The sequence below is a fragment of the Cyprinus carpio genome, chromosome B14, assembly GCF_018340385.1.
Source record: "Cyprinus carpio isolate SPL01 chromosome B14, ASM1834038v1, whole genome shotgun sequence".
Taxonomy (NCBI): domain Eukaryota; kingdom Metazoa; phylum Chordata; class Actinopteri; order Cypriniformes; family Cyprinidae; genus Cyprinus; species Cyprinus carpio.
Genome location: NC_056610.1, coordinates 1,278,627 through 1,350,715, shown reverse-complemented (window position 1 = coordinate 1,350,715; position 72,089 = coordinate 1,278,627). Strand labels below are relative to the sequence as shown.

At 39.1% G+C, this 72,089-nt stretch overlaps 2 protein-coding genes across 2 annotated transcripts; both read right to left on the bottom strand.

The window, feature by feature from the left end:
- Positions 1 to 15,028: 15,028 nt before the first annotated feature.
- p2ry10 (P2Y receptor family member 10) lies at positions 15,029 to 17,891 on the bottom strand. The gene is made up of 3 exons (XM_019112542.2): positions 17,609 to 17,891; positions 16,396 to 16,586; positions 15,029 to 15,893 (listed from the first exon to the last, which is right to left on the bottom strand). Exons 2-3 carry the CDS (start codon positions 16,542 to 16,544, stop codon positions 15,059 to 15,061), a joined length of 984 nt encoding a protein of 327 aa, XP_018968087.1. The 5' UTR covers positions 16,545 to 16,586; positions 17,609 to 17,891; the 3' UTR covers positions 15,029 to 15,058.
- Positions 17,892 to 35,825: 17,934 nt separating this feature from the next.
- Positions 35,826 to 37,393, bottom strand: lpar4 (lysophosphatidic acid receptor 4). Its single transcript, XM_019075478.2, has one exon. The coding sequence runs from the start codon at positions 37,232 to 37,234 to the stop codon at positions 36,173 to 36,175; it is 1,062 nt and encodes a 353-aa protein (XP_018931023.1). The 5' UTR covers positions 37,235 to 37,393; the 3' UTR covers positions 35,826 to 36,172.
- Between the last annotated feature and the right edge of the window lie 34,696 nt (positions 37,394 to 72,089).

The following is a 72,089-nucleotide window of genomic DNA, read 5'->3' as shown; positions in this document are numbered from 1 at the left end:
TAAATACTTTCCAGCATTTCAGAAATAAATATGTATGCAAATTACACCGAAGGACAACGTTACCTTACGGTGTTCGGAAGTGCTCAAAAAGGATTTAAACACTGAATTTTGAATCGATTTCTTCTTGTAAACTGAGAGATGTGGATTCGGACGGCAATTAAATTACCACACAACCTCAGTGTTTGTATAAAAACAGTAAGTAATTCGGCCCAGGATTTTTCACAGGGGTGGTGAGAGAAAAACACTGACATCCTGGATTCTGATGGCATTAAATTCACCAGCTACCCCCTGTTAATGGTGAAAATCACTTATGTCCCCCTGAGAAACAGTTACTGTCCAAATAGGGCTATAGAATGCATTGATACAATATGTTAAATTGTTCTCTGATATCAACATAGAAGGTATGTGGCTTAGGTAAGGGCAAAAATTCTCCAGAAATGGTTTTACATGTCCATTTACAACCCTAGGATTTGTCCCTGGAATGAAATGGTCTGTTATTACCTTATTTGGAAGGGTCATGAATAACAATGTAGAGCTCTGCTCTGATTGGCTGTTTCACAGCGTGATTCATTTTAGTGGCTCACACAGAAAACAGATCTCTACTGTCCAGCGTGAATGATGGAGAGATCAGGCATCCAACCGTATATGTTTGAGCCTGTATCAGACGAAGATACAGATTTTGAGGAACAACCAGTTGTTCTGAGATTGGAAATTGACGCTTCTGAGTGGTAAGTTTATTTGTGTTTTTTTAGTAAGGACCTGCAAAACGTAACTGTAACGTCAGTAGTAGAACTTCAGCCTAACCGTTAACTAGCATAAAGCATTAACTTTGCACGTTAACTCATAACTTCAGCAGTCACAACTTTGTTTTTAGTATTGTAACAACATTGTAATTAATTTAACGTGACACCATATGATTTTACATTGATAGCTTCCACACTTTGTATCAAGAACTCTTAACTGCGAACTGGACAGCCCATAAATTTGTTATTTGTAAAGAAGTGAACCAAGGTAAGGTATAGAAGCCACTTTTCCATGTCAGTATATTCAGTGTCATGTTTACTACTCCACTGCTGTAGTGTGATTAGGACTTACCCTCTTAACCTATTTGTAACACATAAACTTACATCAAGGTCTTTAAATTTATCTTTTTTACAGGTGTACAGGAAATTGTGCATGCATGGCCCTTGAGACAGAAAATATATGATGCAGGGAAATACACAACAACTACAACTGGATGCAAAATTTTCAACCCATATGTGTGTTTTCTGCTACTTCAAAAGTATGAAATATTACTGTAAATACTGCCAGTATGGTTTTTTTTATTTTTTATTTTTATTTTTTTTGCTTTTGCAGGTCACAAGAAGAATGAGCCAAGTTCCTTACAAGATATCATACATGACAGATCATCCCAGACTTTTATCTGTGTCCTTAAATATATATTCTTTGCAAAATGCAATGAATGTTTTTAGAACTGACCATGGGTGTTTAAGGATGGAGAAGTAAGGCCAATCTCACACAGTTGTTACATTTTGTGTAAATAGAATTTGGCTCTGTTACATCCATATTACATTATGAGTTCAGTGCATTGCACAACCATACTGTCTGATCTCTTAGAAATGAAGAAAGATTGCACAGATACTATTTTTTTTTTTTAAACCATTAACTTCAACAATTAAGTACAACATTGGATGATGTTATGGATACAGGAATAAAATAGGAAGACAGAATAAATAATAAAAATAAATAAGAATACATAGATAAAACAAAGAAATATAGAGGTAGTAAATCAAAATTATGTGACATTCAGCAGATCTTTACACAGTTTCAGAAATTTGACATTTTTTTGGTATTAATATTTTCTAGTGTTATAATTAGGTAGTTCAAGTCACCAAGAAAATTATGTAGTTTTGGGAATGTTGAAATTTTTTTTACATTTAATATTTTCCCAATAAAATAAAAACATGTTCTATATATTCTGTTATGTTTACAATGAGAAAAATATCAGAATATATCACACATAGTTAAATCAATGTTTGCATTGGATTTTGAAGAAAATAATTTTGACACATCAGGCCAAAATTCCTTAACAAGGGGGCATTTGAAAAAAAGATGATCAATAGACTAAAGACTGAAATTACAGAAATTACACTTCAAATGAGGATGACCAAATTTGGATGTAATCTCATTAGTGGGGTTACTTTGTTGGGGACACAGTTTATAAGGTAAAAGCCATGCTTTTTTCCAATTAATCTTATCTATTAAAGAATTCCAGAAAAAAATTCCCCTCGGAGTAACTCTTTTCCTTGACTGATACACATTTCTTATAATTTTATTATTACATTTCATAAATACACTTGTCATCAACCAACAAATTTGGTTCCTTTTTTACAATCACTTCAAATGATGATGACATTTCTTTAAGCGAACAAGACCATTTGGTATAGCTTTAACAATTGTTAGAAATTCATTGTATTTAAACATGAAATCACAGTAAGAGTAAACATTCCCTTGAGGATCTAGTATATCACGAAGATAATTAATACCTTTTTCATGCCAATTCTTAAGGAAAATCAACTTGTTCTTTACTAAAATACTCTCGTTGTTCCATAGCTTCACTTTAGTCGAGGAGAAATTGTGAACAAAACAGTTTCCATGCCAGAAGTACCTGTTCATGAAGTTTAGAAAGTTTAATGGGGAGTTTAGAAGTTCACAAAAATTCAAGACCTCCCACGTTTTTATAGATATTGTGGGATAAAGTACCAAATAGAATCTGGTGAATTGACACAATTCTTAACCCAATTTACTTTGAAAGTATAATTAATGTAAAAAAAATCAAGCATGTTAAAATCTCCATCAGCTTTCTTACCACAGAGAACTGTTGATGTTTATTTTTCCAAAAAAAGTTAAACAATAAACTATTAATTTGTTTACATGTATTGTCATGAACAAATAATGAAAAAGATGGGTATATAAAATGAGACTGACCTTCTGCTTTTATTAAAAGAACTCTACCAAGGAAGGATAGATCTCTTTGAAGCCAATTGTTAAATATTAGTTTTGCTTTTTTAATTTTAGGAATAAAATTAATTTCTCGCCTAAGAGAGATTTCTTGGAAATATGGATGCCGAGATATTTCACATTATGTTTAATAGGTATTTACATTTACGTACATTTATGCATTTAGCAGACGCTTTTATCCAAAGTGACTTACAGTGCATTCAGGCTATACAATTTTTACCTAACGTGTTCCCTGGGAATTGAACCCACAACCTTTTGCGCTGCTAACACAATGCTCTACCACTGAGCCACAGGAACACCCATATATACAAGGTTTTCAAGGTTGTCAAATAAAAAAAATAAAAAAATCACAATTAGGAATATTTAATTTTAAACCAGAAGCCTCTGAAAAGGTGTTAATTATTTCAAGGAAAACAGGGGTTGTATCGTCCGCAAGTTGTGAAATTCTAATCTCACGATCAAAAAATGGTCAACCCTTTGATATCAGGATTATTTTGAATATTTAAAGAGAGTAATTCCACAACTAATGAGAACAGAAAGGGTGAGATTCCACAACCTTGCCTAACTCCCCTGTTGATCTATTAGAAGTATCAAATTGTAAGAGAACTGATATCCTTATATATCATTTCAACGATTTTTATAAATTTCTCTCCAAAACCAAACAACTCTAGAGTAGAAAATATAATTTTTTGTTCAATGGTATCAAACGCTTTGTAAAATCTAGAAACAGAATGATTGCATCAGAGTTAATATAATTCCCATAAGCTATGAGATCCAAAATTTGCCTGATATTACAACTTTTATGTTGTTTATGCATAAAACCAGTTTGAGTTTTATTAATTATGTCAGATAAGCCTTTTTTTTTTTTTTAGCAAGAACTAATGATAGAATTTTATAATCTAAGTTTAGTAAAGTGATTGGCCTCCAGTCGTCAAGGGAGAGAAGGTCTTTGCCTGGTTTTGGTTTCAAGGTAATAGGGCCTTGTTTCAAAGAAGTACATAATTCATCAATAATACATTCATTGTACATTTTAAATAATGGTCTTTTAATAAATTCCCAAAAGTATGCATAAAACTCAATAGTTAGGCCATCTGTGCCCGGGGATTTACCCTTCTTCATAGATTGCATTGCTAAAGAAAGATCATTATCACAAACCACTTTAAACTCACTTGAAAGGTTTGATTTTTTTGTAGAAATGATCTGGCATAATTTTCATTATAATTTGAGCAATATAATTTGTTAAAAAAAAAGTATACATATTAATTTGACAGGGGTTTTTGTTTATGTTATTATCAATTTTTAACGCTGCTAGACAATTTCTTTTTATATTTCTCTTTTCCAGAGCAAATAAATAAATAAATAACTGGTTATTCTCTCCCATTTCCAACCATTTAGCCCTAGATCTTATAAATGTGCCCCTAAATCTACAGTGATCATCCATTTTGTTTCTCAAATTAGATAAATAGGATTCCTCCCCTTTATTAAGAGTTTCTTTAGATAACAACTTGTCAAGCTCATTGAGAATATCTTGACATCTTTTAGAATTTTCCACTTTAAGTTCTTTGCCTCGACGCATAGCTTATTATCTAACTTTAAAAAAAAAAAAAAAAAAACAGATTCTATGAAACTTGCATCCTAAAGTACCTTATTATTAAATTTCCAGTAACCACAAATTATTTTACGACTATCTGTATTTCCAGTTAAAGAGACTGAGATGAATCTATGATCTGATAAAGGTGAATTACTGATCGAAGTGTCTGAAACAAACTGAACTGTATTAGTAGATAAGAGCCAAAAGTGTAAGAGCATTATTTGTCCACGTATATTCCTTATCGTATGGATGTAAAAAACGCCAAACATCAGTTACCTGTAAATTATCACAAAGCAGCTCACAAACTTAAGATGTACTGTTCTTTGGAGGGAATCTATCTAAGAACTCATTAGGAGCTTCACTGAAGTCACAGTAAATAAGCACCTGTGTATTTTCTTTTTAGGTCTAGTAATATCAGGCTAAGTTTTTCAAATATACATAAATTTAAAGAGTTATTATGTCCATAAACATTGCAAATGATAAATTTCGTATTGTCTATGTTTAAAATTATTATAATCCACCTCCCTTCACCAGAATACAGAGTTTCCACTACATCTCCCAATTTATTTACAGTTTTTTACGATTGCTTGGGCACAATTTTAAAAACAAGGCTCATTTTGTCAAAACACTATACACAATTATCACATCCACACACACAAGTATCAGAACATCTCAGATCTTTTGCAAAATGAAGCACTTCATTCAAAACTTTACAATAGTTTAACAAAACCCAGTTTTGGTACCATATGGCACACACATGGTTCATGCAGTTAGATTCAGTTTGAAACACTTAGACACTGCTGGCCACAATCTTAAAGTCTTTTAACATTTCTATTTTTGATGCAGTTTTTTTTATTTTTTTATTGTTTTATTGTTTATTGTTGATATTGTTAAAATACATGAATATATTGACCAAACACAACACATGAGACAAGTACTGCACATTCATGACAATATTTATTTCCCAGCACATTGTAAAATCTTTCAGTACATCAGTTAGGCTGCATTTTGTATTCCAAATAAAATATACAGTAGTACATAAATTTTTTTGCAGATGAGTAAACAACACCTCAGCATCATCTCTTCATATGGCTGGGTATGGCCACTTCATCCATATCACAGTCAATGTCCTCCCTTGCAAAACAGTGAGAGAAGAATCTTCTCAATTGGAGACTCCATCCTCACACAGACTCTGTATCTGTTAGGTCACAGGCCTCCTCCATTGCTTGAATGAGGGGTATAACATACAGTAGGGTCAGAGGTCATAAACCGTCCACTGCCATGCAGAAGGGGAAAGGGGAAGGAAGGGAGAGTGTTGTGGGAGGTTCTGGAATAATGGAACCAGACACCTTGTCTGTCCACAGCTTAGTCTGTCTAAAATCATATGTGGTCGGTGTTGTAAGGAGCTATTTTGGCATGAGGACCCCATTCTGTGTGATTGCAGCATAGATTCTGATGTACCACCACGTCGACCCGGGACATTCAGAAGAGCTCTCTGGCCAAAGATGTTTCTCCCTGTTCCTCTTCCTGCACCACTGCCTTTCATTTTTGTTGAAGACCAGAATTCACCTGTTAACTTTTTATAGTGTCTGCACACCAGATGGCTGTGTTTGATCAGTAGGTTCATATGTGTAGTATTTTGGAAAGCAGTGTCTTGAAATGGAAAGAAGTGTCATAATGTTAGATTTCTGTGTGTAATGTAGAGAAGTGTGTTTAGTGTTTTGCAAAAAGTGTGAGGCTGAGAATGTGCTTATAGTTGTGCAGATCTGGGCTGAGGTTTTGCTCTTTGAGGGTAAGGTTTCACTAGCTGTGTGTTATTTTTAATTTAAGTGTGTAAGCAATCGTTAAAAACTGTAAGAAAACAGCGACCCCTGCAGAATGATTTGTCCCATGACAAAAATATGCAGAATCTCCCCACTGCAATTTCCAAAACTTAACATCATTATCACAAGAGTATGTTTCTTGAAATAAAATAATTTGAGCCTCGTGTTTAATGAAAAGAAAAAGTGCCTTCCTTTTATCCAAATCTCTTAAACCTCTGTCATCAAGAGAGATACAGTCTAATTTTCCAAAATTAAAAACCGTCATCCAAGAAAGAAGAAAAGAAAAAAAAAACAACCCGAAAAATGATAGAACAATGACCAAGACCTCCTAAATTAGACTAAGCTACTCATTAGAATCAAAACAGATGGACCCAAAGGGATCTTACACATGCAACAAGATGTAAATATATATAAGTCCACCCATTGTTAGGGACAATGAATGGTCCAAGAGAAAGCATCAGACATAAAATGTCCGTGTGTGTCCTTTTTCACTCAGTATTTACTAAACATCAATATTAACTTTTTTACCTTCGATATAAGTGAAGGCACCGATGAATGATGATCTCTTGCCTTCTTCTCTGGCTTTCTTCACCAAAAGCCAGGCCTTGGCCCGCGCCGCTCTTTCATCAGGTGACAGGTCTTCTTTCAAACAGAGATGGGCTTCCTCCAGGAGTTTCGAGCCTCTTGCATCCCTCCATACGATATTACGAAAATTATGCATGCTGAATTGAATGATTATGCCTCTTGCTGAGTTACTGTCCTTCCTCTTTCCAATTCTGTGCTCCGAATCCACCACCTCCGGTAATTTCTCAGCAATTTTGGGGGCGATCTTGCCAAGGACTTTGATCACCAGACCCTGAGTGTTTTCTCATTGATCTTCCTCCTTCATCCCTTGCAGTCTCAGGCCCTATCTTCGTCGATAGCTATTCGCCTCCAGCAGCTGAAGTTTGAGTTGTTTGTTTTCTTCTTAAGTCTAATGTCTTTTTTTCCAGCGCTGAAATTCTCTCATTATGGTTGGTGGTGTCTTTAAGGAGTTTTTCCACTGATTCATTCAGAAAGGTAATGGCCTGATCAGTGTTTCTCACCATTGTCTCCATAGATGTAACCTTTTCAAAAATTATTTAACATTTTGTGGAAAGAGACTAAATGGCAGCCATAACCTTGTTGAGGTCACATTCAGGAGATGTAACGTTAGTCTTTCCTCTTTTTGGCGCTGGGCTTTTAGCTGGGGTGCACGGTAGTGGAGCTGCCAGATACTCTCTGGATCGACAGTGTAAGCTGAGTCACAGGTTAAATCTGTCAGCACTGCATCATCAGCACACGGGCAAATAGTTGGGATGGCACGATGTTTTCAGTTTTCTCCATGCTCGCCTCGGAGTGATGTTTTGCTTTGTGTTTGCCCATATGACCAAACAGAGTTGATATCAGTCCCTAAAACATTATTGACATGAAATAAACAGAGAAAGTAGTTTTCCTCACTAATTGCATGCAAATTTCGATGATGTCTGAGGATTAAGAGCGCAGCACATCTACTCGGAACAGCGCCATCTTATCCCCCACACAGATACTATTTAAACTGGACTGAGCTGGGTGATGACATCACTGAATTCAATGACGAACTGCCTTTAACTGAAAAATAAGTGTTTACTGTTGTCATTTCGCATTATTGACACACTATTTTCCTAATTAATGCTGTACAGTTGCTTTGACACAATCTGTTTTGTTAAAAGTGCTATATAAATAAGGTGACTTGACTTGTGAAAATAGAAGTCTCTTCCACTTTATGTTAAAATTGGTGATAAAGTTATGTATGTTGTAGGGGTCAACTGCCGACATGACATTCAATATGTAGTATACTTGCAATTTTTAAGTTGTACATAACAAGAGTATGTTCTCCATAGTCTGCTGTTGTTGGTCTGCAAGTCCATCATGGTGTAGCTCCCATACTTTGCAGGATGTCCTGCAATTAAAAAAAAAAATTACTAATCATTTTGAAATACAGTAGAGTTATGTACAATATAAGAATGAAACACATCATCATCTGCATATATACACAGCATTGTGCAATGCATAGTTGTTTAAATAATAAGATAAATTGAAATAAAAATGTGCACCATGGCGTGTCTGCTTGCATGTCACCATCAAGAATGACATTCTTGTTCTGGCTCAGGTGGTGCCACTTGTGGATGATAGCAGGTTAGATGTATGTCCTGGCATGTCTTCTAAGGGCATCATATGTATGCATTTTCAGGAACATCGCCCTGAACTCTTCTTAAAATAACTGTAAATAAATGAGGTTCCTGTCTAGCTTTGACTAATTTGGTGTGTATAAATGATACAATACCTTTTGCATCTTCAGAAAGGAAGCTCCACTGAAACAGATGGCAGCAGACACCTGAAGGTTGACTTCTCCACTGTCTGAAGAGGTCACAGTGAGGGCACCTTTGGTTAGTGGCTATGAGGGTCCCTCTTCTGCGTGGGGGGACATTACAAGCCCTGGTGCAAAAAGGCAACTCTCGAACAGGCTAAGGAGGCATTTTTCAAAAACTATGAACTTTGCATCCTTATGGAATGGCATTGATGTGGCACTGAAAGAAAATACAAACAAAATTGTGCCTGTTAGTGAAAACCTGAAAACAAAGTCACAGTTTGTGTGAAAACATTGCTGAATTGTTAGAGAAATATGTACTGTACTGTACAAAAGCTGTGATGACTCTGTCTCAGTTGTAACAGACCGTGCAGGATCATGTGTGGACTCTTGTGACTCAGTGACTGCAGAGGAAACCGACCCTCCTCCAGTTCAACAAGGGTGTATTTTGGCTGGCTTTGTATCTTTTACTGGTGTCCAGTGCTTGAAGTGGGTAGGTACCCACTGGTGTGCAGTACCAGCACTTCTATATTTTAGCCTTTAGAGTACCTGCACTTTTTTTTTTTTGTTTGTGCGTACCGGCATTTCAAACATGTTGTCAGTACTCAGAGTAATAGCGTCAGGGTCTGGGTGATTATATGATCCCATGTATGATTACAAAGTACACTTTATAAATCACACTACCCAGGTGGGATCACCGCTCATCTCGACCAATCATGTGAATGAATGCAAGCGGAGTGTGTGGGGTGCGAGAGCATGTCAGTGGAGGTGCGCAGAGTAGTGGAATAATGAATAATTATTGATTACTGATTTGAATTAGTACTTTATAATGAAAATAATAGTTTAAAATGAAAAGAAACAGGCTTTTGCAATCACATAATTTTAAACTGGTAAACTTCTGTACAGTCCAAGGATCCAGTAAACAAATTCAAACAGTAAGCTCAAAACAGTGCTAATCCAGAAAAAAAACATGGCCAATTTCATCAGCGATTGCGGAGAGAATAGTGACTTACGTCCAGATGTCAGTAAAATTATTCTTTTCAGCGTGTATTTGGCTTAAAAGAAAAAGTGCTTTATAATGAACGCTGATTATGCGGTGGTCAGAGATTTAGCGATTCTGAATGGATCCGTGTAGTAGTAAAGCCAGGCGATGTAGTGGTCTCTGACATCTCCCTATCGCAGCTTGACTTGTGCTAATTTGTATTGAAAACTTTTATTTAATTATCGATTGATTGTGGCACTATACATACATTGTGAATTATTAAAGTACTTATTTATCTAAAATAAATGAATGTGGGGTGGGTGAGTACTGGCACTTTTGTTTTTTTCCATTTCAAGCACTGCTGGTGTCGATGTAGATGGCTGTATTGTGGGCCATGACACTGCAGCAGTTGTGGTGCCTACCGCCACACTTTGAGACGACACTGTCACCTGTACGCCTAACAGTTAAAAAATAGAATTAGTAAGGGAAATAATGGTAAACCATACAAGATTTCAATAACTGGGCACAAGCCATCTTCTCTGTCCATCAGCGCAGACAGATCCTGATGATTATGAATAGAACTGCAAATAGCATCTGACTTACAGTTGTATTTTGTAGATTTATATGACACCACAGGCAGGAATTAATATTAACCTCCATGTAAATAGGTAGTCATACTATTTAGTTATCTATGCTAGTTAGTTGGAGTTTGCTAGGTTAACATCGCTGTAGTAGCATCTTGCGTTCGATCTCGGCAACACAGGGTAAATTATCGTTGATGTTGTTAGATTACTAAGAAACTTTCAGTTTAAACAGAAATGGCTTCAACAGTCAAGATGTGGAAAAAAATCACTATTTACTGCTTGCAGTAGCAGTTGTAATGGCAATATAGCTGGAACTGCCCCCTTCTTCAGTATCAAACGCTGAGCGAAGCCTGCTTGATATTGTCCCAGGATCTAAAATCTGTCGGTGGTGAAATGGGCAGCACAAACTAACAACTTTGAATTTAATTGTTGCTGTATCCCCTTATAGATAAACATCAACCATGCTTGTTGACAGTTCTTTTCTGTTGGAAGTGCCCACATCCCCTTCACAGCCTGGAACATATCATTTATATCCATGATCTGCCATTTTCACTTTTGACCTCGCTTGTTTCTTCACTATACCTGCAGAACTTGTGATGATTCGGCTGTACAGGTTCGGCTGGCAGCTGGCCTAGAACTTGGGCTGGTGTACGTTATGCAAATGTTAGGGTGTGTAAACATTAATAATCCCAACTGTAACATCACAGTCTGTGTTATGTTGGGATTCGCCTCTTTTTCAGTGGTCTTTTGCATGCACAAGATTTACATAAGGAGGAGGAAACAATGGTGTTTGAGGCTCACGGTATGTCATTTCCATCTACAAAACTCTTATTATTCAATTATGCCTAGGTAAATACAGTTTTCCATTCTATGGCACCTTTAAAGGGTGTTTTGTCCTGTAGAAGAGGAACACTGACTTCTGTGAGTGGCTGACTCAGAAACGCTGTATCCATGGCCTTCTTTACAGCATATAATTTCGAGATGGCAAGCGCTTTCCTAGAGCCATATTGTCACGATCTGCTACTGTGTCAGAGCGAGGAGACGAAGGAGCATTTACCACGAGAAAGTCTTTATCGAACAAGGAACACACATGCACATAGCAGGGGATAGACAAACTACTGTATACCGGACGCTGGACATGGAAAAACACAGAGCTTAAGAAACAAGGAACTAATGGGACACACCTAAAATCAATGAACATAATTGACACGAAGGAGAAACTAGGTCATGGGAAGAAAAACACAAGACACGGGAACACAGAACTGACACATATAGGGTTGAACACATGGCAGAAGACATTGAGGCAATGCAACTATTTGCAAAGCAGTCTAAATGTAACCAAATACCTATATACAGATTCATGTTAATACATTTCTTAGATAGTAAAAAACTAGATAAACATTGTGTGAAGGGTTAATTAATGGTAACATAAACTATAATAATGTATATTCAACTCACATGATAAAAATATTTAACACAATATTTGAGGTAAGTACTGTATATGTCATGTTGGTTTTGGGTTTTGTGTTTGTAGTTTGGTTCCTGCTTCTGAGTTCTGAAACTTGCAGTTATATCAAAGCTTCCAAACAAACAAACAAACGAACAAACAAAGAGATTAAAAAAAATAAAAAAAAATTACCTAACCTATGTTAACCTAACCCTAAAGAAAAACAACAAAAATCAGTATTTCTACCTATATATATATATATATATTTTTTTTTTTTCTGCTTATATTTCCTTATGTATGATTGTATTTTTCCACTCTTTTTCATTTATTTCAACTTTTATTTATTTCCACCTGTATTTATTTCTACATTTCTTTGTCCATATGGTAATGAAGAGGCCGTGTTTTACATCAGATGTAGTAATCAAGCTACAATAAAGAGTTCTGGCTTAAGCAGGGAAAAAGCTTTGAGCACTTTGAGTAGTGCAGGCCAATGAATGAATGGCTTAGAAGTGTGTGATATGGCTAAAATCTGATATCATGAGTTAAGTGTTTGTAATATATGGAGCCCCGCACATGGCATGCAGGAAAAAATAAATAAATCGTGCGCACAATTTACTAATTCGTTCCCTCAGTGTACTAAAACATGCACACGATTACTACTGCGTTCCCTCGATTTACTATTTTGTTCACTCGATTTATAAATTGTGCGCACGATTTAGCAAATAGAGGGAACGCAATAGCAATCGTGTGCACGTTTTAGTACACTGAGGGAACAAATTAGTAAATCGTCCGCACAATTTATTTATTTTTTCTTGCATGTCATGTGTGGGGCTCCGTAGTAATATCATTGTAAATAATAACAAAATAAATCATGGTTATGATTGATGATCAGCTGACTTTCTCAGACCACATTACTAAAACTGTCCGGTCCTGCAGATTTGCTTTATTCAACATCAAGAAGATCAGGCCCTTTCTTTCAGAACATGCTGCACAACTCCTTGTTCAAGCTCTTGTTCTGTCCAGACTGGACTATTGCAACGCTCTCTTGGCAGGTCTTCAGCCAGTTCTATCGAACCTTTACAATTAATCCAGAACACGGCAGCAAGATTAATTTTTAATGAGCCGAAAAGAATACACGTCACACCTCTGTATATCAATTTGACTGGCTACCAATAGCTGCTCCCATAAAATTCAAGGCAGTTATGTTTGCCTGCAAAACCACCACTGGCTCTGCACCCTTTACCTAAATTCATTACTTCACAGTTATGTGCCTCTAGAAGCTTTCGTTCTGCAAGTGAACGTCGCTTGATTGTTCATCCCAAAGAAGCACAAAGTCACTTTCACAGACTTTTAAATGTAATGTTCCCTCCTGGTGGAATGAGCTGTGTGAGCTTCATGGTGAATACTTCTACATCACTCCTTTCAATGTAGTACAGATTCAACAACAGTTTACCTCGACTTTATCTAGTGGTTATGTTTGGAAAAACAGTAGAGGGGCATTTTTCTCCCAGTCTACCCTATTGAGTCACACAAAAATATGTGTATATATGACATAATATGCAGTACAGTGTATAAAAATCAACGACTGCCATTTATGTAAAAGATTAGGTTAAAGTATTTATAATTTTGGAGCTCTGAGATATGGATAGTTCACTCCAAAATCACAATTCATGTTATTCTAAAGCATGACTTTTTTCCCCTAATGGAACACAAACAGAAATGTTTTGTGACTGCTCTGTTATGTTTGAACTGAACAAGAAACTAATTCAATACACAGATACGTACAACAATTCCATTGCATGTTATTTCTGTAAATAAGGGAGAAACATTGAAACTTTTTTTTTATTATTTATTAAATTGTAAATCATAATGAAAGGTATTAAACTGAGCATCATTAAACATACTTAATCTCATTTATTAAACATATTAACATACTGAACATTTAATCTAATTTGTTCTAAATATAATACAATAATACAAAAGCAAGTATAAAAACAGTTTCACATGAAAACAGAATCTCAATTTTTATGTTGTTCTTGGAAGTTTGGATTTGTCCCATCTCAGCCTCAGATCTCCACAGACTGATGAATATGATTTATTTTTCTGTTTAATCCCATTCTAGACCTGGGCTCGTATTCACGAAACATCTTCAGGTTAAAGTAGCTCATAACTCACAGATTTTTTGAGAAAATCTTAAAAATAATGGGCGTGTCAGTCCTATAAATTTAGGACTCCTAAATTTTTGCTCTAAGAGTATTTCACAAAGTGTTTGTGTTCAACTGTTGCTAGCAATCTGCCTCGGAACCTAAACATTTAAGAAACATTTGATGATAATGAGCTTTTAAAAAGGTATCGCCTTTGGTTTTGAAGGTTATCACAGCTTCAGATTCTCCTTTGATTATATCCTTGTTTTCATTAAGCAGCTGGACAAGAAGTAACAGTTTGGTTTTCTTTTACATTTGCATGTCTCACTATCAGCCATGATTATCCTGCACTTTACATGCATATTCACTAATTGTTTTTGAGAAGCACACATGTAAGAGGCTGACAATTAGCTGAACATATACTTGTTTAATTAGTGATACTTAGCCAGTATTTTAAAATCTTTATTTGAATGTGGAAATATAATATCGCACTCTACAATATTTCTATGAATAAATCTCTGACAGAGACTATCAGCCAATCACTGTGTGCATAGTTAATAATCATGCTGACATCATCCATAGCAACGAGCTCAGCCCCGCCCCCTTACCCTGAGCTGAAGACTTCTCTCTATTCCTTAGTGAAAGTTTGTCTCAGCAGCTTTGTGAATAGGTTTTAAGAAAAAAACTCTTAGCTAAAAACTCTTACAGCTATTTAGGAGAACTCTCAGTGGTAAGATGTTTTGTAAATATGGGCCCAGGTGTTTAGTCGGTCCAGTCAGTTCAACTAAAGCTCAGTTGATTTTTGCATTTTCAGTCCTATCGGTCTGGTGAGAGAGACACTATCAGCTCATCCTGCGTCATAAGTTAAATTTTTCTCCCATTAAAAATTAGTTTTTGATGGTGTCATTGTTAAACTTCAAATACTTCACCCATGCTGTGATTTCGGTCAAAACAATACTTGCTGGACATAACGTTTCAGTTTGTAAGCTTTATATCTTTTTGTTCAAGCAATGTATAGCACATAATGCATAGACTTTAGTTTGTACACAGTCTAAAGGCACGATTTGCACCCTAAATGTCGATGTAAATGGTTCCTGATCAGTCCCTAAAGGAAGAGGTGCTCTCGGTGCTCATCAGACGGCCCCTGAGCACAGAGCTGCCGTGCTGAGACAGCTGCTGCTTGAACTCTGTGGTCAGGAAGTAGTAGATGAGAGGGTTGAGGCAGCAGTTCAGGCTTGCGATGCAGAGAGAGATAGGGTGGAAGAATCGTATGGCCTGACTCGCCGCACAGTTTGTTATGATGCTCTGAGTCACCATCAGGTACAGCAGGAAGTTGATGTGGTAGGGAGTGAAACAGAAGAGGAAGACCCCTGTGCACACCCTAACCATGCGCAAGGCCTTTCTCGTGCTACCCGTGGACTGCTGCTTTTGGTTCCGCCGTCGCAAGGATTTCACAATTAAATAAGTACAGACACCGATGATAATTAACGGGCCGAGAAATCCCAAGAGCTCAGCGCCAACCATCATGGAAATGGCCGAGCCTAAATTCAGCTTGTGCATGGGCAGGTCTTTGAAGCAGGTTGTGCTGTTACTTCCAGAATTTGATTTGCTCCTCATTAAAATGAAGGGCGAGCAGCAGAGACCCACCACCAGCCAGACCGCGGCGCTGATGCAGATGTCGTAGCGTGACTTCCAGTTCCTGGCACAGAACGGCTGCAGGAGAAAAGCACAGCGCTGAATGCTGATGCACACCAGAAAGGCAATGCTAGCGTACATGTTAAGGTACTTCAGGTAAAAACACAGCATGCATAACCCGCTGCCGAAAGGCCAGTCTTCTTTGATGTAGTAGTGAATTCGAAGCGGCAGCGACAGCACGTGAGCCAGGTCAGCTATGGTCAGGTTAATCATGAAGATGATGGCTTTGGTCTTTTTGCTGTGGATTGAAGAGAATCCATAGCATTAGAAGAAACCTGCAACTCTAAACAGGCCTCACAAAATGCATCTCAGAAAACCAGACGCTCCTGATGGGGCATGACATGTTGATCGGTACTAAAACAGTTCAGGTGAACTGAATTAAGCTCTTTTGTTAAACATACTACTGATTTAACAGGAATGACACAGTGACTTTTTATGTGACCAGCATTCAAACTGTTACAGCAGGCTTGTCAGCTTATATTTTATGTCTGTCGAAATGTGCCACCTCTGAACAGAGTGACTAGAAAATAATGATAATGTAAATCATAATGAACAGACTGTGCAAAAAGTGTGGTGAGCCAAGTTCCCTAAATATCACACAGTATACAAAGTGTCTTTTGAGCACAGGGGCTGTTCCCGGTGTAAAAAACTATGTACAATAATAATAATAATAATAATAAAGATTCTCCAACAGATGTCATAATGACCATTAGACGTTATATTAACCATGAAATGCTGACCTTATGAATCGACAGAGCACCCAAAGAGCCAGAGTGTTGCACAGCAGGCCTGGGATGAATATAATCAGGTAAACGTATGTGTAGAGCTGGTTTATATTTGATCTCCCGACAGTCACGTTAGTGGGACATGACGTGTTCACAGAAGTCATGATGAAACTGCGACTTCTTTTACTGTAGACTGTAGAGAATCACTGTGGGAGGAAATGAAAACAGCTTTAAATCTATGCTGAGTAATTGCTGCAGTTTTGGTATTTTCATATACAGTAGATGCAATTGCCGCAGAAAGTATTTAGATACTTCAGGGACACGTTAATGTTTTTTATTGCATTGGGTAATAAAAATATCAAAGCAACTGTCACTTATTCTAAAGAAAAGGGGCAAACATATATATATTACATATAATATTTACTTTGTATAAATTACGTTTGTTTGAATTGATATAACATATATGTGAAAGCTTCTATTCATCTGTGGACGACACACGTCATTTGTCAACGCACTTCCTGTGTAAGCGTGAAGGAAGTGTTTGTGTGACGGTTGTGGGTTTGCATAGTTTTATCCCTCATATCTTTGTGCACTCTTGTCTTGTATATTGAACTTATTTCCCCATTTAATGGATCTGCTAGACTAGCATTTGGATTTGATAGTGATTTTAACATTTTTATAACATTTTGGTCTTTAGATCCAGTATCTCATGTAAAGCTGGGTGTGCTGTAAAACTGCAAGCACATGTTGAACAAATGGAGGAACTCTGGTTTCACAATTATGCAAATATTCAAATTCATTTTTGGTGTGACTCGTTTTATTTATTGCTGTGAAATAAGAAATGTACTGCAAACTCTGCCACTAAGATATTCTGTTTAGTTTAAACAATTGTCCTCCGATCATTCTGTGGCTCCAGGTGTCATTGTATTTAGTTTCTTCTTCCACCACATAAGGTAGACGCGATACAATGATCTGATGATGATTTGACTTTGAAAATACATGGTTCTGAAGCTTTTTAACCTCTAATAAAATTGGTGAAATACAGTTCATCAAATACATGGACAACGACAACAACAACAAAAACGCATTTATATTTGTACCTGTATTTCACATGTAAGATGAAAAAGTAATGCACAGTATCATTTGTTTGCTTAATCCAGGCATGTGTCAAGTGTGGAGGAAAGGAAGAAAGGAAGAATTAACTGCTGTGCGATGCAGTTGGTCCTACCTTTTGGACTTAGTTGCAGTCTGCTATAAGATATTTGGTGCTTTCCAGTCCAGCATTCTCATCATGCAACCTGCTGTAACAGGAGGAAGTTATCTGAATGTGACGTGCCTATAACTTCTCATGTTATTCTTCTGCTACACAGTGGTATAAACAACCTGTGACGTCTCCGGAAAGTGAAAGTGTTTAATATCTCTGATTCAGGGGATGTTTGGTGGTTTTGATAGCTGTCACTTAGTTACATCTGAAATTGCAGACAAACAACAAATGGTAACAGTTTTTGTTGTCAGTAATTTAATTACATTAATGGTTGTGAACTTGGCAGACACTGTTACCCAAATGAAAAAAACATGCAATTAAGGTATAAGTGTTCTCTAAGAATTGGATCCCCGGCCTTGTCCTGATTAGTTCCATGCTCTAGCTAGGGGACATAAACATAATTTATCTTTTACTATATTGTGCATCTTGCTCAAAACAAGTTTGTTGTCATCACCAAACCAAAAAGAACCATAGAGAGCAAAATCTTGGTGAATGTTCTTCACAAGCTCAATTGTCTTTCTGTAAATCTTTCCTGATAACAAACCCAAACTTTGAATTTAAAAGGGGATGAAAATTGGGACAAGTTCATAGTGTAAATGCACTTGGCATGTTTTAGTTCCTCTCATATGTCAGTCTTGCCTTTCCTTTCTTGTTGTAAGTCACATCAAATGATCCAATCTGTTAACCAATAAAATGTTCATATAATCTGATTCTGTCTGAACCACTCACACACTGCTGTGCTCAATCTTAAACACTTCTAACACTTCTCCTTTTTTCGGAGTCTGAGTTTGATATTTTTCATTGATGTTGTAAGAGTAAAGTATGTGAATATGTTGACTAATCACAACACCGGTATTGTACATTGAATATTTATTTTATCCACATTGTAAAATCAGTCAATGCATCCATCCATTCACAAAGGTTGCAATTTGCACTGAAAATTAGAACATATTCTAAACATGATATAGAATATAAACAAATACATCTGTGGACAGGGACATGCACAGACATTTTGAGGGGCAAAAAGGGCACTTCTCATATTTACTTTATTTATTTATTTATTTATTTATTTATTTTACACAATCTGACTTGCTTAGCCATCTATTTTAATTCCCTCACACTGACCCAGTTGCTTCATTCTGTTTCATTTTTCAACAGATGCCTAAAAAATAATCAGCTAATAACTGGGAAAGTTGTGTGGTGATATGCTTTAGTTATTTTGTTTATCCTATTCATCTGCAATGCCTTGTGTCAAATGTGTGCAAATTTGCACATTTCAATTACTTAATGCCTGATTTGCATATCAGTGTGGCGATTCTGAATGGTGAATCCATCCTTGCACAGACGCTGCATCAGTTCCTGCAGTTCTCAGGCCTTTTCCATGGCTTGAATGAGCGCGATCCTGAAATAGGGCTTGCGATCATAAACCTTTCACAGATCAGAATAGTGATGTACATGACTCAGGGAGGGGTCAGCTGACCCAAACTGAACTGTGAAAGTTTTCAGAGATCAGAATAGTGATGTTACTGACTCTGTGAAACCATTATCTGACCATAACTGCACTGTGAACGTTTGCACGAATCGAAACAGTGATGTAAATGAATCAGGGAAAGGTTAACTGACCAATTTTTTAAGATCAGAATAGTTAAGGGATCAAGAAAGGGTTAACTGACAAAAGCTAAACTGTGAAACTTTGGCAAATCTTAATATTGAAGCCAAGTACTCAAGGAAAGGCACAACAACCAAAACGTTATTGTCAAACAAAGTGTACACGTATATGTATATATATATATATATATATATATATATATGTGTGTGTGTGTGTGTGTGTGTGTGTGTGTGTGTGTGTTAGCTCATTTACCAAATGAATTGGAAACCGTTATTCAATGGATAGCACCGTATGACATTATTCTACAAAAAAATAGGGGGCAGAGCAAAGGGAAACACTGCCATGGGATAAAATGCGACTGTGAAAGTTTTCACAAATCGAGCTCGACTTAAAACAATGTTTTTTTATTCCAGCAGTCTACGTGTTTATTGGTAATAGACGTTAAACATGAAGAACGCCTTTCTTTCACATTCCTTAGCCTACTTGCGGACTTACCAAGGGGTTTACGGACAAGAACTTTGCTGTAAAAAAAAAAAAAAAAAATCATAGATCAAGCTGGTGAAGATGACACCGGTTTCATTCCTCTAAGTGTCCAACTTTTGGAGCTATAGGCATTATACAATTAAGAGTTGCTACAAAAAAAAAAAAAAAAACCCTGATTTTGGCCCGAGGGACAGCGTCACCTGAATTCACAAATCATGGAGAATGATATTCGGTATTATTTGCATGTCTATGTCTATTAACAGCCAAAAGAAATCTGAATATCAAACCGCAAACTATCTTTAATGCGGTCTGAGACCGACGCAAATAGTGACCACGCGCAGTATTTAGAACAAGCAACAGGAAAAGATGAAGAGTTCCACCAATCATAGCGTTTTGTGTTTGTTTTGCATTTAAATAATTTCTGTGTTTTATTTCTAGTAGCCTATAGTTTCTAGTTTGAGTTGAAAGCGGCTCGCGCTCGCCGCGTCAGGTGCTCTGCGTGTGAGGCTGACAGAGACGCGCTGTTTAATGTGTCTGAGATGTGCTGTTTTCCCTAATGCATAACTTACATTTCATAGGTATATTCCCCTTCTGTAAATGTTAAAAAAAACAATGGAAGTACTTCCATTTTGCTGTCAGAGGTGCGTGAGCTTTTGCTTTAGCGATTCTCCGCTAAACTCCACGGCGGCGCTCGTTCTAAACATTATACACATGTCACATTTATTGTACAACTACAAATATTTCTGAAAAATGTATATTTTAGTCAGTTATTGCGCTTCCATTTCATTGAGTTCTGTCTGTTTGGCGCGCATGCGCGCGGCGGCGCAAACTGACTTAAATATACATTTTGCTGAAATATTTGTAGTTGTACAATAAATGTGACATATGTATAATTTTAAACTTACAAGTAAGTGTATTTGTATGATAGCACTAACTGTAACGTGTAATGGGGTAATCAAAATAGCCTTTTTACTCAATTAGTCTGTGCTTATTTTCATTTTTAGTTTAATAATTTTAACTTCTGCTTTATAAGCTTTATACGATTTTACTTCTCACTTTTAAAGCTCTTCATAATTTGTGCACCACAATATCTCTCTGATTTGCTTCATATTTACACCCCGAGGCGCACTCTCAGATCTTCTTCATCTGGTTCCCTTGTTGTTCCTTCTGTTCGTTTAGCCACTATGGGGTCTAGGGCATTTAGCTGTGCTGCTCCTAATCTCTGGAATTCTTTGTTATGTTGGAGTAGTTCAGTTAGGTATTAAACATGAAGCACACACGGCTGAACGGATAATCACTTTACTAGTTCTGTGTCACTCACTCCCACGCATGCGCACACAGCAGACAAAAACTTAACCCCCTCGTAACCCCGAAAACCTAGTGGTAGAACACAACATTCTCTTCCACAATCTATACGAGACAGTGACTGTCTGACTACTTTTAAATCACGTCTTAAAACTCACTTGTTTAAATTAGCTTTCTCTGATCAATTTTAAACTATTTAATGTCAACAATTGTTGTTTGTTGTATTGTTGTCTTGATTTTATCATCACCACTCAACTGTAAGGTGTCCTTGAGTGCCCTGAAAGGCGCCTTTAAATTGCAATGTTACAGTGTAATGTGATTTTAACCCTTTTTTGCACATAATACATGCCTACATGCTTACATTCACTTTATTTGTTTAATCCAAATACAAAATACCGAGATAGGCTACCGTATACCGCAAATCAGCCAAAAAATACAGAGATATGAATTTCTGCTCATATCGCCCAGCCCTATACAGAAGTGTACTGGAGTTTTAATTATAGTGTGCTGGATTTTTTTTTTTTTTTAATAGCACAATTATATATATATATATATATATATATATATATATATATATATATATATATATATATATATATATATATATATATATATATAAATATATAGCAAAAAATAACTAAACAGTTACGGTAAATGGTAAAAAGCAGTAAACTGTAAACAGTAAAGCTGTAAACTGTTTACCCCCCCCCAACCAAACAACAAAGCAGATGTCTATTGAACATCCACACATAGCCTGCTGTCATAAAGGAAAAACAGGTAGAGGTGGTCAAGCTATAAACACATTTAGGGATGGACGTGATGATTAATGACACTTTGAGGCAAACACTGATGTTATTTGAAGATATGTTTTTTTTTTCTTCTCTCTTTTATTAGGAAACAATGTAGTTTTAATATAAATGCCAATTTTATTAAAAAATTTATATGTAGTTATTTTATTAAATCTTTCTTAAATTTTTCCATTATTTTTTGGTACAGCAATCCCAGGTTTAAGTTGAGTAACAGTTAAAAAGTTTAGTGGGGACTGACCTGAAGTAATACTGCTGAAATGGATGAAATAAATAATGGTGATGAGTATTAAAGTTAGTGTGAACCGGAATAGTGACTTCAGTATTCTGTTTCACTTAGACATATGCCACAATACTGTATTAGGAAAAATATAGGACAGGGCTTGATCTTATCGCACTTCCTCAGCAGATGGAGGGAAGCGGTTAATGTTCTGTCAAAGCCCTCAAACTGAAGGAACACATTCTAGAGAAGAAGCTAATTTCAGATTTTAACTAAAGATTTTTTTTTTCTGTGTATCAACTTTTCACCACAGATTAATGTTACCCAGAAAACAGGATACAGGTTTAAATCATTTGAAATACTTATGCTTAATGTTACACTGTCAGATATGCAAAAGAAATCTATCGTATCTCTTTCTCTGGCTACTGTGTATAGACCACCAGGGCCATATACAGAATTCCTAAAAGAATTTGGAGATTTCCTCTCAGACCTGTTGGTTACCGCTGATAAATCGCTAATTTTCGGAGATTTTAACATTCATGTTGATAATACAAATGATGCATTAGGACTTGCGTTTACTAACTTATTAAACTGTTTTGGAGTAAAGCAAAATGTCACCGGGCCCACTCATCGTTTTAATCATACGCTAGACTTAATTATATCGCATGGAATCGATCTTACTGACATAGATATCGTACCTCAAAGTGATGATGTTACTGACCATTTCCTTGTATCGTGCATTTTGCGTATTGATGATAATAACTATATAGCTTCGTGTTATCGTCCGGGCAGAACTATTGTTCCAGCCACCAAAGACAGATTCGCAAATAACCTGCCTGATTTATCTCAACTGCTCTGTGTACCCATAAATACACATGAACTAGACAAAATGACTGGCAACATGGGCACTATCTTCTCTAATACATTAGAATCTGTTGCCCCCATCAAATTGAAAAAAGGTTAGAGAAAAACGTACTGTGCCATGGTACAACAGTAATACCCACGCTCTCAAGAAAGAAACTCGTAGTCTTGAGCGCAAATGGAGAAAAAACTAACTTAGAAGTTTTTAGAATTGCGTGGTGGAAAAATTGCGTGGTGTCCAGCTATAGACAGGCTCTAAAAACTGCCAGGACCGAGCATATCCACAAACTCATAGAAGATAACCAAAACAATCCACGGTTTTTATTTAGCACAGTGGCTAGATTAACAAATAACCAGACGCCACCCGATCTAAATATTCCCTCACAGTTAAATAGTAATGACTTTATGAATTTCTTCACTGATAAAATAGATAACATCAGAAATACAAAAAAAATGTAGATTCTACAGCATCTAATACTTTAGTTTTATCCATCGCACCCAAAGATAAACTGCAGTGCTTTACAACTATAGGACAGGAAGAGCTAAATAAACTTATCACTGCATCTAAACCACAACATGTTTATTAGATCCTGTACCCACTAAATTACTGAAAGAGTTGTTACCTGTAGCAGAAAAACCGCTTCTCAATATTATTAACTCGTCGTTATCTTTAGGTCACGTCACAAAACCATTCAAGCTGGTGGTTATTAAGCCTCTTATTAAGAAACCACAACTAGATCCTAGTTAACTGGCAAATTACAGACCCATTTCAAATCTTCCCTTTATGTCTAAAATTTTAGAAAAAGTTGTGTCTGCTCAATTGTGCTCCTACCTGCAAAAAAATGATCTCTCTGAAGAATTTCAGTCGGGTTTCAGGCCCCATCATAGCACAGAAACTGCACTTGTTAAAATTACAAATGACTTGCTTCTTGCTTCAGATCAAGGCTGCATCTCATTGCTAGTTTTACTTGATCTTAGTGCTGCGTTCGACACCATAGATCACGACATACTCATAGATAGATTACAAAACTATACAGGTATCCAAGGGCAGGCTTTAAGATGGTTTAGATCCTACCTGTCCGATCGCTACCACTATGTTTATCTAAATGGGGAGTCATCTCATTTATCACCAGTAAAATATGGAGTGCCACAAGGATCTGTCCTAGGTCCTCTGCTATTTTCAATATACATGTTGCCCCTTGGTAATATCATTAGAAAATACAGGATTAGTTTCCACTGTTATGCTGATGATACTCAACTGTATATCTCAGTAAGACCAGATGAAACTTCTAAATTATCTAAGCTAACAGAGTGTGTTAAAAATGTAAAAGATTGGATGACCAATAATTTTCTCCTATTAAATTCAGGTAAGACAGAGATATTACTTATTGGACCAGAAAACATTACACAGAATCTCATAGATTACAATTTGCAACTAGACGGATGTACTGTTACTTCCTCTACTGTCAAAAATCTGGGTGTATTATATTAGACAGTAACTTGTCTTTTGAAAATCATATTTCCCATGTTACAAAAACAGCATTCTTCCATCTTAGAAACATTGCTAAGCTACGAAACATGTTACCTGTTTCTGATGCAGAAAAGCTAGTTCATGCGTTCATGACCTCTAGACTGGACTATTGTAATGCACTGCTAGGTGGTTGTCCTGCATCCTCAATAAACAAGCTACAGGTAGTCCAAAATGCAGCGGCTAGAGTCCTTACCAGGTCAAGAAAATATGATCATATTACCCCAATACTACAGTCTCTGCACTGGCTACCTATTAATTTCCGTATCAGTTACAAAATATTATTACTTACTTATAAGGCCCTTAATGGTTTAGCTCCTGCGTACCTAACTAGTCTTCTACCACGCTACAAACCCATCACGCTCCCTAAGGTCACAAAACGCTGGACTTTTGATAGTACCTAGGATAGCAAAGTCCACTAAAGGAGGTAGAGCTTTTTCACATTTTTCTCCCAAACTCTGGAATAGCCTTCCTGATAATGTTCGGGGTTCAGACACACTTCCTCTGTTTAAATCTAGATTAAAAGGACACCTCTTGGGCCAAGCATTTAAATAATGCATCTCATAATTTTGGACTGCAGTTATATCTGATCAAATGCGCATTATTATTCTTTAGCTTGGGTTAAACTAATTAATTTTACTTGGCTGGAACTGCAGCTACGCTATTTATGTCTCTATTTGTTTCTCTGTTTTGCCACAAGCTCCAGTCTGGATCCAGAACACCTGAGAAGAGATGATGCCAGCCCCTCAGAGGACCTCAGATGATGCTAACCCAGAGACAACATACAGAACTACCACATTTTGCTATAAGTTTGATTGCATAATTGCTGTTAACAGTGTTAATCGTCTGTTTGTTTACGTCTTTTATTGATTTTTCTGAACATTTCTGCCGTATGCACATGAACTGACAGTCACCAAGCTACTACTAAATATTGTAGAAACTTAATTTTCTGTAAAGTTGCTTTGCAATGATTTGTATCGTAAAAAGCGCTATACAAATAAACTTGAATTGAATTGAATTAATTATTCATTAATTATTCAGATTAATTGTTCAAGTCTAGTAATGTGTGCTAATAAAGTAAATAGGATCTAGTTTCATGTGTTACCATGGCAACACTAAACCCCTGTTAGCCTCAAGATGTATGGCCATTAGTCCTGAAATAACACAGAATGTGTGAAGGAGGGCAGGATGTTTCAGATTCTGAAGAGCATTTGACTGGACAGAAAATCTGATGAGAAGCCCAAACTAACAAACACAATCATTTGTTTTTTTTTTTTACAACAATTTTTTTACAAAAATAATTAGATAATGTTGTAGTAGGCTATATTGTTTTTAAAACATTTTAGAAGCCATATCTAAAGTTTAAAAATAATGTAACCAAAATAACACATTTCAAGAACATCATAAAAAAATAAAATAAAAATAAAAACCTGGTTTGTTTTTCGTTAAGTAATAATAATAATAATAATAATAATAATAATAATAATAATAATAATAATAATAATAATAAAACGGTCCGGAAATCTTTGTTCACAGTGCGCATTAGTGAAGTCTGGTGGTCCATTTCTAACAAGTCAAAGCGGAACAGACGATTTACAGTTTAAAGAAGCAAGTGATCAAACAAAGCGTTGGAAGTCCATGACATACACGAGCGGAATTAATCTCAGTACAGTTCTAACTAATCTGATATAATCTCGTCTAAATTAATTTGTGCCAATAAGACCAGAACTCGTGTCATGTGTAGCCTGGTCAACGGATTCACAGATTGATCAATAAGGGTTTGCTCACATAGGCATTTTGAACCGTGCTCGAGCGCGTTTGACCCCCAAAGCCCGGTTCATCTGACCAGTGTGAGCACTGTGTGCCGCGCTCGGCCGCGGTTCGTTTAGCCGGCCCTGGCCCGGTTGGAAGAGGTGGGCCAGGGGACGGTTCGGTTGGGCTCGGCCGCGGTACACATGCAGTGTTAGCGCTACCGCGCAGGAGCACGGAACAGATACTATTGTGTGTGCGCTACTGTCATCATTATGACTGCAAACATATTCTGTTACTACTGTTACACTACACTTTTCAGTTAATTTAATTCAGTCAAGTATATTTAAGTTTATAATGGTTCTGGTTTTTACCTTATTGATGAACAGGAAATGTAGTTTGCAAGTAAAGCTGCAAATAATTTCATTAATGTCAGCTGCCTCCGTAATAATTTTCTGATACATACAAGTGAAAATCAATGCAAGACATACATTATAAAATAATTATTATTAATTATTCTGCCAAATATTAGCGAAAGCAGTTTTCTCCGTTATCTCATACATGAGGTAAGCGAGCTCCGGCTCGGAATGTTTAGTGTGTGAGTGCAGGCCAGCGGGGGAGTGGGGAGGGGGGACAATCGCGCTCGCGCTCGGTTCAAAGCAACCGTGCCTACTGTGAGTACACCCTAAGCAAGGGATAATCAACGGCACACACACACACACACACACACACACTTACAAGCGCGCGCGCACACACTGGTTTCCATTTTTTTGCAGGGACATTCCATAAACTCAGTGGGTTTTATACTGTACAAATTGTATTGTTTATCCCCTTACCCTAAACCTCCCACAAAACTTTCTGCTATTTCAGGTCTGTTAACTTTTGAAACGCAGGTGACTTGAGGCTGAGCTCTAATTGACTTGTTTTACTTTTGGTCTTAGCAAATCAATATTATTGGCCTCTTGTGATTGGACCATTCTTGACTGTCAAATATGTGCAATATGTCTTCCAAGATAAAAGTAAATTCTATTTTAATATTACAAAAAAAAAAAAAAAAAGTAGGCATTTAAATGAAGAAGAAAGAAAAAACAGATCATGAAGCTTGCACAGAGTTGGCTAGCTGGACGTGATATAAGTCATGCCTTATATTGTTTTCCCTGTTTGTTATTTCAAAGTCCTGTCACCGAAGCATTGTGGGCAACGACACAGAAGATAACTGAAACAATACAGTTTAACTTGAGCTGATCATCAGGGTCCAAGCACAAAGGCTTGTGTAGATGATGCCCTTATACAATGTCATTTTTCAAGTAAATTATGAGTCTTTATGTAAGGATTATTATATGCACAGCAATAAATAAATAAATAGTATAGTTTCCCTTATTCAGTTGGACATACATTCAGTTATGTCTGACCGCTTGACAAACAAGTCAATACCATTAAAATTAAGATAATAATAAAAATAACAACAACAATAATAATAATGGTCTATACTGTATGTATTTAGGAGATTGCAGTTTGTGCATACTTATTATATCGGCTTTATTATATTTTATGAAAATATAATGAATTTATATGCATATATTTTATTTTATTTTTTATTTTTATTTATTTTTTTCCAACATGTAAATTCATTAAACAATTTTCTCAGTCGTTATCTTGAAAGATGTGCTATCCTGTGGCTCCCTGTGTAGAAACATGTAAATTCATTAAACAATTTTCTCAGTCGTTATCTTGAAAGATGTGCTAGCATTACTGCTCCGGGGTGTGTGTTCACAATACTGTGTGTGTGTGTTCACTGCTCTGTGTGTGTGCACTTCGGATGGGTTAAATGCAGAGCATATTATGAGTATGGGTCACCATACTTGGCTGAATGTCACGTCACTAAAAAAGTTGTTATTATGGCCTTCATCTCTGAATCATATTAATATAAATGGCTAATATATATATATTTATATATATATAAACCCAATTCTAAAAAAAAGTTGGGATACTGTACAAATTGTGAATAAAAACAGAATGCAATGATGTGGAAGTTTCAAATTTCAATATTTTATTCAGAATACAACATAGATGACATATCAAATGTTTTAAACTGAGAAAATGTATCATTTTAAGGACTGAAATAAGTTGATTTTAAATTTCATGGCATCAACACATCTCAAAAAAGTTGGGACAAGGCCATGTTTACCACTGTGTGGCATCCCCTCTTCTTTTTATAACAGTCTGCAAACGTCTGGGGACTGAGGAGACAAGTTGCTCAAGTTTAGGAATAGTAATGTTGTCCCATTCTTGTCTAATACAGGCTTCTAGTTGCTCAACTGTCTTAGGTCTTCTTTGTCGCTTCTTCCTCTTTATGATGCACCAAATGTTTTCTATGAGTGAAAGATCTGGACTGCAGGCTGGCCATTTCAGTACCCGGATCCTTCTTCTACGCAGTCATGATGTTGTAATTGATGCAGTATGTGGTCTGGCATTGTCATGTTGGAAAATGCAAGGTCTTCCCTGAAAGAGATGACGTCTGGATGGGAGCATATGTTGTTCTAGAACTTGGATACACCTTTCAGCATTGATGGTGCCTTTCCAGATGTGTAAGCTGCCCATGCCACACGCACTCATGCAACCCCATACCATCAGAGATGCAGGTTCTGAACTGAGCGCTGATAACAACTTGAGTTGTCCTTGTCCTCTTTAGTCCGTATGACATGGCGTCCCAGTTTTCCAAAATGAACTTCAAATTTTGATTCGTCTGACCACAGAACAGTTTTCCACTTTGCCACAGTCCATTTAAATGAGCCTTGGCCCAGAGAAAACGCCTGCGCTTCTGGATCATGTTTAGATATGGCTTCTTTTTTGACCTATAGAGTTTTAGCCGGCAGCGGTGAATGGCACGGTGGATTGTGTTCACCGACAGTGTTTTCTGGAAGTATTCCTGAGCCCATGTTGTGATTTCCATTACAGTATCATTCCTGTATGTGATGTATCTAAGGGCCCAAAGATCACGGGCATCCAGTATGGTTTTCCGGCCTTGACCCTTACGCACAGAGATTGTTCCAGATTCTCTGAATCTTTGGATGATATTATGCACTGTAGATGATTATAACTTCAAACTCTTTGCAATTTTTCTCTGAGAAACTCCTTTCTGATATTGCTCCACTATTTTTCACCGCAGCATTGGGGGAATTGGTGATCCTCTGCCCATCTTGACTTCTGAGAGACACTGTCACTCTGAGAGGCTCTTTTTATATCCAATCATGTTGCCAATTGACCTAATAAGTTGCAAATTGGTCCTCCAGCTGTTACTTATATGTACATTTAACTTTTCCGGCCTCTAATTGCTACCTGTCCCAACTTTTTTGGAATGTGTAGCTCTCATGAAATCCAAAATGAGCCAATATTTGGCATGACATTTCAAAATTTCTCACTTTCAACATTTGATATATCATCTATATTCTATTGTGAATAAAATATAAGTTTATGAGATTTGTAAACTCACAATTTGTACAGTGTCCCAACTTTTTTGGAATCGGGTTTGTAATTACAAATTATCAATGATCACTTTCTGATATTATACCAACATTAACCTCAAATTAACTCATTAGGCATCGTATTTCATGCAACTTTCAACAACTGAAATTTCAACATACATTTTTAAGCGGTGTTCATTATTATGCCACTTTTTAAATGGTTAAGAATTGTGATTTAAGTTTGTTTGCCCCCCTAAAAAAAAAAAAAAAAAAAAAAAACTTTAATTACTTTATGTTTATACCAGTTTTACAAATGAGAACATCATAGGTTTTGCTCACTTCTGGGTACAAATTTGAAATTGTGCAAAGGTGAGTAAGTCTGAAATACATATTCTAGTGGGATCTTTGAGTGCTTGGGGTGTAGACTCAGACCACAAAAGCCTCCATATGTTATTCAAAGACAGGATCTGTTCCTGTGATCTGTTCACACGTGACAGAGGATGCTGGAGTACACAAGTCTTTAGCAGGTCACAGAGGTGTAGATCCATCTTCTGTCTAGACCAGTATTCGAGTGGAATGACACAACATGCCAGTATGGGGTCCAAATATGGGGAAGCATAATGGATGAGAGCTTCCGTTCTGAGGTCACATAGTGGCGTGTTACTGCCAGGTGTGCATCACTGTCAACTGATGTCCACATGTCGGATGTCAGGCTCACTGCACCTCGGCCTGGGCCTTCTCCTTCAGCTCTACAGTATGTGCTTCTTGTCTACCATAGACTTCAGAGCTTTCCTACTGGGGAGGATGTAAGTAGGGTCCAGCAGGCTGACAAAAGCCCTGAAGCCTTCCTGCTCAACCATAGAAAAAGTGTCATTCACAACCGTCTGGACAAGGGCCTAGTCCAGCTCTAGTTGTTTGGACCCTATTAAAACATTAACAAATGCTCTGCATAAATACTTCATGGTTCTTATGGAAACATTTTATTTTATTTATTTTAATGAATTAAGAAAATGAATTAAATAAATAAAAAACACATGTAAAACTGATTCAGTACTAAGTTCTTCAGTGTATCAATGTATTAGTATTTTTACGCACATTTTAAAAACTTTTTTCTAATAATTATAGACAAATTATAACTAACATTAAAAATATATAATATAAACTTATAAATAATAATTATAAATAACATTAAGAAAATTGTTCCATTAACCAATTTTAATTCACATACATTTTATTTATCAACCAATCTCTTGAGAAGAGAAACAAATCTTTCTCTCTCTGAAACTTAATGTCCTTTCTAAGTAGCTTGATCAGCTCATCCTTTTGGTCTCTTTTTCTCTCTGATGGTGCTGGCTTCTCCTCACTGTGGTCATTCCCTGCTCTGGTTTATCAGTTAGGACAGGGTTGTTTGAAGGCCTCTGTCCTAACACATGAGCACAAACCATGGTTAAGTTCCAGCAGTGGGTTCCCCTCTCACTCCCTCACTATACCCTGGACACATGCAGTCCTTAGGCAAAGCAAATAAATCATGCTGATTAGCAACAACAACAGCAATACATTTCAGCGAAGATGTGTCTATTAGGCTGCTTACTTGTTTTATTAAGATTTAATCTGAATAATCAGAAACCATAGAGGCAAAGAAGAGGGGGGAACTGGAACAGATGAAGCAGGCAGGCAACAAAGGCATATGAAATAAAACCAAAACAGGTTATAATCCTGACCATGCTTATATTATGCATGGATATTCCCAAACTCTGCGACAGTGAACTCTCTCTGTGGGATTTGTGATTGTTGCCATATTTCTAAATATATAAAATATGTGTCTTCACAAAACGGATAGAAAATCTATTGCTGGGACAGATTAAATAACTGGTACTTTGGCATTTTTGCACATGATATTGTCACAGAATCACCAGCCTCGAAACACCACCAACACGATCACTGATCCTCCGCACCTGTCACTGCCTAATCAGGAATGGCTTATAAGCACACTCACCACTCACTCCCGGTGTCCGGCCTTCTACCGGAAGCTGTGATCCTCATCGTGGGCTGCTTCTCTGTCTCCCCGTGGAACAAAGAAACAAAGGGAAGGCAATGTTACTAGCAGCTAAGTCTCCATAAACCTGATCATCCAGTCACCCACTTACCTGTTACTTGCTTTGTGTTGCTCTCTGCTCAGACCTGAAAATAAAACAGCATTTACTTACCCATGCTTCCTCTCAGGGTCTTTCCTCTGATGCGTGACATTTATTTTCATATTAAAGCAACAGATTTTAAATAACATCCAATTACATCAGCACACAAGCATGAATCAAGCAATATCCACCTTTGATCTCGTAGGAATCTGGGTCCGTATTCTTAAATATTCTAAGAATCCTCTCAGAGAGCTCCTAATTTAGTTTAAAAGTGATTCAGGACCAATCTGAGAGTAACTCTGAGCAAGGAAAAGACACAAAACTTTTATCTTAGTGAGGAGGTGGGGCTGAGCTCGTTGCTAGCAATGACACAGTCTTTTGAAGACTGTGATTGGTTGGTTGTCCAAGAAGGAAATAAAAGAGCGCTTTTAAGAGTAGGGTGTATTATAATCCTTCACTTTGAAATTACAGGCATAATTTTACCATACACTCTCTGTCTATCCCTCTCTCACACACACACACTATGTACTGTTTGTATATTTATTCTTTATTCTTGGGGGAAGTCATGGTCTAGTGGTTAGAGAGTTTGACTCCTAACCCTAAGGTTGTGGGTTCGAGTCTCGGGCCGGCAACACCACGACTGAGGTGCCCTTGAGCCCTTGGCTCAAGACTGTCGTGCCCTTGGCAAGACACCGAACCCCCAATTCGAGTTCCGAGTATGGGTTACCATACTTGGCTGTATGTCACGTCACTTTATTCATTTATTCTTTATTCTCTATTATTTTAGTTGACAACTTAACATAAACCTAGATAATTTAGAGCAGGTGTATCATCTTCTTTCCAATACCACAGGTGACTGAAAGCAGGGCCTCCCCATCAGCTAAAACTGGACTTTGTTGATGTGGTGATTAAAACTCTGTGTAGAAATAGTAGTAATGTGTTAGTGGTTACTTTAATTAACCAAAGAAATAATGTAGAAAATTGCTGTAGATTTAATTGTGAGCAATTCATGTGTGTATTGTTTAAAACTTAAACATTAAAAAGTAACAAAATAGGCAAGTAAAAGTACAGTGAAAATAAAAACCTCTTTAGAATGATTTAGTCCTTTTCCTCTAATCCAATGAAAGTTATGTGCCAAAGTGCGCCTGTAACAACATATTTAAGAGTATTAAGGCAGCTCTCGAGACCTGGACACAAGCCTTTTTGAGTCTGACACAATGGACGCATTGCTCTAGTTATAATAAGCATTTGGTCAAGTAAATGCAAGACCAGAGGATTTTCCCCCGTCTTCACAAAGACCCAGTTTCTGATATCCCACATACTATTGTGCAAGTCACTGCAGATTCTGACAAACAAAACTCATGTTGCCTCTGCACTAAGATGAGAATACATAGTCACTAAATAAATAATAGAAGTAATGTCCAGCTGTTTGCTTTTCAGCTGTTTATTAAATTATGAGACAAAATGTTCAAAATCATGAATGCTCAAAGTAATTACTTTTGCAATAACAGAGTAAGCATTCTGTGTGTGAGAAGTGTAAGATGATAGAAAACAGAGTAATAAACGCATGCAAATGCTCTCAGAGATGAATGAGATGAAGAAGCCCACAGCAGGCTGGATGGAAAATGTTCTCCTCGTTTAGTGATGTACCCAGTGAGAAATCTGTGAAACTGCTCTGAATCATAGGAGATTCTCTTGTACAATATGTGAAAATAGAGTCATCATAGTCAAATGTGTTCTGGGAATTTAAAAGCACTAATTAAATGGTTTGTTCACCCAAAAATGAAAATGAAGAGCCCATGTTTTACTCTCACCCTCAAGGCATCCTAGGTGTATATGACTTTCTTCTTCAGTTGAATCAAATCAGAGATATATTAAAAATTGTCCTGGCTCTTCCAAGCTGTGTAATGGCAGGTCCAAAACAGTCCAAAAGTAGTCAAATAAAGTGCATCCATCCATAATAAAACATGCCTCACACAGCTCCAGGGGGTGAATAAAGGCCTCCTGTAGTGCACTGATGCAATTTTGTTATTTTAAAAAAAAAAATATATATATATATATATGTATATATATATATATATATATATATATGTATATATATATATATATATTTAAACAATTATAATACTACACTGAGCATAAATACTTCAAAGAACTCATTTATTTTATTTACATGTTTATGTGTGTATATGTTAATTTATCTCACTTGGTATGTTTTGGAATACTCACCATGTTCTTGTTATGCCATGCTCGATCAAAATATAATGCACAATACAAAACAGAATCTTACTGCTATTATTAACACAGTATACTGTTGCTTAATGTACATTTTCAGAAATTTCTAGGTCACACTTTAGTTTAGGGACCAATTCTGACTATTGACTAATTATTAATTATATATTATATTATTATTACAACTTTTGCCTCAAACTCCTAATTTGCTACTTATTAATAGTTGTTAAGTTTAGGGGTAGGATTAAGGGATCTCAAATATTGTGGGCTTCAACATGTTTAGGCACATTTATGTAAATCAGCTTTGAAATATCACAGATTGTGTAAAGCATTATACAAATAAAAATGACTTGACAACCATTACTGCAATGCCCTACTCTTTATTTACACAAAATGCCACATAGAGTTCATGCAGAATACAACATTTTGCTCACATGCTGTAAAAAAGTATTATGCAATTTCAAAGTCATTGTGCTAGGCAATTAATTATCAGCATTTTTTTCATACTCGTTATCCTAAAAATTGGTCAAGCAAAGATACCTTGCACACTGAGTCCGATGCGTGTTAATTAATCCGTTGTGAAAAAATGTGCAAAACAGTACTAAATGGGGTCTTCAAGCAGTGAGGATGATTTTATCATCCTCTCACATCTTAAAAAGAGAAAAAGAAAGGAAATATTGGGTTCATCCAATCCTGAGATTCCCCCTCCTTATTAAGGAGCAGCCGTATTATCAGGGGTGATTCACTTAAGGATGTCAGTGGCTCAGTTTGATGCGTTGCTAGCGATACTACAGCCACATACTAAAAAGAAGACCACCAATTTCTGTAAACCCGGTGTGCAAGGATCTTTACAGTGCTTTGTGCTGTGAGACGAAGTGGATGAACTTGATAATCGCCATTCTGGATTTTGACATTCGCTGTAAGGTGGCTCTGAATTGTCAAAACACCTCTTAAAATGTTTGCTACGGGTGCGAAAAATACAGAAAATTTAACCCCAAAATCCAATTATTATTTTTTTTTTTATGTGGACGAAAGTTTCAGGGGCAGTGTGTAAACATGATTAACATAACATGAGGTTGTATTTATTTTTCAACAACAAATTTCGGCCTCAGTGTGCAATGACCTTTACCCTGCATAGTAACAAGACTAGTTTGGACATTTTTAGAAATCCAGGGCCACTGAGGCTTATTACAGCCACAGTAACACAAGATTGGATGTTTTGGGCGTGCATTCGCATCTGCTGGTGCATACCTACATATAGAAGTTTGCTTCTGTTCTTAGCATGTCCTGCTCAAGGATCTCATCAGTTTTGCAGCAAATCAATCTCCTCTTCTATAGCTTGAACCAACAACTCTGTTCTAATTTTGCCTGTGTGCCTATAGTATTAAGTATGCATAACTAAGTAAGTGTATAATTAAGATTTATAATTTAAATGCTAACATATATTAACATAAATTTTTGAGAGAGAGAGAGAGAGAGTTCTGAATCAGATGGATGAATCAGATGGAAACAGAACTGCACTTCCTAACAGAATGCTCCAAATACACGGACATACGGACAGTGTTCTATGATCAAATACAGCAGATCCATCAGACATTTAAAACTCTCTCAAACCAGGAGAAACTGTGGTATCTGTGAGGAGAACACAAGAACTGCTGTGTGTTTGCTGCTCAATATATGTGTCTGTCTGTCACGAAAGAAAAGAAAACACTCAACCTGCCCTGATCTGATGTTTCAAGCACATGTAGATTATGTTATGCCATATTACTCTATTATATTACTTAGATGTATATTTTTATTATTACTATTATTCTAACACTTTCAAAAGGTGCTTTGACTGTGTAAAAATACAATAGGATAAAAAATACAAATGATATGGTAATAATCAATGATAAAATGCAGTGATGAGTGACTCTTAGCTCACTGGCACACCTGTGTGAACACTAACCGCCTTTAGTAAAACTAAAAGTAGTCAACACAAACTAATGGACAGAAAAGAATCATAGAAGAGACACAGATGTTCCATGCATGTGTGTCATTGAGTCCAAATTCCAGTCATTGTATTTAATGCAACATCCTGAGACTAGAATCTCATAGATATCCTTCTGACTGTAGTCCTGCAACTATGTATTCCTTTCAGAACTGGGTCTCACTGGCTTGATCTTTTCCATTGCTGGTCAGTATGTGGAGCTCAACTGCGTGTGTGTCAGGATTCTCCTTGCTAGATACAGGACATTCACTCTGCAGCATGTTTTCTTGCATGGCCTGGCACTTCCCAGTAGTCAGTGATTTCTGAAAGGACTCAGAGGTAAAGTAGTAGACTACCGGGTCAAAGCAGCAGTTGAAGGTTGCAATGCAAAGTGTTATGGGATACAGGATTCGTGCAAGCCTCTCCACCCAGCAGCTCACGAGTGCTCGAATGCGCACCATGGCATAGATAAACAGAACAGAATTGTAAGGTACAAAGCAGACAATAAAAATGGCCAAATGCACTACAATCATGCGCAAAACACGCTCCTTGTTGGTGCCAGTCTGACACAGAGTAGCAGGTCTACGTAAAGTCCTTAGCACCATGGAAGAGCAGGCTAGATTGATCATCAGTGGAATGAGGAAACCCACCACTTCAATGAAGATGGTGATCTTTGACAAATATGTCTTCCATGTTTTCTTGGAGAATCCTTCAAAGCAGGTGGTGCTAGTTTTGGACTGGTTGGTGGAAGAAAAGAATGTGACTGACATGCCCCCACCAAGTATCAACAGCCAGATGATACCGCACACAATACCAGCATTGCGACGGGTGCGGATGGAGAGTGAACGGAAGGGGTAAACGATAGCCAGGAAGCGATCCACACTGATGCATGTCAGGAACAGCATACTGCCATAGATATTGGTGATGAAGGCTCCTCCAGAGATCTTACACAACGTATCACCAAATGGCCAGTGGCGATTCACATTATAAAAGATCTTGAAAGGAAGTGTAAACACAAACACTAAGTCTGATAAAGCTAGATTGGTCATGAAAAGTGTGGTCTCGTTACGCATTTTAATGCGACAGCAGAAGACAAACAGTGAAGCACAGTTGGTGACCAGTCCCAGAACAAATGCAACACTGTACACCACACCATACAGGTTGTACTTGAAGGAGTCATCAATGCCACAGTTCTCCATCCCAGTCTCATTAAGAACAAGACTGGCCATGATGGCACTTGCGGTGGAAGCTGTATTTCTGTCTTCAGTTAATTCCCAACACTCAGCTCTTCATGATCAGACTTTCCAATCATCATTGCACCATTTCACAAAGCTTCATCAGATGATCACAACTTCTGCTTTGAAAGCACAGCCAGCTACCTTTGTCTAGGTACAGCAATGGGCAAATCTGTAGTTTCCTGCATGGGGGACAACAGCAAGAAAATAAGTTAGATCAGTTCTTCACAAACCTGTCCTGGAGACTCCTCACTACTACACATTTAGACTGTCTCCCTTGTCTATCACAGGCAATTCAGCTCATCAGCTGTGAATTGAAGATGTGAGAAGAGGGAGACAGAGGGTTGGCACTCATATATAGTAGTCAACATTTGAAGTGGATCAAAAAAGTTCATTAAAGATGTCCTAAGACAAACACATTTTGGTTTTAGGTTTTAGGACAACTTTGATGAAAAGTTTTAATCAACTTCAAATTTTGGCTGCTGTATACCTGGTTCATTCTCTGAATGCAGTGCCTTTTCTGACATTTAAAATGTGGACTGAAAATACAAAGAATGGGAAACCAAGAAGATGTGGCTCCACCTTTGTTGTCTTGAAGCTAATGTTAGTATTCCTCTGATGAATGGCTACTGTAAAGTTTGCCCTCATTAGCTTTTGACTTTTGGCATTCCAAAGGTTATACAATTATATCAGATCACTAACTCTATTTCTAAACTGTTCTTCCAAGTTTTAGATTGTCTTGCTGTGAAGTAGGTCCTGTTCCTGGAGGGAAAATGTTCAGCTGAGTTTATCTCCAACCAGCTCCAATGCACTTCAGGCTTGTTTCATTAGGTAAATTCTGCAGGACAGTGGTCCTCCAGGAACAGGTGAAAAGCACAGATATTCTAGTGCCTGAAATCCAGAGTCACAGGGGGCATTAGAACATCTTCATCTAACCTTAAAATCTGTGGAAACATACTGTCTAGATACGTAAGCACTGAGATGAGGGCTTTCCATGATGTTTGTGGTTTAAGAGACGGTTTTGGAGGCTTTAATTACAGCTGTTACTATGGAAATATCTATTTTTCTGACAAAGTGTCTCCTACTGGCAGATAATCAATTTGAATTTTCAATAGGCTGAAATGGTTTATAGGGTGAAATGTGATCAGAATCAAAATGAGCTTTATTGGCAGGTATGTTTACACATACAAGGAATTTGTTTTCATGACAGAAGTGCAAAAACACAAAAACAACTGCAGAGCATGCCACAGAGGCCGCCATCACCATCGGCGCCATCAGTTATGTTTATCATTTTAGATATTTTTGTTTTTGGTTTTGTGAAAACCTGTCTCAAATGTAAATCATATTTTTACAGTCATTTTATAGTTTAATATGTTCCCATAGACATTGCCCTACCCTGCTGTCATGATTGTGTCAGAGGGAACAACGCAGATCAAAGGTACCATCTTTATTGGAATCCAACACACAGGGTAATACACTCAGGAAATGGCTGTTGACACGTGTACATAACATATAAGACTCAACAAACACGGACTGCACGGACTGGGGCTTAAATATATGGGGTAACGAGGATAATGGACAAGACACACCTGAACTAAATGACATAATCAATGGGAGACAGAAGCTTGGTCACACAGAACACATGGAGAGAGAAACACACACAGACAGTCCAGGGGTGTGACACCTGCTCACATGGTATTATTTTTCATTTTTAAATAAATTAAACAAGATTTTTTGTTTTTTCCTTTCAGAAATTTGTTTTTTGAAATGTTTATTCACCTGTGTGGGTGGCCCTGAAATGCCCCTTTCGATTTTCATTTGTATTTGCTTTTAACACCCTTTTTCTTTATGAAAGGTAAACTGCAAACACAAAATAACGCTAAAATAATGCTACCTGGTTTCGACCATGCAATACCATTACTAAACAGTGCTGTAAGACATAGTAAGCAGCATTTGAATTCTGTTACAAAACCCCAATGTGGTGATTAAACTAGCTTATCATTATTCTGGTTGGCATCATTATTCCGGTTCCTATCTGCGTTCTGCTGAGTGGTTTGTGATTGTAGCTCTATGTAGCTTTACTTTTCTGTTCAATCTCTATCTTACCATCACTCTCTGTTGTCTAAAGTGATAAATTATTAACTTAATTCCCACCATATATACAATATTATCTATCAAAGTAATCCGACTAATATGACCATTTGCTTTCAATTTTAAATCGCGAGTGCAGCGCTCGTTAACATTTGTTAGCTGGTTAGCTTGTCATTCACATTTTTATTTGTGTTTCTATTCACGTCTATTCTATTCTTTTTTCTCTTACCCTGTTTCTTCTCTTTCTCGCGCCATGGTATCTGTGAGGATTTCCAGTCAGGATTTAAACTGTATCATAGTACTGAGACTTCTCTAATTAGAGTTACAAATGAACTGCTCTTATCATCTGATCGTGGTTGTATCTCTCTATTAGTGCTGCTCGAACTTAGCGCTGCATTTGACACTATCTACCACAAAATTATTTTGAACTTACTAGAAAACTTTGTTGGCATTAATGGAAGTGCATTAGCATGGTTTAAATCATACTTATCTGACCGCCATCAATTCGTAGCAGTGAATGAAGAGGTATCATATCGATCACAAGTATACTGCACTTGTGATCGATATGATACCTCTTCATTCACTGCTACGAATTGATGGCGGTCAGATAAGTATGATTTAAACCATGCTAAGTACCTCAAGTACCTTGAGTACCTCAAGGCTCAGTACTAGGGCCGTTACTCTTCACGCTTTACATGTTACCCCGGGAGATATCATCAGGAAACACGGTGTTAGCTTTCACTATTATGCTGATGACACTCAGCTCTATATGTCTTCGCGGCCCGGTGAAACATACCAATTTGAAAAACTTATGGAATGCATAGTCGATATAAAAAACTGGATGACAAGAAATTTCTTACTGCTAAATTCTGAAAAAAACAGAGGTGTTAATTAAAGGACCTAAAACCTCCACATGTTATAACCTAGAACACTGTCAAAGACTTGATGGCTGCTCTGTCAATTCTGGATCCAGTACATATCCAGCCCAGATGGTGGATCAGCACCTAGAAAGGACCTCTACAGCCCTGAAAGACAGCGGAGATCAGGACAACTAGATGAGCCCCAGATACAGATCCCCCGTAAAGACCTTGTCCCAGACGACCACCAGGACAAGACCACAGGAACCAGATGAGTCCTCTGCACAATCTGACTTTGCTGCAGCCTGGAATTGAACTTCTGGTTTCGTCTGGTCAGAGGAGAACTGGCCCCCCGACTGAGCCTGGTTTCTCCCAAGGTTTTTTCTCCATTCTGTTGCCGATGGAGTTTTGATTCCTTACCGCTATTCCCTCTGACTTGCCTAGTTGGGGACACATTTAATATCCAGCAATATCATTGACTTGATTGCACAGATACCATTTAAACTGAACTGAGCTGGATGATGACATCACTGAATTCAATGATGAACTGCCTTTAACTGAAAATTGAGTGTTTACTATTGTCATTTTGCATTATTGACACACTATTTTCCTATTTAATACTGTAAAGTGCTTTGACACGATCTGTATTGTTAAAAGCACTGTATAAATAAAGGTGACTTGACTTGACTTGACTTATAACCAGGTCAAACCGGCTTGTCACTCTCAACAGCACTGATTAGGAAAACAGAAGACATGATTATGCCCATGCATGAATAAATTAGATGGTATTGCTATGGTACCAGTATTCTGGAAGAAATCTGGTCTATTTATATTTAATCTTATAAAATTATTAATGCATTTAAGGAGAATAAAGGAATATAATATTTTTTGTTACTACCTGTAATGGCTGATGCAGGAAAGAGAGAGGAGAAGCTGGATCTAAGTGCGAGCAGTATTTAATAACAAAACAAAAGGCAATCCAAAACTCGGGGTAAGCTAGACAAACACAAACACTACAACCAAGCAAAGACAATGCCTGAAAAAAGCCAGATTCAGATGGTTATTGTTTCTTGTGGGTACGTAAGAGATTTATTTTTATTTTTTTATATATAAAAGGGTCAGTCTGTGATTTGAATGATTATCTTCTACCACCACGTAAAAATCACTGATCAAATGACTTACAGTTTTTTGATACCAGTACCATATAAATACCATTATTGTTTGACAAACACCAAGGCCATGTGGTAATTTTATTGCCATCCGAATCCATATCTCTAAGTTTACAAGAAGAAATCAATTCAAAATTCAGTGTTAAAACCGAACACTGTATGGTAGCTGTTGCACTTCGCTGTAATTTGCATGCATGTTTATTACTGGGGAAAAAGGGATGCTGGAAAGCATAAAAACATAAATCAAGCAGCTTTATGTTTACCTTATGTAAATAAGAGGTTGCATTTATTTATTCTAAACAGGAGTTTAGAAATAGTCAAATAATAAATAAGATATCATTAAATATTAATTTGTTGTTATTATTCCAAGCATATGCTATTTTATTTACAGCAGACAATCATGTGACTGGCCATGTGAGTAGCACGTTCCCATCAGAGTTTTATCACTGAGGTGCCACGTAAATTTATTTTTACAAAATTTATTTTTTACCATCTGAATAGGGCTAAAGACTGACTGAGGCTAAGTTCACACTACAGGACTTTAAACGTCGGCAGATCGCTGTGCTATTCAGACTACATGACTTGATTGTCTGTCTTGAAGTTGTTGTGGTGTTCACACTATGGGACACTATGTAAATGATTCACAACAGGGAGTCACACACTACATGAGCTGACAACAACTCTGTCACCCAACAACTCTACACACGCAAGAAATTGAACGGGAATGACATGAATACAGAAGTGAAACAGGAGTTGTTTATTTGAAAATGGACATCGGGAAGAAATTATTGCTGGAAGCTGTTTGCGTGATGATCTGTTCTGAAAAAAATTCACTCCATTTCTTGTCTCCAAACATTTCTTAAAGCCATGTTGCTGCTGCTGTTTTTCTTCTGCTGACCTCAACCCATGCCTTGCTCTCTCATTGGCTGTAGCTTGTCGAGCCACCTGACACCATGCGATGTTGAGTCGGCCGGCCGGTCCATATATTTAGCATGCTAGATATTTGTTTGGCATCTGTGAGGTGTTGGCGATGCATCAGTGAACCTTTTTGATATGTCGTTGAGTAGTTCACACATAAAGATTGCCAAGCGCTGATCACCCGCTGTTTTTCCCCCGATCACAGCCTGACCTGTCGGCGAGTTCGTTAAAGTCCTGTAGTGTGAACCTGGCATAAACCGCTGGGCTATATATACACTCAGAGATATTAACAAGACAACAAGGTAACAAGACACAAGACCTGGGGACGCAATCAAGGGGACCATTGAAACAAGCGACTACAACATACTAAAGGAAGGAAGTAGCCTAACACAAACGTCCACACACAGTTTAGTTTCTCAATGTGCTTTTGCCTATATTTTCATGGAATACTAATAACTAATATAAACCATATACTTAGAACTGGGATTGTTAACTCTGCTTCTGGACAGCTTCCTTGCTGACCAAAAGTCTGATTTCAGTAGACCTAATGAGGCAAAAAGACAAACAGAGATCTAGGGCCGAGAATCATCTCTTCTTCCTCACCCTCCTCATTTGGACGGAGGTTAAATAGAGCATGAGGCTTTAGCAATCTCTGGAATGGGCAGACATTCTGGAATGGACTCACAGGAATAAACTCAGTATTTCCTTTCTTTGGAACAGGTTTAAGACATGAGGACCGGAGAGTCTTAATCTTCTTCAGTGCTGACTTGACAGACATGATAGGTGGGCCAGATAAATTTGCTGTCAAGTCAGCACTGTTTGATACAGAAGAAAATCCAGAGCACTTGCCATGATGGTATTGAAAGCCACCGTTGCATAGTCATGAGGGTCAAGATCAAGAGTTTTAGAAATTCCTCAATCTTCAATTGGATGACCACATTTTTGGATAGGAGCAGATTTGCTTGATCAAATGATATGAGGTCCATGTTAGCTTGTTGGTTATGGTTTGGTCTTCTGCCACAGTAACAGAAGACGATTACACAGAGGTAAAGTTCAACTTGGTCTTTATTTGCAAGATTGTCAGAAATTCAAGTGATGCAAGCAGGTGAGTAAATGAGGTCATAGAATGACTTGAGACACTTAGATGTTTGAATAAAAGTCCTTTTTTGCAGGTGCTGGCTGGTGTAGCTGAACAGACAGAAGACAGATTGAAACTAAAGACAGGATGACGACAGGTAAGTTTTCCAAGGTGAGTAATCAAAGTATGTTCATAGTGAACAATGAGGGTAGGCAAGGTGAGTGCTTATACAGTATGTGTGTCTAGAGGAGGTGATGATCAATGGCAGGTGTGGTGAGTGCAGGTGGGATCCAGGAGGGATGCTGGGGGATGTAGTTCAGTAATAACAGGGCTGGTGACTGAAGTATTTTATATATAGGGCCCATCCGCCCTCTCTGCTTCCTCAAGGTCAGGGTTATGTTTTGTGTTTCTGCAGTACTTTTAGTTGGTTTGTCTCTGTGGTTCATTGTTGCAGTTATCCTGTTAGTTTGCACTGCATCTAGATCAGATTCCATTGTCAGTGTTTATAAGTTGCCATGGTTACTCACTATTTCATTAAGTCACTCATGTCCTGTCCAAAATTCATGGTGGTTCTGTTTGTGTTTTACAGTGTTTTGTTTTAAATTCCTGTTAATTAAGTTTGACTCTGCTTACTCTGCTTGTGACAGTTGTAAAATTGGAACAAGCACATCCTCCCCCCTCAATGTCCCCATTGGCATAAAATGCAACAAAGATGACTGAAGTCAACAGATTTTATTAATAGACCTCCCACTCACTCTCAGTGTAAAAATAATATAATGATGCTGGCATATTTTTTAAGTAATTTTTACCCCCTTTTAATTTGGCTTTAATCTCAGTTGAAAATTGACATTTTGACCTCCTCTACAAAATTTACAATAAATACATATATGTAAATGTTATGACATTTAATATTTTAGCTTTCATCAGGCAAGGAAAAAATCCAAATCAAAATGGGCAAGACTTTACATTAAGGGTTTATAAAGGTGTTAATTAATTACTAATAACATTCACAAATGCATTATAAATAATTGATGAGCAGTTATAACTGCATGAATAAAAGGTTGACTTTTATGTAATACCTGCCAAATAGTGAGCCATTTTTATCTCAGGTTATAAATTAATAAACACATTCATTCCTATTTATTTCACTCACAACCAGATTCCCGATCAATTTCATGTTACATCTGAGGTGACATGTCCAACTATGTTTTTTTTTAAGTACTAATATATTTGATCTTTTTTCAGACGCTTTTATCCAAAGCGACTTACAAATGAGAACAGTAGAAACAATCAGATCAACGTGAATACAACAACGGTATACAAGTGCTATGACAAGTCTAAGTTAGTCTAGTACAGAACACGTAGCCAGGGTTTTTTTTTTTTTTTTTTTTGGAATATGATAGAAAAGAAAAAGAAAAAATGTAAGTACTAGTATAAGTTGGTTAAGTGCAGGCGAAAAAGATGACTCTTTAGATGTTTTTTGAAAATGAGTAAAGACTCAGCTGTTCGAATTGATATCAGGAGGTCATTCCACCAGCTGGGAGCAGTCCAGGAAAAAGTCCGTGAGAGTGATTTTGAACCTCTTTGGGATGGCAACACAAGGCATCGTTTACTTGCAGAGCGCAAACTTCTGGAGGGTGCATAAGATTGAACTAGTGAGTTTAGGTATGCTGGTGTGGTGCCAGTGGTCGTCTTGTAGGCAAGCATCAGTACCTTGAATTTGATGCGAGCGGCTACTGGTAGCCAGTGTAACCTGATGAGGAGAGGAGTAACATGAGCTGTTTTTGGTTCATTGAAGACAACCCTCGCTGCTGCATTCTGGATCAGTTGTAGAGGCTTGATAGTACATGCAGGAAGGCCCGCCAGGAGAGCATTGCAATAGTCCAGTCTGGAGAGAACAAGAGCTTGGACAAGAAGTTGGGTGGATTGCTCTGACAGGAAGGGTCTAATCTTCCTAATGTTGAATAAGGCAAATCTGCAGGACCGGGTCGTTGTGGCAATATGGTCTGTGAAGCTTAACTGATGATCCATCACAACTCCTAGGTTTCTGGCTGTCCTGGAAGGAGTTATGGTTGACGAACCCAGCTGTATAGAGAAGTTGTGATGAAACGATGGGTTAGCTGGAACCACCAGCAGTTCAGTCTTAGTAAGGTTGAGCTGAAGGTGATGGTCATTCATCCAGCTAGAAATGTCACTCAGACAGGCTGAAATGCAAGCAACTACCGTCGGGTCATCTGGTTGGAATGAGAAGTAGAGTTGAGTTTAATTGGAGTAGAATTGATTGGGATAATCTGTTTTTATTGATGAGTGGTGTTGATGACGTCATGTAGATGGAGAAGAGAAGCGGTCCAAGTACTGAGCCTTGAGGAACCCCAGTAGCAAGTTGTTGTGACTTAGAAACTTCACCCCTCCAAGACACCATGAAGGATCTATCAGAAAGGTAGGAGTTAAGCCACTGGAGTGCGGTTCCAGAGATGCCCATCTTTCTGAGGGTGGATAGGAGAATCTGGTGATTAACAGTGTCAAAAGCAGCAGACAGGTCCAGCAAAATGAGTACTGAGGATTTTGAAGCTGCTCTTGCCAGTCGCAGGGCTTCAGTAACCGAGAGCAGGGCAGTCTCAGTTGAGTGGCTGCTTTTGAAGCCAGATTGGTTGCTGTCCAGGAGGTTGTTCTGTACAAGAAACATAGAGAGCTGGTTGAACACAGCTCGTTCGAGTGTCTTTGCAATGAATGGAAGAAGGGGTCTGTAGTTTTCTAGAAGTGCTGGATTTAGAGATGGTTTCTTCAGCAGTGGGCTTACCCGGGCCTGCTTAAATGCTGAGGGAAATGTTCCAGAGTGAAGAGAGGAGTTGATAATGTGAGTAAGTGAAGGTATGACTGAAGAAGAAATCGCTTGAAGGAGGTGAGTGGGGATCAGATCCAGTGGGCAAGTAGTAGGATGACTGGACAGGATAAGTTTGGAAACGTCTGTCTCTGAGAGTGGAGAGAAGGAGGAGAATGAGTGAGCATTAGTCGTTGTGAAGTTATCCTCAGTCTGCGGTGTGGAGAATTGGTCACTGATGGTTCTTGTCTTATTTGTGAAGAAAACTGCAAAGTCATCAGCTGTAAGAGTCGATTGAGGAGGAGGTGGAGGCGGATTAAGAAGAGAAGAGAAGGTTTTGAAGAGTGTCCGAGCGTCACAACAGTTGTTAATCTTGTCGGGGTACTATATGATGTTTTAGCAGTGAAGACGTTTGCAGAGAAGGAAGAGAGGAGAGACTGATACACACTGAGGTCGGTAGAGTTTCTTGATTTATGCCATTTCCTCTCTGCAGCCCTGAGTTTAGAGCGATGTTCACGAGAGTACATCGGACAGCCTGGGGGCAGATGGGGGTGGTGCGTGCTGGTCTAGACGACAGTGGGCAAAAGTTGTCCAAGCAAGAGGTCAGAGTGGAACAAAAAGTGTCCGTAGCACTGTTCGTGTCCAGAGCTGAAAACTGCGAGAGTGAAGGAAGTGAGGATGCAACCACAGAGGATAGGCGATATGGAGAGAGTGAGCGTAGGTTCCATCGAAAGGTGACCCGCGTTGGAGCGTGTGCCGCTTCAGGAGTAAGTGCTAGATTAGCAGTAATGAGGAAGTGGTCTGAGGTGTGCAGTGGAGCAACTAAAGTGTTGTCCACTGAGCAACAGCGCGTGTAGATGAGGTCCAGTCGGTTGCCCAATTTGTGAGTCGCTGTAGAAGAGACTCGCTTGAGATCAAATGAGGCGAGCAGAGTGTTGAAGTCAGCAGCCTGGGGTTTATCTAGGTGGATGTTGAAGTCACCAAGCAGTACCAGAGGAGTACCATCTTCAGGATAGTTTGATAGCAGCACCAACTCCTCCAAGAAGTTTCCCAATTGACCTGGGGGACGATAAATGACCACAAAGTGGATTTGAACAGGGTGGGTTACAGTAACAGCATGTGATTCAAATGAACCATGACCTGTAGGTGGTGGTTGAAGATCAAATTTCCAATCTTTCGATATAAGGAGACCAGTACCTCCACCCCTCCCAGTCGTACGAGGGGTGTGGGAACAAGTGAAATGAGTGGAGAGGGCTGCGGGAGTGCCAGTGTCCTCAGGTTTGATCCAGGTCTCAGTCAGTGCCATGAGGCTGAGACCAGAATGAGTAGCAATAGAAGAAATGAAGTCTGCTTTGTTAACAGTGGACTGGCAGTTCCAGAGACCAACTGGAATAGAGAGTGTTGGAGTAGAGGTCAGAGGGACAGGCTTTAGATTTGTCAGGCAGGCCTTCCTTCGACGTACATAGCGTGCTCTCCGAGTGTTAGTAGTGATAGTAGAGATCTGAAAGCACATAGTGACTACAAGTGACCAAAATAATTATTTGAGGACAAGCTGTACAAAAATTAAAGGGGAGAATGTCGCGCAGGTAGAGTCGATGGTCTTTACACTTTTTCAAGTGTGTATATGCGTAATCATTGTGCTAGATCAATGAATTAGAATTTGTACTACCATACAATACTCAAGTTACAGTAGGCTTTACCATTATATCAAAAATAATTATTAATTGTTTATTAATGTTAATTTTTATTAACAGTAAGTTCAGGCATTGATTTAATGATAATTACAAAACTGCTAAATTAGATAAAATACTAAATATTTAAGTCCCTTTATTTTTAGCATGTATTTACCAAATATTCCCAAATAAAAAATGTGGTTCTTCAGGTTGTGTTTACTAATATATTGCAACAACAATAAAATATATCACCAGAAATGTAAATAAATAAATGTGTGCATGTTAATAATAAAATGATTTGCATGTCCAGTGTACATTAACATGTTATTAATGTTTACATCTCACGAATAAACGGTTGACTGTGCATAAGCTTTACAGGTAACCTATGTATTGGAATTTCTTTTTTTTTTTTTTTTTTTTTTTTTTAAGTTATGGTTAAAGATTGGTTATTATTAAGTTATTTATTTATTTATTTTTCGAATTGAAGTTTGATAATTTCATTAATAAATGAGAAACCAGATGTTGTAAACGAGTTATCAGTCATTAATATTTCCTTTACCTAGGTGGCCTTAATGTAAAATTATAGCTAGTCTGCAAATTTACTATAAGAGAATATGTTTATGGGAAAAAAACATGCACATTTCAAAACACCTGAATACAAAAACCTACGATGAATAAAACTATTAAACTTAACATTATTAGTTTTATATAGGCTACCTGTCTAACGGATATTTATTTACACACACTCACGAAAAGACATTGCATCGCTGATGACTGATGTACTTATCAAAGCAAACATCTGGGGCCGGATTCACGAAACATTCTTAAGAAATTTCTTCTTAACTGCCGTTTTCTTCTTATTTTTTTAACTTTAGAAAAGAAAAAAAAAAGTAAATATTTTGTATTGCCAAAAATCCATCTTAAGAATATTCTCATCTTTTTTCTTAAGATTGTTCTTAAGACAAAACCTTAGAAGAATTCAAATTCTTGAAAAGAATCTTCTTTAAAAGCATCGTAAATAACTTCTTAAATTTAGGACAACCCAAACTATTATTTCATTATTTAAGAATTATTTAATTAATTTATCGGGTTATTTCAAATAAATTGTTATATTTAAGCATTACAACAGCAGCTACATATAATACATAGCAGGACTAGGGATGTGTACGAGTTTTCTGACAGCGATGACTGTAAATGTAAACATGTTCGGTCATGATGATCAGCCTGTGTGTGACGCTACTTTTTGCTGACTGCAAAACTCAGCAGCAACTCTTAAATGGGTCAGATAGGGAGCTTTAATTGAACGCTTTTAATTTTAGCTTATAAATACGACATAATCTTTGGCAGTTTTCAGCGCATATGAACGCGCAGGACGCATCTGCTGTAGAAGCGCGGACACACATAGCGGAAGCGTTCACTCAGCGATGAGAGCACAAAAATAAATGAAACATCGCTGCAGATTGAGACAGGCTATTTTAAAAGTAACTGTTCAAAAACACGCCACATTAAAAACATGAAGCTGAGTGCCAGTCAAAGTCGCGACGACAATTATAGTGTGCGTCCTTATTATGATTATTAGTGCAATCTGACAAAGGTGCTTCGTTTTATCAGTGCGTCATGTATTCGGCTGTTATTTTCTTAAGAAAAAAAATAAGACGTTCTTAACAGTGTATTTGAGAACTTAAGAATTTTTCAAGAATTGCACTTAAGAACATTCTTACGAACTTCGTGGAATTTCTTAAGAAATTTCTTGATTTATTTCTTAAGACTTTCGTGAATCCGGCCCCTGATCTGAAGCGTTAATATATATATATATATATATATATATATATATATATATATATATATATATATATATATATATATATATAATAAATAACACACATAAAATGTACAAGAAGGCTGCTGAGCTCCACAAAACAAAGAAAATGTATATAAAACTTACCTGTTTGCCAAAATACAAGAATCTGTGTCTAGAGCAATCTGTGGCTGGATTGTGCGTATGCCTCGAGAGAGCTGTGCTTTAAAACAGCTTCACTTATTTAAAGCCTGTAAGCTGCCCCACTACTCTTGGGCTCTTTCTCTCTTTTCTTTTTGTGAATTACTACTTCACTTGTTATTTATGCATTTTTCTGTGGCATGAAAAAATATTAAGAATATTGTAAATCTTTTTTTCTGCATTCAGTTGAAACCAACCATTCTTCAAAATATTGTATTTTCCACTGCAGAAATAAAGTCATACAGGCTTGGAAAGGTTCCATGATTTTAGATTTTTAGGTGAACTATCCCTTTAATTCATTTTGAGCAGTTTAGTTTGTTAGTAAGCAAGCAAGTAAATAAATAAATAAATATTATTATTACTACATATTATTAACATGCATGTATTATTGATAATTATTGACTATATATCCATGCCTCTATAATTAAATATTTCGGGTGATGGTAAAAATGTTTTGTTGTTGTGTAAAAAAAATAAAATAAAATACTTTTATTTAGTAAGGATGCTTTAAATTGATCAGAAGTGATGACAGAGACATTTATAATGATACAAACGATTTCTATTTCGGTTAAATGCTGTTCCTCTGAACTTTCTATTCATCAAAGAATCCTAAAAAAAAAAAAAAAAAAATCTACTCAGCTGTTTTCAACACACACACACACACATACATATACATACATATATATATACACACACACACACACATATATATATATATATACACACACACACACACACACACACATATTATTTTATATATATTTATATATATATATATATATATAGATATATATATATATATACACACATACACACACATATATATATATATATGTAGATGTAAATCAGCATATTAAAATGATTTCCAAAGGATCATGTGACGAATAATGATGCTAAAAATTCAGCTTTGATCACAGCAATAAACTACATTTTAAAATTGTTACATCCATGGAGTTTTTGTGACCTAGTTTTCCGTCTATAGCCCGATTCGGATGGTAATTGTTTCTCATGTGGACGGCTGTAAAAATAAATTTCCGTATCACCTTTGTGATAAAACTCATGGATTCGGATGGATTTATTCCCAGAGGAGGAGTGCGTTCTGTGATGCTACTAACCTGTGAACGCGCTGCTCACGTAACCAGTCACATGATTGTCTGTTGTAAATAAAATTCATTTTATTTACAAAATATATTCTTATTATTGTAAGGTTTTATATATATATATATATATATATATACACACACGCACAAGCAGTGAGCTGAAGTTTGGAATCTGTGTTTCTGTTCTAAAATGTGATTTACATCAGAGTTCATCTGTGCGCTTTCTGATTGGCTGAATGAGAAGTTGGTGTGTTGTTTTTGGGTGAGGGCTGAAAGAAAAAAAAAAAAAAAAGTAAAGTCAGTTCTTCACGAGCTGCTTCTCCGGTGATTTATTTTCTTTCTTTGAGTGCAAGTCACGCAAGATTAACAAACCCCGCATTACATTATTGTGTAAAATGTATTTAAAAATATTTATGTAAAATGTATTCTTGAACATGATTGGTGCAATGGAGCATGGGAAATGTAGTCCAGGGTGTACTGTGTAGTGTGAGAGTCTGTGTTGTGGATGATGACCTCTGGTGGTGAATAAATGGAAGTTCAGTGACCGGATCGTGACAATAATACACATTTTAAAACTGTATTGCATACCTGCTGCTGCCATAATAAAGACCCATTTTAGAAAGTTTTCAGGATTGCTGGTGAGACCCTGAATTTTCTCAGCTGTTGCAGATGGTACAGTCTTTGCCTGGCCTTATTAACCTGAGTTTGAATGTGGGTAGTCCAAGGAGGTCCTCTGAGATGTTTACACCAAGGTACTTGAAGCTGCTCACCCTCTCCACAGGGGTCCCGCTGATCATAAGAGGAGTATAGTACATTCAGAGAGAGAAAATTGTCCTAACACCATGATGTAAGTTTTTCTACCTTGTCCAGGTATGCGGTCAAATTATTATTTTAAATGAGGCCCAGAACCACAGTATCATCAGCAAATTTGATAATAGATGTGGAGCTGTGGGAAGACACACAGTCATGTGTGTAGAGAGAATAGAGCAGGGGACTCAGGATACAGCCCTGTGGGGCTCCTACGTTCAGGGTGATGGAGTTAGAGGTGAACTGGCCTACTTTCACCACTTGTGGTCTGCTGGTGAGGAAATCAAGAATCCAGGTGCATAGTGAAGAATTCAGGCCGAGGTCTATGAGTTTAGAAGCTAGCTTGATGGGGACTATAGTATTGAAAGCTGAGCTATAGTCGATAAATAGCATTCTTACATAGTTCCTGTTATTGCTGTCAATGTGTGTGAGAGAAGAGTGCAGGATGTGACAGATGGCATCTTCAGTGGATCCATTTGGGTGATAGGCAAACTGAAGAGGGTCTAAAGTATCCGGGATGGAGGAGCAAATGTAGTTTTTAACCAGTCCCTCAAAGACCTTCATGACTATTGATGACAGACAAGAGGGTTTATTGTTCTTAGGCACAGGGATGATGACAGGTTTTTTAAAGGAGGTGGGAACCACCGAGGTAGCAAGAGACTCATTAAAGATGGATGTAAACAAGCCAGCGAGCTGATCAGCGCAGGAACTCAGAACATGGCCAGAAATCCCATCAGGACCTGCTGCTTTACTGACCTTCACTCGCTTTAGAGCCCTCCGAACCTCGTCCTCCGACACAGTGATTACATGATTATCGCTGCTCTGACTGCTGCTTCCTGACGCGCAGATCGGCAGACTCACGCTGCTTAGATTGTTTTCAAAGCGGCCGTAGAAAGAGTTTAAATCGTCTGCCAGTGACGGATCAGCTCTCACCTCTGCAGAGGATTAATTTCCAAAGGCACAGATGGTCCTTAGTCCCTGCCATATGCGTTAGGAGTCATTGAGCTGGAAATGAGACTCTATTTGTTCCCTGTATCGGAGTTAGGGTGGCCATTCGTGCCAGTCCCGCCGGACACGCCCGAACATGTAAACACGCTAGCCGAGCAAGCAACTGAAACAGTAACTATTAGGTCCTTCTCTAATTAGAAACCTTGGGTGGACAGTACAATCCGTGCAGCAGTAAACAAATGCACTGCTGCATACAACGCCGGTCTTTTGTCGGGAAACACGAGCGAGTACAAAGCATTGTGCTATGCTCTCCAACACGTAGTAAGAGCCGCCAAACTCCGATTAGGGTGGCCATTCGTGCCAGTCCCGCCGGACACACCCGAACATGTTTTCGGGTGCGTTCTCCGGAAGTCGCGTTGGTCGACCTCATACGTCATCAAGGTTTAATATTTCGGGTTCAATTTCAGAAAAGCAACCGTTACATTTCAAGGTAAGAATGAAACTACAATGATTGTATGTCTTAAAAGAAATAAATCTTAATTTTCTAACGTATTTTAACTGAAATGTGAGAACCTCGATGACGTATGCGGTCGACCAACGCGACTTCCGGAGAACGCACCCGAAAACATGTTCGGGCGTGTCCGGCGGGACTGGCACGAATGGCCACCCTAATCGGAGTTTGGCGGCTCTTACTACGTGTTGGAGAGCATAGCACAATGCTTTGTACTCGCTCGTGTTTCCCGACAAAAGACCGGCATTGTATGCAGCAGTGCATTTGTTTACTGCTGCACGGATTGTACTGTCCACCCAAGGTTTCTAATTAGAGAAGGACCTAATAGTTACTGTTTCAGTTGCTTGCTCGGCTAGCGTGTTTACAAAGCTTAATGCTACATCTGTGAACTCGCTGACGTCAGAGGAACTTGCCCGAAACATGTCCCAGTCTACGTCATCAAGAGCCGCCTGTAGCATGGCTTCTGAGTGGGCGGACCAGTGCGTCACCACCCTCTGCACCGGGGGATCTTGAATGAGCCTTTGTTTATATTCCGGTGTAAGGAAAATGGTGGCATGGTCCGATTTGCCAAAAGCCGGTAGTGAACGAGCTTTATGGGCATTCTTAAACTGAGAGTAGCAATGATCCAGTGTATTCGGTTCTCTGGTTGGACAGGATACATGTTGATAAAAGTTCGGCATAACCTGCCTGAGGTTGGCTTTGTTAAAGTCCCCAGCGAAGATAAGAGCAGCGTCAGGATGTTTGTTGATGTTGACACTGAGCACATCGTGCAGCTTAGACAAAGCCAAGCCTGTGTCAGCTTGTGGTGGGATGTAAACAGCAGTAACAATGATCAATGAAAACTCCCGGGGCAGATAGAATGGGCGGCAAATAATGGATAAATGTTCCAGATGAGGCGAGCAGGAGCGCGACAGTGTGGAGATATTCCTGGGATCACACCATTTCTTGTTAATCATGAAATACATTCCTCCACCTTTAGATTTATCGGCCTTGGCTGTTCTGTCCATCTGTAAAACAGAGAAATTATCAGACGGCGTTACAGTAGCGTCCGGGACCAAGGTCGTGAGCCATGTTTCAGACGAACAAAGGATGTTATAGTCCCTAATGTCCTGTTGAAAACGTATCCTGGCTATTCTTCAGAAACTGGACATTGGCGAGCAGAATGCTTGGTAGAGTAGGACTGTGAGCTCTTTTTCTCAGTCTGTTGCGAATCCCAGCACGTTTCCCGTGGTTTTTCTTGATCCGTCGCCTCGGGTGGTTATTCAAGTGGCCATTGTTCATTTCTGCATTCCGGAGAATCTCAGATGGCCACGATGGATTGGAGGATAAAGTGTCCTTAAACAGGTCAGTGAAGCGGTGTCCAATGTCCAAAAGTGTTTCTTTGTCGTATATGATCAGTGCAGAAATTGTGTGTTAAAAGAGAAAGCAAAAGTAAGTAAAAAAGTAAATAAAAGCACAATCTAAGCGGAGCAAACTTGACGGCGTCCGAACATGGTGGCACCATCTTGGATCTAGATCACTAAAAATCTTACTGTTCTAAAACTTTTGACTGGTAGTGTATATGTTCATTATATTTTACTTAACCTGTTAGTGATGTCTTAATAAGTGTTTAAATAAATCTGTGATGAAAACAAAGTATAAAGATAATTTTATAATTATATTTAGATTTTATTTAATAACTGCCTTATGTGCAGTTTACTTGTTTGCATCTTTTTTTTTTTTTTGAGTGAACAATCATTGTACATTTATTGATGCATTTAAAACTTTCAACATTACTACCATTATCAGCACACTTCATTTATGAGCCACATCTGGTTGGATTTTAGGACACTGTTTTGGTTCAGTTTTGACTAAAAGGATGTGGGCTAGTTGTGGGCTGGAAAACACATACTAACCTAACTGGGCCACACTTTAGCTGTTGATGTGAGTCAGATCTGCGGAAAGGAAACCTGCTGCCTGTGCTGTCTTCAAACTAATAAAAACTGACTGAAGTGACAGAACTCTGACAACTTCGTAACCTGTGTTTATGTAACACTGTTCAAGGAAAGAAGGGGACAGTAACTGGCAGATGTTTACTATAAATGTACTGATAAAATAAACAATGAAAATAGGTGTCAGCCATTTTACAGACTACTGCTGCACAAACAAAAACAAAACTGCAACATAAATGTCCTAGGCCTGGTTCTCTCTCATCTTCACTGACATTACCCAGAGTGCTTCAGTGCATGGTCAGGGTTTGACTGGCACTACAATTCAGCCCTGGACAAATCCAGCCTATTTGGCCCATGAGCTCAGGATAGGGCCTTAAACTGGAATAAATAAATGAAAAAAGAAGATCCAGTTTTATTTAGGGTTATCCACAATCCAAAATGAAGGCACCGGGTCAAAACCACAGGAGTCTGAAACACAGGCAAATCAAGGAAAGCAGGCAGAGAATCAAAAGCCAAGACAGAGGAAACCAGAACAGAAATGCAGTGTAACAACAAAATGCAAGACTTCACAAAGGGAGAACAACCACACAGAGTTAACGAGGTAAATGAGAAACACCTGAAGGTAATTGCTGCCTGAGTCCAGGATGTCAGTGTTTTTCTCTCACCACCCCCGTAAAAATCCCTGGCTGAATTACTATCTATGAATTACTGTATTACTATTAATTACTAATTAAAATCCAGAGGTGACCGTGCGTTTGCCGTGGCAGCTCCGAGACTCTGGAATGAGCTGCCTTTGCACATCAGATTGATTGAGTCTCTTCCTGTTTTTAAATCCCATCTTAAGACTTTGGCTTTTACCTCAGTTTGAGGGTTGACTTTCTATTTTTGTATTACTGTTGCATGTATTGTTTTGTTTATCTATTGTTTTATTATTTTTGTTGTGCTTCTGTTGTATGTTATTGTTTATTTATAGACTGTGTTCAGCACTTTGGTCAACACTGTTGTTTTTAAGGTGCTTTATAAATAAAGGTGGATTGGATTGGATTGGACTATGGGATCAGAATCTCGCCTAAAGAATAAGCAGAACCACAAGCGTGAAAACAAAATTTAAAAACGCAGGAAAAAAATGTATTACACAAGATTTAAAAATGAAAGCAAAGTTTTCAAAATAGCAAACAATGGTCATGGATTGAAAAATAATAAGCATAAATCAAAAAATTAATAATAAATTTTTGAAAAATAATAAGCATGAAACAAAACTTTAAAAACATTTAAAATCATATTGCACAAAATTTAAATATTAATGCTAAATTGTCTGAAATGCGCACACAATCATGTTTTCCTTGGTTATATTTCTCTGTTTTTTCTGCTCTCAGACATTTTCTGCTCATATTTTTATTTTAATGTATGCTTATGCTGTTTTTCCCTTCGCTCTTGTTTCCATGTTCTGTGCTTGCTTTTCCAAATGTTTTAAGCGTCATCATTGGTCCACTAGTTCTAGATTGACAGCTCCTCCTCTAGCCAATCAGATGAAGAGGGGCGGTGACATCACTCCAACGCACCTCATTAGCTGCCGGTGCTTAGTGTTGTTCACTTGTACAGGCGAAAATGGACAGCTGTCAGCTGGGAAGCATCTTTCCATACAGGATATCTTTATATGTGTTTGCCTGCCACTGCTTTATGCCTGCCTGGCGATTCGTTAACGTTAAATGAGCCGTTAGTGGCACGTGTTGGTTAACTTATATTCACCTGTATTTATTCGCCTATAAGGGAGCAGCCACAATAAGCACCATACCTCGCCCATACCTGGCTGATAATAATGATTTACTTTATATATTATATTGCTCATAGTTGTTAACTGTCTGTAGGCAATATTTTGCCATTTTTTGTCATGTATTGTTATTTTGCAAACAGCTTTGTTTTTTTTTGTTTTTCATGTTTTTTTTTTATTTGATGTGTTTGGTTGTTTTTTAAGATTTATGACATTTTGTTACTCTGAGATTATAAAATGAAATACAGTTAAGCAATAGGTCTATCACAAGAGGAAGAGTGTTTTCCCCGAATATCAGTTCCATTGAAAATCTTTATTGAACTGTTGTATAAAATCAAAATAACAAGGAGTGAATTTTGAGTGAGTTTAATATTGTACGTATTTTCTCAGCAGAACAAGCAACACACAGCAGCCTTATATTGAATGATTCACTTTATTCCTCACTGAATGAATCTGCCGTTTGAATTAATGATTTAATGTCTTACTCTAAAGATGCTTGCCGCCACCTGCTGGCTGTTTTACTTTCATCAACACTGGCTACTGGAAGGAAGCCCCACTGCAGCACAGGTAGCGGAGCGAGTGGTGGTCGATCGCCTCCTCCGTGCATTACCCAGCACCCATCGGCATGCGGTGGGAATGAGGAACCCTACCAACACCCAGGACCTCGTGGAGGCGATCGAGCTGGCGGATGCCATCCATCACCGCGAGGCCGGGGACCGAGCACCGCCTTTCCCCCGGAGGGTGGTCCAGGCGCGACGCCCGCTCAAAGGCGCACCCGACCAGTCAGCAGGCCGATGGTTCCCCCACCGCGGGATGAGCCCATGCCCAGCGCTGAACCGCCGTCACCCCCGCGAGCATGGCTGGCAGTCTGCATCGTCCACCAGCGCATACCATCGGGAGCCCCCAAAGCAGAGGTGACGGTGGAAGGGAAACGTTTCCAGGCCCTGCTGGACTCAGGCAGTGTGGTCACCCTCATCCAGTCGCGGTTGTGCCCCCCTCGAAGCGGCCAGAAAAGCTTCCTCCCGATTACCTGTGTACATGGAGACACTCGCCAAGTACCGGCCCAGAGAATCACCATTTCTTCCCCCCAAGGCGCCTGGCCGGTGGAGGTTGGCCTGGTGAAGAACCTACCGGTGGCCGTACTACTGGGAAGGGATTGGCCCGGCTTCGACGGACTGCTGACCGCCGCTACTCAGCCTGCCAGCCCTGAGGGGAACCGTTGGAGATGGAGACGGCCTCGAGCACCCCGCCGCCGTCCGGCGCTGCTCGCCTCCGACAGTGGGAGAGAAGGTGAGTCCCCCTCCCAGCCTACTAACTTGTTTTATGAGGTGTACCAACAGGCTGCTGGAGGGGGCTCGTTCGCCAGGGAACAGCGGGAGGACGACTGACTCAAGCACTGTTGGGCTCAAGTGCGAGTCGTGGATGGAGAAGACGTCCACCCCCTGCCCCACCCTCTCCCACATTTTGTCGTAGAGAACGGCCTGCTGTACTGTGTCGCCCAGCGAAGGGGGGAGGAGAAAAGGTTGCTAGTTGTGCCTTGAGCCAAGACCGAGACCATCCTGGAGCTGGCACATTCCCACCCCATGGCAGGTCACCTCGCAGCAGCCAACACCACCCAACGCATCCGCGACCGCTTCCACTGGCCAGTTTACGAAGTAAAGCGGTTCTGCCAAGCCTGCCCGACCTGTCAGGCCACATCGCCCAGGACCCCTCCCCCCAGCCCACTCATCCCGCTGCCTATCATCGAGGTGCCCTTCGAGCGGATTGGAATGGACATAGTTGGGCCGTTGCCGAAGTCTGCCCAGGGGCATGAGCACATCCTGGTCATCGTTGACTACGCCACCCGGTACCCAGAAGCAGTCCCCCTGCGGAAGGCCACCGCGAAGTCCATCGCCCAGGAGCTGTTTCTGCTGGCCAGCCGAGTCTGCCTCCCCTCGGAGATCCTGACTGACCAGGGGACCCCATTCATGTCCCGGCTAATGGCGGACCTCTGCAGGCTGCTGCGGGTGAAGCAGTTGAGGACCACAGTCTATCACCCTCAGACGGATGGGCTCGTGGAGAGATTTAACCAAACCCTAAAGCAAATGCTTAGACGCGTGGCAGCGGAGGACAAGCGGGATTGGGATCTCATGATCCCCTACGTGCTCTTTGGGATCCGCGAAGTTCCTCAGGCCTCAACTGGCTTCACCCCCTTCGAGCTCCTGTTCGGCCGTCAACCACGGGGGCTCTTGGACGTGGCCCGGGAAGCGTGGGAGCAGCAGCCTGCCCCTCATCGCACCATCGTCAAACACGTCCGACACATGAGGGAACGGATCGACCGAGTGATGCCGTTAGTCCGGGAACACCTCACCAGGGCCCAACAAGCGCAGCAACGTCACTACAACCGGGTCGCCCAACCACGGGAGTTCCAACCCGGAGACCGCGTCATGGTCCTGGTCCCCAGCTCCGCCTGCAAGTTCCTGGCCTCCTGGAAAGGGCCCTACTCGGTTGTGGAAAGAGTGGGGCCAGTCACATACCGGCTGAGACAGCCGGGACGGCGGCAGACGGAGCAACTCTATCACATCAACCTCCTGAAGAAGTGGGTGGGGACCCGGGACCAAGTAGCTGCCCTGAGCCTCACCGAACCCGTGGTTGTGGATGTCGACCCCCATCTCTCGGCGGCCCAGAAGACGGAGCTGCAGCACCTGGTCAGTCAGTTCCAGGATGTGTTCTCCTCCCAGCCCGGGCAGACCAACGTGCTACAGCACGACATCAGGACACCCCCAGGAGTCGTCGTCAGGCAACGGCCCTACCGTGTCCCAGAAGCTCGTCGGCAGGCTATTGAGGAAGAGGTCCAACAAATGCTGAAGTTGGGGGTAATAGAACCATCCCGGAGTCCGTGGTCCAGCCCCATTGTGATGGTCCCAAAGCCGGATGGCACCCTCCGCTTTTGCAAAGACTTCAGCCGCCTGAACGAAGTCTCCGAATTCGACGGGTACCCCATGCCATCGGGTCGACGAGCTGCTGGACCGCCTGGGAAGGGCCCGATACATCAGTACCCTGGACCTCACCAAAGGCTATTGGCAGGTACCGCTATCCGAGGCCGCCAAGCCGAAGACTGCTTTCTCAACCCCCAGTGGCCAGTGGCAGTACCGGACCCTTCCCTTCCCTTCGGCCTACACGGGGCCCCCGCGACGTTCCAGCGAATGATGGACATCCTCCTGCGGCCCCACCAGGCGTACGCGGCTGCCTACCTGGATGACGTCGTGATCCACTCCGAGGCATGGGAAGAACATCTGGATCCTCTGCGGAGGGTGCTCTCGGAGCTCCGGCGGGCTGGACTCACCGCCAACCCCCGAAAATGCCACCTAGCCCTCTCTGAGGCCAAGTACCTGGGCTTCCAAGTCGGCCGAGGTCTCATACAGCCACAGGAGAAGAAGGTGGAGGCCATCCTCTCCGCCCCGAGGCCCCAGACAAAGACCCAGGTACGAGCCTTCTTGGGGTTGGCGGGTTATTACCGATGTTTTATCCCCAACTTCTCCTCTTTAGCCGCCCCCCTGACAGACCTGACCAGGAAGGGGCAGCCGGAGAAAGTATCCTGGACCCCATCGGCAGAAGAGGCCTTCGGCCAGATCAAGACAGCGCTCACGTCCGCACCTGTCCTTCACGCTCCGGACTTCAGCTGCCCCTTTCTGTTGCAGACGGATGCCTCCGACGCAGGACTGGGAGCAGTCCTGTCCCAAGTCCAGGAAGGCGAGGAGCATCTGGTCATCTATATCAGCAGGAAGCTGTCCCCGGCCGAGAGGAACTACGCCATCGTGGAGAAGTCGTCGCCGAAGTGGGCAGTCCTGGAGCTGCGGTACTACCTTCTGGGACGCAAGTTCACCCTGGTAACCGACCATGCGCCCCTACAATGGATGGCCCGCTCCAAGGACACCAATGCCAGGGTGACTCGCTGGTTCTTAGCACTCCAGGACTTCCACTTTGAGGTGCGCCATCGGGGCGGGGCCGCCAACGTGAATGCGGATGGCCTCTCACGAATCTGGACAGCTTATGCAGGTCTGTCGTGGGTCATTTCCCGCCCTCCCCTAACTTCACCCCTACTTTCACCATTTGTCCACAGGACCAGAACGACACTTGGGGGGGGGGGATGTGACGAGCGTCCTAGGAGGAATCAGCGTTGCCCTGGCAACCAACGAGGCACACCTGCACGTCCTCACCGCCGGCTGATCGGTCATCGCTGCATCTCGTTAGAACACGGCTCTTAAACATCACCTGCTGAGCAGACAAGGGAGACACTGGTCTCGAGCCGATGAAACGCTGGACTAACGCTCTCTCTCATTTTCTCTCCAGAAAGCAGCGAGTGACCGACAGCCCACCACTTTTGGAGCACGTTTGGACACTCACTTTCCCTTGGATTGAGCACTGAAGAGCACCATTGAGCACCAGCCTACCCACACCGGCTTGCCACCCTGCACTTTGTTTGTAATAAAAATCCACCCTCCGTGGCCTTTGTTGTTCACGAAACCAAAACTTGTCGAGTGATTCTTCCCCACGTCACAATATGTAGCTGATTTCATAGTGTTTATGTAAATAAACACAATATGCAAATAAATCATTGTGTACATATCAAATCCACCTGGCCTCTGTACCTGTCTCCTCTGCAAGAAAAATACAAAAAATACAAATAAGTAGGTAAGGAATGACAATATACAAATTGACAATTGTATGGCAGATATATTACAATGAGCAGTTATGTATGTACAGGTATATTATGTGCAAAAATTTAAGGTACACTAGGTATGTGTGTTAGATAAATAAGTGTATGTAAATATAAATAGTGTAGTGTGTTCCACAGTTATTATCAAGTGTTCATTAGATGGATTGCCTGAGGGAAGAAACTGTTCCTGTGTCTGGTCGTTCTGGTGCTCAGTGCTCTCCAGCGTCGACCAGATGGCAACAGTTCAAATAGGGAGTGTGCTGGATGTGAGGGGTCCAGAGTGATTTTGCCAGCCCTTTTGCTCACTCTGGATAAGTACAGTTCTTGAATAGACGGGAGGGTTGTACCGATGATTCTCTCAGCAGTCCGGACAACTCTCTGTAATCTTCTGAGGTCAGATTTAGAAGCTGAGCTGAACTAGACAGTTACTGAAGTGCAGATGATGGATTCAATGATGGCGGAGTAGAACTGTTTCAGCAGCTCCTGTTGCAGGTTAAACTTCCTCAGCTGGCGAAGGAAGTACAACCTCTGCTGGGCCTTTTTCACAATGGAGTCAATGTGAATGTCCCACTTCAGGTCCTGAGAGATGGTGGTGCCCCTGAACCTGAATGACTCCACTGCAGTCACAGTGCTGTTCATGATTGTGAGTGGGGGGAGAGCAGGGGGGTTTCTCCGGAAGTCCATGATCATCTCCACTGTTTTGAGCGTGTTCAGCTCCAGGTTGTTGAGAGTGCACCAGATAGCCAGCTCTTTAACCTCCTGTCTGTAAGCAGACTCGTCACCGTCCTGAATGAGGCTGATGAGTGTGGTGTCATCAGCAAACTTCAGGAGCTTGACAGAGGTTTCCTTAGATGTGCAATCATTAGTGTACAGGGAGAAGAGCAGTGGGGAGAGAACGCAGCCCTGGGGAGCTCCGGTGCTGATTCTATGGGTGCTGGATGTGTATTTTCCCAGCCTCACTAGCTGTTGCCTGTCTGTCAGGAAGCTGTTGATCCATTGAGAGACGGAGGTGGGCACGGAGAGCTGAGTTAGTTTGGGCAGGAGGAGGTTTGGGATGATCGTGTTAAAGGCCGAGCTGAAGTCCACAAACTGGATCCCCATATAAGTCTCCGGTCTGTCAAGGTGTTTCAGAACATAATGCAGTCCAATGTTTACTGCATCGTCCACAGACCTGTTTGCTCTGTAGGCAAACTCAAGAGGATCCAGTAAGGGTCCAGTAATGTCCTTCAGGTGGGCCAGCACCAGTTTTTCAAATGACTTCATGACCACAGACATTAAAGCCACAGGCCTATAGTAATTTAGTCCTGTAATTTTGGATTTCTTTGGGATGGGGATGATGGTGGAGCGTTCACAGTGATCTGTTGAAGATCTGTGTGAAGATGGGGGCCAGCTGGTCAGCACAGGATTTCAGACAAGCTGGTGTAACACAGTCTGGGCCTGGTGCTTTTTTTCCTTTTCTGCTTCCGGAAGACCTGGCGCACCGCATCCTCGCTTATCTGTTTTGCAGGTGTGGGGGAGAGGGGGGATGCAGGAGGTGTGAATGGTGAGGGCGGTTGTTTGGAGAGGTGTTCAGGACGGGTTGCAAGAGTTGTGAATGGTGTGAACGGTTGTTTGGAGAGGCATTAAGGGCAGGTGATGGGTGTTCTTTGAAACCTGCAGTAAAACTCGTTCAGATCGTCTGCCAGTTGTTGATTCTCCACAGTGCTGGGGGATGGTGTCTTGTAATTGGTGATCTCTTTCAGACTTTTCCACACTGATGCTGAGTCATTGGAAGTGAACTGAATCCTTATTTTTTCAGAATAATTCCTCTTTGCCACTTTGATCTCCTTTTCCAGTGTGTATTTAGCCTGTTTATACAAGACATTGTCCCCCTTCCTGTAAGCATCTTCTTTGGCCTGACGGAGCTGTCTGAGTTTTGCAGTGAACCACGGTTTGTCATTGTTGTAAATTAGTTGAGTCCTGGTAGGAATACACATATCCTCACAGAAACTGATATAAGATGTTACGGTCTCTGTGAGCTTGTCCAGATCGGTGGCAGCAGCTTCAAAAACACTCCAATCAGTGAGGTCAAAACAAGATTGTAAATCCTGCTCTGCTTCATTAGTCCATCTTTTTACAGTCCTTACTACAGGTTTAGCTGATTTTAGTTTCTGCCTGTAGGTCGGTATAAGATGAACCAGACAGTGATCAGAACATCCCAAACCTGCTCGTGGAACAGAGTGATATGCATTCTTTATTGTGGTGTAACAGTGATCCAATATATTACTGTCTCTTGTGGAACATGTAACATGCTGTCTGTATTTTGTCAGTTCACGGGAGAGATTGGCTTTATTAAAGTCCCCAAGAATGTTTAAAACAGAGTCCGGGTGTTGTTGTTCCGTCTCTGTGATCTGATCATCGAGTTTCTGTAAAGCCAGGCTTACGTGCGCTTGCGGAGGGATGTAAACACTCACCAGAATGAACGAGTGAAACTCCCGCGGCGAATAGAACGGCTTGCAGTTAATGAAGAGTGTTTCGAGATCTGAGCAGCACATCTTTTTTTAACACAGTTACATCTGTACACCACCGTTCATTGATGTAAAAGCACGTCCCGCCGCCGCGCGATTTCCCCGTTGATTCTGTGTCGCGGTCCGCTCTGAACAGCTGAAAGCCCGGCAGATGGAGCGCGCTGTCCGGTATGGCGTCATTCAGCCAAGTTTCCGTGAAATACAGAGCAGCAGAGTGTGAGAAATCCTTATTTGTCCGAGAGAGCAGAAGGAGTTCATCCGTTTTGTTGGGTAGAGAGAGGAGATTTGCCAGATGGATGCTAGGCAACGGCATTCGAAATCCGCGTTTTCTGAGTCTCACGAGTGCGCCAGCTCTTTTTCCCCGTCTCCGCGTCCTCTTGAAGTGTGTGATCAGGTTAAAAAACACATTATTTTCCACATACTGTACATTATTGTTTCTCCTCTATGCCCCGCCTTTCTGAAACGTGCCGATTTTCACAAAGCTCATCTCTCTGAAAAGCGAGGTGTGCTGTGATCGGACATCTATCCAGTGCGTTGTGATTGGCCGAATGCCTCAAGCATGTGACAGCAATGTTACGCCTCTTTAACATATTGTGATGCCTTGTCTGGCCAGAGCAACGAGACAAAAACATAAAACCCATTATTAACATGATATAAACATGATTTCTAGTCCTGTTTTCTTTTGGAAGGCAAAAAAAAGTAGTTTCGCTTTCTCAACGAAACAGCGTCACACACCGCGGCCTTGAGTGAGGAGAGGCCAGAGGTCTAGAGTGAGCTGCAGACTAGAGTGAGCCGTGGCTGGCTTGAGTGAGCAGAGGCGGGCGGCTTGAGGCAAATTCTACAAAGGAGCGTACCTTGGTCTTGCAACAACCACATGTAACGTCCCCGGGCTGGACTCCGCTTTATAAACGGTGAAAGCTGATTCAGCGATCCACAGTGCAAAGTTGATGTATTTCCTCAGTGACCAGCACGGATCAGCTCCAGGCATGACGAAGCGGATATCATCCTCTTTTGGAAGGACAAACAAAGTAGTTTCTCTTTCACAGTTAAACACACAGTGTCTATACGACATGGCGGCGGCGGCAACAACAATACTACAATGAGAATAAAAGGTACGCATTCTTTCTTTGTGTGAACATCTGGGCGGCATTATGCAAATCTTCCCACACAGTGACGTAGAGATGTGGGCCGTGTTAGAACGAGTGGTTTCAGGGGGGCGTGGACAAGTGTTAACTTTTATAAAGAATATCTCTTTGGATTTGAGACTTTAGACTTTGTAACTTTACAGATCATATTTATTCACCAAGAGCTTGTAACACTCCAAAGAGAAAGGAAAATTTGAAAACACATCATATGACCCCTTTAAATTGTGTATTATAAACGGATATATAGGCTACATAACTATATCATATATAATTATATACAACAATAGCACATCTTCTTAAACAGGAGATTTAATAATCAAATAATAGGATTATATATTATAAAATATGCTGGGAATAATAAGAATACATTTTACATAAGTATTTTTAAATACATTTTACACAATAATAAGAATACTTTGGAAAATAAAATGAATTTTAATTAAAGCAGACTGTGACGGCCCGAGTGGTGGCCGCACAAGAGCGGTAAAGTGGATGTATCCAGCGCACACACACATGCATACATATACAGTAGGTAGACATCCAAAACGTCACTTCTACCGCCGCTCGTACCGCCGCCGCGGCGTCTGCAAAGTGCATTTGCAGCTTTTGACCGCTGAGTGGCGCTTTAATCACAAGTTTTCAAACAAGCGCATCAAAGCACATTTTTTCGCAAATAGACGACAGCTTTGCCTCGCCGATGTGTTACATTTGACGGCTGCAGTCAGGGAAAATTAAAGAAAAACACTATAGTTAAAATATTTAATATTCACAGATGAAAGTTTGGTGATTATGAAGTTATGTGCATTTCTTAGAACGAATTCAAGCAGGATAAATGTCAAGCCTGTGCCTGAGCCTGTGCTTATATTTTCTCTAAGCTACACAGTATTACACCATATTTTAGATTTGACACATTTTAATAGTGTGCAGTATTATTTATATAATATAAATTATGTGTTATATTATTCAAAAGAAATTGTGGTTTACTTTGCATCAGAGCATTAAAAGTGGCTATTTTAGTGAGCTAGGCTACATGGATCTATATGCAAAATGTCAATATTCTCATATACAGTATTAGGCCTATATTTTAATTTATATTTTAAAATTCCTTTAATAAAACAACATGCATTTTTGTTATTCGTTACCTGTCCTTTATTTTGACAGACAACTTCTTGGGAAAACATATTGTCTGTAAGAAATTGTTGCGTGTTTTATAAATTATTTTCTTTATTTTAGTAAAACGTGAGGCACTGTATAATTTCGTTCCCATTATTTAGGCCTAATTAAAACAAGAAACGAATAAATTAAACCTGCACGATTTAGCTAAATCATTGAAATTCTAAAGAATGGACGGATTAATAAAACTTCCTCACGATTAAACTCAAGTTCTCTCATTATAATCACCAAAGTGCAAATGATGTAAAAAAGAGCTTCATTAATAGACAACTTCAGTGATTTTAAAGGGAGCCGCTGTTACTTGCTTACATAGAATTTAAGTTAAAAAAAAATAAAATTGCAGCCGCATTTAAATGCATGTATTTAAAATGTCTGCGTGCAAGAGTGATGCTGAGTGCATGCGCAGCATTTATTCTTATTTGTTTTATCTTCATTACAAATCTTGTTTGGTTTTATTTTGGATAATTGCATGTAAAAAAATAATTTACGTTGTAATGCACATGCAAAATATTAATAATTATTCATATTTAAGTGTTTGTGCGAAAATTATTAATGCGCATGCAGGACAAGGAGGCGCCCTCTAGATCACTTGAATTTTTTCCTGATAATGAATTAACTTAAAATTGTGGTGTCTCACATACTTGATAAATATATCTACAGAAAGCTTGAAATGTCTTTTAAACAAATCAATTCAGAACGAAAGCATTATGTAATCTGTGACGGTTGTATTTCTCTTTAAATGCGCGTTCATGTGGAGAGAGTCAGCACTGTGAATTTCATCTTGCGGCCAACAAGAAAACATTTGTTTATTAATAAATAATTAAAATGTCTCCTTTTTTTACAATTTTTACAATGGGCTACTTCTGCTAATGCATGTGCTTGAGCGCGAAATATATTAAGGCTTATTATGGATTATAGATGTAAATGTAGTATAATCCTGCGATTAGTTGAATAATGACAAATGAACGACTAGTAACTAGAAAAATCTTACATGGGAGGCAGACCTATTAAATAGCCTCTAGACATCTCTGTTAAAGTTTTTAAAGCATGTTATATACGCGTTTGCATAAATTTTTCTTTCAGAACGGTCTTTAATGGAGAGATGCTTTAACACTGATTTTTTCCTCTGAAAACACAAAAAAACGAAAATTGAAATAAAATTGATTCCTTCTCTGCAGATATTGTTGCCTCTGGTTTGTGCATTGTAAATAGGCTAAAAAATAAAAAATAAAAAAATAAATAATTAATATTAATAATAATAATAATAATAATAACAAAAAAAATATTGTCTCCAAAAACTCCAAAATGTTTTTTTTGTCATGTCTGTAACGCATGTGTATTCCCAAATCTAAAAAAGCCTATAAAACATCAGACGGATCATACTGATGTCTGGACTCTGTTTGGGATTTAGAAAAACATAAAGAGATGGTTCAATATATTGGTTATAGGCTACATTCTGTGAGAATTTATATTTCATAGTCTAAAAAAAATATTGTTTAGACGAAACAAAATAAAATTAACGCAACAGTTTGCGAATTTATTTATTTTTTTATTTTTGAGTTAAGGCAGCTTCCTCTGAAGTTATAATAACTAATAAACTATATTGCTATACATTAGTCAACATTTGAAGTGGATCAAAACCTTTCTTCAAAGTTGCCCTAAAACCAAAATGACGAGTCCTGTCTAAACCTGTTCTGCAAGTTTGATACCCTCATAAGACACTGTCCATATGAAAGAACAAGAGATTCACACATTTATATCAACCCCCACAAGTTATACAGAACTACCCCAACCCCCTCCAGCTGAACTGAATTCGGTCTGTTTGTTGGCTGTGAGGAACGGTGTGTTGTCATGTTACTGGGTTGAAACATGCCTGCACTCACAGCAGCCCTACTCTTTTTATTCATTATTTTTCCGCAGCCCATATTATTGTTTTCACAAGACCATAATAATAACAAATTATCAATTGATAATTTATCATTATTTTACGAAAATCATTGTTATTTGTGAACGTAGCGGTTGCGGAAGGCTTTAAGACCAAGCGGAGTCCTCCATCAGCTGCTCCCGCTTCACAGTGAGCGCGAGCTCTAACTGACCCAGCTTCAAAGTCCGCAAGTAGCAAGACAGAAAAACATTCAGTCTACCTGGAGGAAGACGTATTTCATTGTAAATTAATGCTGTTAAATAGAGAGTTAAATAGAGAGAGAGAGAGAGAGAGAGAGAGAGAGCGAGAGAGAGAAAGAAAGAAAGAAAAAAAAAACCCGTGTTGGCCATTCCTAAACTTGGAGCTCATTATTGAAGTACAAATCCAAACACCAGAAGCAAACTCTCAGTGTTCTTTCATTGAAAAGTCATTTTGTTTATTCACAGGCTATATGGTTGAAATAATATTTTAGTTCAAAACTTTAAGTGCCATTGTTTAAAAATAACATTGTTATAAAAATGCTTTATTGGCTAACGTTTCTAGACCTTCAGTTGTTATGCTTTAAAATCCCATAACATTTGTAATTTCACAGTATTTTCACCTCCTAAATCACTAACCTTTAAAGTCACAATTCTATAACGGTCAAATTTACTCAGGCCGATGGCACTTTTAATGACATTATTATTTTTTTTTTTTACACTGTTTTTAGAATAATTGTAGCTTACATAAATAGGTGAAGCAAAACAAATATGAATAATATTTGGATCGTCCCTTATTTTTTCCCTTATTTTCTTAAAGAATAAACACTTATTTTCTACAAGAATAAACATGATAACATATTATTAATTCATAGAAATAATTTAAGCAATTAAAACCTGATAACATATTATTAATTCATAGAAATAATTTAAGCATTTAAAACCTTTTTTTAAAAACTTGAACTTCAATACTATTAAACTGAGTTTAAAATCACAAGGAGTTTATAAGTTAAAAAGGTAAAATGTCACAGTGCATGTTAAATAGCCTAAATGAACTTGTGTTAACAATATAATTAGAACTAACAATATAATTAGATTTTTTTTTTTTTTTTTAATGAACAATTCCTGTATAAAATGGGACAGCAACCTTTATATCAAACATTTTTAAATCGTCCACAGCTGAGCAACGCGCGAGGCAGGTTGAGCGTGCGAAGTGAATGTGCTGCACAAAGTCATTTTCAGATGCAATGAAAATAAAAAAATTAAAAACACTGGATAGCCTAGATTAGGCCCAGACTCTGTTCCTAAGTATATAATAATTATAATTACCCCACAGTAACAAATTTTAACCGATTAATCGCCTATTTTCGTTTGCTGCATGTTATTTTATTTATTTATTTTTTTTTTTAAAAAACAGGCTAAAAAATAAATTAAGTTTGTGAGAGGAAAAAAATATATATAAGTCATGTATAAGTTGCATTTTATTACATTCAGAAATAATAACGGCTGGCCTAATGTGCCAACAGGATATTTTTAGTTCTCTTCACTTTACAACAAAATCCTTTAAATGTAACAAATTTATCAGAACAGAACAATAATTACAAATATATAATTCTAATGGATAAATAAAATTGCAGTATATAATAATATAGGCTTAACTATAAACACACAAACAAAAAATAAATGAATAATAATTTAAAGCGAACCATAAGGTAAGGTTGGGCTCTCATTCGGGAGAAATCCAAACGTTTCCATATTTCAAGCTCAACTATTATTCATTAGGAAAAAATAGGCTTTGTAGTTCACGCGTGTTTCAGTATCGACGAAAAAAAAATAAAATAATCATAATTAACAAAAATATGCCAAAGTGGACCGCTGCTCGCGCTGGATGGCACGGTGAACGGCTACTGTTTCCAATGAATGTGCGCGAGGCACCAGCGCGATCAAACAGCTGAAACAGAAAATACAACATTTTTGGTCACACAGTAAAGGCATAATTCAAAAATGTAAAGTGTTAGCAGTTTGAAAAATCAAGAATAATAACAGAATTAATCATAATTATTGCTAAATGCTGGACCATTCTCATTTCTATCTGCAAATGGAACCTGAAGGATTTTTTTTTAAACCAAGAATGAACCGAAATGAAAACATTTAGCTTTTTATCCGTATATATAGGCCTTATATTTAATGACTGTTTAATAACAATAGCAAGCATAAGATCCTTTGTGTAAAGGTCTTCTTTTAATTTTTGATGAGTAGACTGTAGCTTAAGACTATCCTACATTTTGAAATTAACTCACTGTTCATTTTTAATGGTTTTTAAAGATGGTACAATGTTATATCATAATGTTATTGTTGTTTTACCTCCTTCTTTTATCTCATTTTACAATTACATTCAGTTCGCAATCCGTCCCTTTGCGCCACCTGGTGGTAGTTTCGCGAATGAATTTAACACACGACTGACTTGCAGTTAACGCCGCGGCCCTGCGGCGGCGGTACGCGCGGCGGCATTACTCATTTTGGTTGTCTACCATCTGTAGTTATACGAAGGACATTCATTTCAGAATGAGCTTATTTAAACTTCTTATTCATTTTCATTTGTTTCAGTATGATTGCATAAGTAACCACAGGAAACACAATTCATTCATTCATTCTCTATTTATTGTTAGGTTTGCATAAGTTTATATTTACATTCACAATGCATTGTGACTGATTTGAAGTGCACACAAATTAGTTATGTTGTATCTGTTATTTATATTTGTTTCTATTTTGAGTTTAAGTTTACCGGTGATCAACTTCAGCCATGGTCCGTTGCAGCCCGCATCCTGGTGTGACGAAAAACAAGAGTCCAGCAGGAACACCATATTTAAGCTTATTGGTTCCGTCTGGGCGTACCATTCACTGGGAGTTTCTGGGGGGGAGGAAGGAACGTTGATGTGTTACTAATTGATTTATTTAGTTGTATATTTATGACATTTGATTACATTTTGCTTTCCTTGTCTTTATTTACAATGTATCTTTGTTTTTTTTTTTTTTTTTTTTTTTCTTGTCTTTATTTACAATGTATCTTTGTTTTTTTTTTCCCTCTTAATTTGTAATGGGCCCATCCCTTTCTTTATAAACTGTTGCTTTGTTCATTTGAGGAGGTCAGTTTTAGTTTGTTTGTTTGGTTTTTGTCCAATTGTTTGATCTCGGTTTTTGTTTGTTTATTTTTGTTGTAAGTGTGTAAAGTTATTTTGTTTTGGGTTCAAATAAAGACCCATTTGTTTGCGCAACGCTTGTGTTCCTTGTTCTTGGCTTCTCGGTCCCTCACATATGGTGGCAGCGGTGGGATCTTTTAGTCAGTCAAGGACACAAAGCGGTGTTTTGTTCTTTCCTGCCCCTCGAGGCTGTTTTTTTTCCCCGGTTAATGAGTCGTACCTCAAAGAGAGGTGGGCCTAAGGCTCCGCCTGTGCAGCAAGAGGAAGAAAAGGGGGAGGAGGAGCAGGACATGGTGGAAGGAGCTGGAGGAGGCGAGGCGATGGGAGACAGAGACGTTTCGGTGACTGAGTTGGCAAAGCTGCTTCGAACCCATATGGCCAGGACGGAAGGCCGGGAGACTGCAAGACAGCAGGAGCAGGTGGATCAGGAGCGACGGTTTAAGGCTCTCCAGCACCAGTTTGGTCTTCTGCAAATAGAGGTCCAAGCACGCACCTCTCCCAACCTTCACTTACCTGATGTTGACCGGGAGTCTCGGGAAAGGCCCGATG

Excerpts from the sequence above, each read along its gene's own strand:
- lpar4 (XM_019075478.2), bottom strand. The coding sequence starts at position 37,234 with ATGGCCAGTCTTGTTCTTAATGAGACTGGGATGGAGAACTGTGGCATT.
- p2ry10 (XM_019112542.2), bottom strand. The coding sequence starts at position 16,544 with ATGACTTCTGTGAACACGTCATGTCCCACTAACGTGACTGTCGGGAGA. Across the intron at positions 15,894-16,395 it reads GTGCTCTGTCGATTCATAAG|CAAAAAGACCAAAGCCATCA; the intron begins GTCAGCATTTCA and ends TTCAATCCACAG.